The following is a 69,915-nucleotide window of genomic DNA, read 5'->3' as shown; positions in this document are numbered from 1 at the left end:
CACTTTTCGGAGAGCGGTAGACATAATTTGACACGACCGAACACTTATGCCTCGAAGCATACCGGAATTAACGGTATTTTTGCAACCGATCAATTTCTTGCAACCACTGGTTCGTAAAAATTCTACAGCACCAACAAAAGTAGCGAGTTTGGCAATAAAAAAGTGTCCCAGCTAAAGCGCGCCTTCTCTTACAATATTGTGAACAAAGCGACGGTTCAAATGGACAGAAGTATCTTGTGAGAGATTTTACGCCTTCCGGGCTTTTGACTTGAAGGTACCCGGTACATTTTTCTGATGACTAGCAAAGACTGAGAGAAAGGACGTGGGATGTGGTCCACAGCACATTATAGTTTCACAGGATTTCTTAAACCGCACCTAAGCGGGAAACGAAGGCGGTGCCACAAAAAAGACCTAGCCGCAGCAAACCCGCGCGGAGAGCCCGCCGCGCGGTATTTGCGGAGGTGGGCCCAGCGCTGAGCTCACCAGCAGGCCGAGCACTACACTTTCCAGAACTCTAATCGGCCTGGTGAAGAATCAACGATACTGATAAGTTGTCCTAGCGGCATTGATCTTGATTTTAACACACGTATTTAGTGCTGAGATCACCAACTACCTTGAGCAGAAGGCTTCATGTAATTCAGCTTTTACTTTCATGGGCTGGCAGCTACTATTACAGTACCTCTCCGTGGTCCTTCTGTACTGGTTGTGTTTATACATGTTATACATCAAATTTTATCCTTCGTTTAGCTCCTTGTTTCTTTAAGTGTTGAACTTGTACGTCGGGCCCTTAAAGTGTTCATAGAACCGCAAGTACTTGATGTAGATGCGATAGTTCCTGTTGACGAGATAAACGTTGCTCTTGTTGTACATCATCGCTGGAGTTCGCTTATTCACAATCCAGACCGTGAAACGGATTGCCCAGTACAGAGGTCGGACGTAGTTGTCGTGCTTGGCCTTCGATTTGCGGTGATATTTCAGTAATGTGGCCGACCATTCCTTCTCGCGTCCATTACCTCTTCCATGCGTATAGATCGTGTCATCTTTTGTTATACATGTAGTACTGCAGCTGCGAGTAGTGAGAGCCGCCACACCACACCGGCAGTTTTTTTTTCAAAGCCTTATTTAACAAGGAGAGTAACCGCGTCAGCTGATGGTTTCAACCTCGACCAGTCGAGAGCGTGAGCAGGGGTTCCGAAAATGTTATTTTTATTAAATATATTTTCTATTTTGCAGTAAAATAATTTATTTTCGAGCTCCCATTTCAAAATCAAATAATTTATTCTGCGGTCTCTCCAGGCAATAACCTTTAACCGGGCTGATGGAGCCCTACGGACCAGCGGTCCAGCTAAACCGCAATCTACGATCGATCTGCCGCGCTCTTGTCCTCTCATTTTGATGGTTGGTCGCTGAACTGAGCCTGCTGGGACGCTGCCACAGTCCGGAAGGTTGTGCGTGGTGAGGCTACCACCAACTATATCAGCCCACTGTATATTGCATGCAATAACACCAATAATTTTTGCACCCATGGTGCTCCAAGCACGTAAAATTATTTTTATTGCTGTTTTGCCAGTCTCAATAAAAATAACATTTTCGGAACCTCTGAGCGTGAGGATACACTCAATGCGTCTCAACTTAAGACTCAAGTAGGCTTCAAATCCTCTAGACGGATGAGGTGCCACGCAACCTCGCGACCCGCTGAGCGAGAGGACGCATCCGATGCAGCTTAAGTAGGTGTCAAGTCCTCTCGCTATTGGAATCGCATGACAGAACATGCCAAACACATGCATTTACTGTTTCAGCACACGTGTCTTGACTTCTGACCTTCTGAGTGTCGCAATAAGACATAATCGACGATTAGAGGTCACAGCAGAAAAGGGACCAGCCGCGCTGAGCGCCCCTTCGGCGCCCCCGCGCCGCGGGGGCGCCGCGGGCCGCGGTTCGCTGCGCCTGTATCTCACACTTAACTAATGAGTTCTTCAGTGCAACTTTAAATGCTACTGTTGGAACTGAAGAGGCAAGACTTGAACTGCAAGTTGCTTTTCATTAAATGAACAAACAAACAAATTGGACCAAAACGTTTGTATTATTAAAACTTAGTATTCCGGTAGGGAATTTGGTTTTCGCCCTGATGCTGTAACATGTAAATACACCAATATGGTGTATTCCATACACTGCGCGACAAAATCTTTCGGACACTTACATTTTTATCTATTTGAGACGTGCTATTTAGATATGTTTAGCCAATCCGATAGGTCTATAGCTGGCATGTGACGCGGGGCAAGATTTCCGAGTATGTCGGTAGGCTGGCATACAAAAAACTAAAAATTGGTCTGCGACACGATTTCCGGACACACTTTTATCTTATTTTTAGTAAGGGCAAGAATGATTGTTCTAAGCGGCCATCCAATCAATCTCCTTTCTAACTTCATTTTAGTATGGGTCGCGGACCACCCATCACTGACGAAGAGCGCGGGAGGATTAAGGGCCTCCGCGAAGCAAACGTGGGGGTGAGAGAGATCGGTCGCCGCCTCAAGAGGTCGCCGGACGGCGTGAGCTACGTACTGCGTACTGAAGACAAGCGCGCGGCAAAGCCTGGTAGGTCGAAGAGCCTCACCGATCGCCAGATTCGGCAGGTCGTACGAGGGGCTGCCACGGGAAACTATTCGGCAGCGCAGCTGAAGGCTACGTATGGGCTAAAATGCTCTGTTCGTACCGTTCAGAGGCTTTTGTCTAAGGTTGATTTTCTAGTCTACTCAAAGATGGACAGAGCGCTCCCACTCACACAGGAGCACATGGATGCACGCTTAGAGTTCGCGGAAAGGCTTTCGTCTGCAGCCCAGAAGGAGATTGTTTGGCCTATGATTATTTTTTCTGACGAGAAAAAATTCAATCTAGATGGACCTGATGGCTTTAAACACTATTGGAGGGACCTGAGACGTCCTGCTCGGCGTTATTTGACGCGCCAAAATGGAGGAGGGTCGCTAATGGTGTGGGGCGCGTTTGGCGCTAAGGGTAAGTCGGAATTGGTTGTTCTGGAGGGGCGCCAGAAGTCGTCGAACTACATCTACACGGTGTCTGAGTACATGCTTCCGTTCGCGCACGCTAAATACGGTACAGACTTTGTGTACATGCAAGACAATGCGTCTATTCACGCTTCCTACGAATCCATGGGGTTCTTCAAAGAGCAAGGGGTGACGGTGCTCGACTGGCCTGCAAGATCCCCAGACCTGAACCCAATCGAGAACGTGTGGGCAATCCTCGCAAGAAAGGTGTACAGTAATGGTAAGCAGTATGGGTCTGTACCTGAGCTAACAGTTGCTGTGAAGGCTGCATGGGATTCGGTTACGATGGACGAGTTGATGAAGTTGATGGACTCGATGCCATCGCGATGCTTTGAGGTAGCACGAAAGAACGGTGATAAGACGCATTACTGATAGTTTATCGCTCAGGACAATCATTCTTGCCCTTACTAAAAATAAGATAAAAGTGTGTCCGAAAATCGTGTCGCAGACCAATTTTTAGTTTTTTGTATGCCAGCCTACCGACATACTCGGAAATCTAGCTCCGCGTCACATGCCAGCTATAGACCTATCGGATTGGCTAAACATATCTAAATAGCACGTCTCAACTCGTTCTAGAAGCCAAGCTATAGATAAAAATGTAAGTGTCCGAAAGATTTTGTCGCGCAGTGTAGTAGAGCGGAGCGGAGGAAGGGAATTGTGTTTTCCACACGAGATTATCTGTGACCGGTATTACCGGCGTAGTACCGGTACGTGTACTCCCCGAAAGCTGCCAACCACACACGTGGCCTCCACTCCTCACTTCGCATTTGGAGAACAAGAACTAAGAGCAAAAAAGAGGGGGATTCATCCTACACCATGTCTTCCAGCGCACCCGACTCGCCATCGTCCAGGGCCACCACGGCCTGGTCGGACAGCGCCTCTACCGTCCCAGCAGCCGACGTCGTCATGGTCACTGGTGGAGAGGAGACGTGGACCAATACATCCGCCCGCAGCACCTCGGACCCTCCGCCGATTCGCACGAGCAAGCGAGCTGCCGCCCGCAACGTTTCCTCTCCAGCGCCGGCCGAGGCCCGCAAGAGAAAGAAAAAGGCGCCCAAGCGCACGACCCCGTCGCCTGCAGCTACTACCAGTCGACCGAAGAGTGACGACGCCACTGAAGACGGGTCCGACCACGGCCTGGAGGACAAGGCGGCGACTCCTAAGCCTAAGAGGGCGAAAGAAGTCAGCAGGGGATACCGTCCCGATCGTGCAGCTCCCTCCACCAGTTGTACAACCTCCTACACCGGCTGCTCCTGAGATTCGCCCGAGCTCCCGGAAAGACTTCGACCTATCCACATTTATGGCGTCGTTTGAGCCCGGTCGCGGTGTGGCATTGGCCGAGGGTCCTGCTGACCATCCTTCTCATCAAGAGCCTGGCCCAACACCCATCGTACCGCAGCCTGCAGCACCAGTGGACCTGCTGCGCGAGCTTCGTTCCTTACGCGATGAGGTTGCACGCTTGCGGCAGCTCCACGGTAGCGAAAGTACTCAATGGGGTGGGGCGTCCGCAGGCACAATCGTCACGGCTCCGAACTCGAAAGGAGAGCTGCCTCCTTCTGAAGTCTGTTACCTGACCAGCGCAAGCTTCCCAGAAGGCTCAAAGAAGGCGAAAGGCGACTACAATTCTCCGCAAGCCCACATGTTGGCCGCAAGTCGAATGTTCCGTGACTTCGGTACGGAAACAGGTAAGGTTACATCTGCTATGTCGAATACGCGCGGGAGCGAGAAATTAGCGTGTTTGAGGGTCATTTTGCCTATCACAACCCACCGCAAGTGGCCTCTGAGCCCGGTCCGCAGCCTCCGCTTTCCGTTGCGACTGATGGCTTTGTCACAAGCGAGGCGACCCTTACGGATATGCATCCCTCTCCGACTTTACAGTCTGATCCGTCTAGACAGTCGGTCATAGCCATACAGCGCCCATTGACTATACAGTCACCTATTGCTATACAGCGTCCTTTGACCATACAGTCACCTATTGCTATACAGCACCCAGTGACTATACAGTCTGGGCCGACTATACAGTCATCCACAGCTATACAGCACCCTGCAACTATACAGTCTGGGTCGACTATACAGTCATCCACAGCTATACAGCCCTCTTCAAATATACAGTCCGGACCGACTACACAGCCACCCACGGTTATACTGACTCCTCCGACTATGCACTCGCGCACCCATCCGCAGGATTTGATTGGTGTACACTCAGATCGCTCTAGTAGTGTTGTGGAAGTACGTACTAGTACCACCGAGAGGCCGGTCGACCGAGAAGAAACTCACACGATTCGCCCTGTAATATCAAGTCAAAGAGCAAGTGAGACGCATGACAGCGCAAGGATACGTCGAGACCTGCACAAACAAGTTCGGCATGCCGAGCTTACCAAGGTTATGGCCAGTTTTAACATCGAGATGCCCCAGCAACACTACCCTGCGATGCACGAAGACGCAGAAGGCCCGGTTTACCTGCTTAACCAACCATTGTAGCACGCTCTATCTATGGACATTGTGGTTGAAACGGATGCTTCATATTTCGGTCTCTGCGCACTTGACATATCCGCGAAGGAGGCACTGACGTACCAATTCACTCCGTCCGAGCGTGATCTCATCGCGGCGTTCAACAACGAAGAGACCAACGGTTTTGACATCAGCTTCCGCGAGCTTCTCTCGTGTGCTTTCGCTGTGCATACATGGGGCGCAAGGTGGGCTTCAAACGCTTGCATTACTGGGAGGCCGCGGCACGTACACTTCCGCATCGACAACACATCTGCCGTCGCGTGGCAGTACAAATTGGCATCTCGCCATCCCAGGGCTCAAGTTCTTATTCGCCTGCTAAGTTGGTGGAAATCAACTTTTCGACTCCGGCTCTCTGCGTCCCACATACCCGGCGCAGACAACGTCCGAGCAGATGCTGGCTCCCGACTTACCGCTAACGCGTCGTTTGTGGATCGTTTTACGTCGCTAACTTCCGGCTGGTTGCAGGTGTCCCCGCCGGTGGATATACAAGGCCTAACCAGCGTCTGGCAGTGTATCTCCGCGCGCACTCCGTTGCCGACTCCACATTTGTGCAGTACAGTCGATCCCTAGGCAAGTGGACCAGTTGGATCTCACGCAGAGGCGCTCACCCATATCTTCTCGACGTCTCCATTCATCAAAAAGTGCGGTATATTTCCGATTTCGTTCTTCACGGTTTTCAGTTCGGCTTCGGATCCGGCGGTCCAATCCGTAGTGATTCCATTACAGCGGTTCTTCAAGGCGTACGATACTTTTTCGCCGCTTTCGGTTACGACTTCCCGATCGCACACCCAGACATCCGCATGCTTCTCAAAGGTATCAGTCGTCTCGATACACCGCGGCTTCGTAAGGAGCCGGTTTTACTCGACATTCTGGAAGCCTGCTTTCGCAGCTTGACGATGGCTACACCACGTGAGCAAGTTTTATGGGGGGTGATGTGCTTGGCGTACTTCTTCCTCCTACGTCGATCGGAGATCGTGTCAATCCGAGGAGGTTCTTTCAAGTGGTTTGCACTTCGAGCTGAAGACATTATAAGTGTCGATGCGACGGGCAGGCCAACCCAGGATCCATCGCAAGCTCAGGGTGTGTGAATACGGTTGATCAGTTCGAAGACAAAACAAGGCGGAACCCCTACGACAAGAATGCTCTCACGCTCTGGCCATCACTTCCTTTGCCCTGTTTTCGGAGATTTTGTACTTCTTCAAGCAAGGAAAGGTCTTCCGGCTAGCATTCCAGCCACGGTGTTTATATCACACCGAGGAGTCCCAGCTGCGTTTCAGCTGAAGATCTGTCCCAAGCTATAAAACGTGCCGCCGTCCGCACCGGCAAGAACCCTTGCCACTTTAGTACACACTCCCTTCGCACAGGCGGGGCGACCCATATGTACCGCTCCGGCGTGGATGCACTGACGATTCAGTTCACGGCCGATGGGTATCTGACGCGTACAAGACCTACACTCGACTCTGCAAGGAGTCTGTCACTGCGCTGTCAGCAAATATGGTGGCTGGACAAATGGGGAACACAACACTGCATTAGTGAGGGTGACTGCATGACCATTAATGGGGGCACCGCTCTCCTCGTCCCTTTTCGGATCGAGCTGATGGTCATTGCATAAGCTCTCATTAATGTACCTGTTTGTTTGACCCCTAAGTGTGTGGAAAGCTAAAAGTTCTGGTTCAACGAAGGATATATTAGAGAACTTATTAATAGTTTCTCGACTACCGGTAACTCAAGATTTTGCAGCAACAATTGTCTGAAAAATGGTCAAGGCCAATGGTCCATTGAAACATTTTGAACCTTCGTTACATGTATTCCACTGAAGAAACATCCATTGATATTCTATTTCGCGCTACTCCAACAGCTAAAGTTCTCTATTTCGTTTTCAGTGACAATGTGCCACGCGAGCTCGGAAAACGTGTACAGTAGACGACAATTGGTGTCTGACAGGAATTAAGAAGAGATACCATAATGGCAATAATAACTATCCAGAAATTAAAATTTTAAAGCCAAGGAGAGTAAGAGGAAATACGAGAATATTTATTCTCTGAAATTTATACCAGATCTGATAGGGGATCCAAGAGCAAATCCTGTTTTCATTCACAGCAAGAGTGCGATTACGTCGAACCATCGCGCCCACCTTGCCAACTTGATTTGCTTCCGCAGTACGTAGGCAAGCGACAATTGAGCTTTTTTAAATGCTGCAAAAAGAACTTCGCTTCACAGAGGCCTGATCAACCTGTAGTTTAAGTAGGAAAGCTACTACTACTGTAGAAATATCGGCCTTTTGTGCAACTTGGCTTGCAACCCTATTTTGATCGGTTAATACTAGTGCTGGACTGTGTTGAAGTGCACAAAGCGGTAACTACACACGCAGAGCAGGATGGCCGCCATTCTTACGATCCGCACGGAGGGCCACCAAGATACTTGACACTGAGAGCTGCCTACCATAGACTGAATATACCTTGTCTATCGCTGCGTCACTGGTAAAACCTGAGCGCACCAAGCTAGCGACTACGTCCCAGAGCTAGAGAAGGCGAACTTGCTCGCACCACGCTCGATTGCCGTAAAGTCTTTTGCTGCTTTCAGGTCACCGCATCCGACCTGGTATTCGTGCCAAAGTTCACATAAATATTTCGGCCGCTTTGAAAGTACAGCCGTAGACGCTCGGCGAGTCGGAGGCGGATTAGGTGGAGATGTAGTTATATCCTGCATAATAACGTCGCGCCGAAAAGATGGCTACATGGCAATTCGCTTTAATATGGCCTGAATCTTCGGTAGCTCTCGTTGGTTCTTTCGCCGTAAACGCATGACTTCGTCCAGCACTTCGGCTGCTTGGCGTCGCCCAGCTCCAATTTGCGAGTGAAGGGCTGGTAATTCACGGCGACTACCATCTCCGAGTACAGCGCTACCACGGCATGAACCTCGTGAGCTCTCGCTTGTACTGGCTTGTCATAGTGCTGGGACTTGTGGCGTTCTTTTCTTTCTTTGCAAACTTCTGGCTTGGATTTTAAATCTGGTTCTACACTAAGTACGTTTGCAACCTGACTTGCTTTTTGTATCCGATTGGCCTGCCACCGTGTGAACAACTCAAGTTGCAATCACCACCCCACCGTTTCGCGCTGTACAAGGCACAATTGTGATCTATACGCTACGTGCAGCCAATCAGAGATCAGGATTTTCAAAAATACAACCTTGGTTGCAGATGGCCGATAATGTACATTCAGCTTTTTCATTTAACATGTACTTCAGAAGTAAATTTTATAATATTTTTTCGCCCTTTAAAAGGGCGAATGAAGCTTGTGCTGAGGTTAATTTTCCTCATTCGAGCATGAGTTTCAAACCTGAGAGCAGCACCACCGAAATGGCGGCAAAAATGGAGATTGCAAGTGCAATACAGTACTTGTAATTCACCGGTAGTTTATGAGAAAACGAAAGAAGGACTCTATTGTTGTAAAAGAAGACAAACTGCTTAGAGGTGAAATTTCCTGCGTGAGGTGTCGAGTTGGTGCTGCTTGTGAATCCACTCGTACTCACCGAACTTGGTGTCGAACGTTCCCTGCTGCAGCCATCGCAACTTCATTGTAAAGCGCGGTCCAATCTCTTGTAGACGCGCCTTCTTCTCGTTCTCAAACGTGTAGCGGTGGTGTCGTACGAAGATAAAGTCGCGCTGGTTGTGAAACGTCACGACCTGGTGACCCTCAAACTCCGGTTGGTGCTCAAACAACGAGCCCAAAAATCGACCCACCCGGTGACCCAGACGCGTCGAAAAGTTGTTGAGAATCAGCTCCGGTTGGTGGTTTGTGCGGCGACCGCGCTCCTTGATACTGGCGGTCAACTTCACGTTTGATACCTTGAAGAACGCTGTTGGGCCCTCAGGTAAGCGGCTAACGAGCATACTGTAGCAATAAGAGCAGTTAGGTATTGTGCAACATAAATAGAAGCAATCAGCCATCAGCTTACCCATTGCAGATCTTGCTTTTCTCAGACAGCACGATGAGATGCGTGAACTTCTTGTTGCTGGCGAATTGCACAATCTCTTTGATGTCAAAAGTCCCGCGCTTGTAGTAGAACGAATTGGGTAGCAGATCCATGAGGTCCTTGATAAAGTGGTACAGTTCACCTGAAGGGAACGGGCGCGTGGTGATCATGAGCTTGGGTGCCTCCTCATTGGCAAAGATGCTGGCGAACTCGTCGTCACGCTCGTCAGCCTCGATCTCCTCGTCGCCTTCGTTGCTGACCATCGTCACTTCCTTCTCACGCGTGTTGTCGATGGTGCGCGGCTCCATTTTGGCCGGTGCCTCTTCACCCATCTCTTCGGCCTCGCGTCGGCGCTTCAGCTGCGCCGCCTTCTTTGCCTCCTTCTTCTCCTTGCGGAACTTCTGCATCACAATCTGGCGCTTCATCTTGTTCTTGATGTGCGACGGGTTGCGCCGCTCAAACGCAGGCTCGGCTCCATCGGCATTCGTCTCACTGCCGTCATCCTTCTTCGCTCGCTTGTTTGGAGGCGCCATGGAGCTCGCAAAGCTTGCTCGTCACTTTAGCAATTGCTCGTCGTCAGCCAGCCAAGCCGTAATTTGTGTTCTGTACTTAAAAAAAATGATAGTTTGATGTGGACCCCATGCAAACAACACAGAAGGTTGACGTAAGTAAGTACAGGCAGATTATTCAAGTTGGCTCGGAGTCAGCAGGCCATGCGCGAGGAAATGGTGGAGAACGGGCTCAAGTTCCTGCAGCACCCGAATGTTCAGGTGCGTGCTGTGCTCTGCAGTCTCGTATGTGCTATTCTTACCCCGCAGATTCACAGTCAACGCCGCTTTCCGAGCGAGTTTCGTTCCTGGAGGGCAAGGGAATGACCAAGGAAGAGATCCAAGAGGCGATCGAGCGTCATCAGAATGGCGGAACAGCGACTACCACTACGCAATCTGTACAGCCGCCAGGGCAGCAGCAACAGCAATTTACAACAGCAGCACCTATGATGATGACTGCAGCTGCGCCCATGCAAATGATGCAACGCCGACCGAAATATCCTCCCTACGTTCGAGTGTTGTGGACAGTGTCGTCGCTGGTGGGTGCGGCTTCGATCCTTACATTTTTGTGGAATTATGCAGTGCAGTCGGGCTACATTTCATGGCTGGTACGTGGATTCTTGCTGGGCTAGTGGTAGCATTACTGGAAATTGTGTACCGACAGCTGTCTTGCTATTGCGCTTACTACTACAGCGACCAATGCCGCCTTTATTAGAAGCTGCTAAAGTAAAGGAGGAGAAGGAGCAGGAGGCGAAGAAGGACGAGGCTCTGCTGGCCCAACTTTCGAGCGTGTCGGCGGCTATTCAAAAGCAGACGGCCGAACTGGCCAAGTTGAGCTCTTCGTTAGACGAGAAGGAGCGTGACATGCAGAGTAAAACGTTGTTGACCGCACAGATTTCCAGCTCTCTGGCTGAACAGGGCAATGCGCAGTCTATCGCTGAATTAAAGGCTGAGATCTCGACGCTGAAGGCGCTGTTGCTTTCGAAGAAGGCGGAAAACTCTGGCGAATCCCATGCAGAACTGGTGAAAGAGACGAAGAAACAACGTGTTTCTGCTGCCACAGGAAACATAGCTACTGAAGCGACTGCAACTTCAGTCAACCCGCAGCAACCGCCTGTGGTCTTGCAAGCTTCCAAAGCTGAGCGGATGGAGAAGGCATTGAAGAAGCTCAGAACCGAGGTATGTGTCTCGCTATACCTTCGCGCTCTGTATTTTGTCCGATCATTTAAGGCTGTGTATTCCGTCCACATGCAGAACTCGCTGGAACAACTGAAGCTGGCTGCGGGCATTCTGAGTATGTACGTCAAGAATCTCGTCGAGGTAAGGGCCAACACCAACGTCGTGTTGCTATTTCGTGTCAATAGTTTAGTACCTGACAGATATTAATGCTTTGTTACAGAACCCGGACGTGCCTCGCTATCGCCGAATTGCTCCTGGTAACGCAAATTTTAAGCAGAAGATCGAGCCCCTCAAGGTACGTTTACGGCGGCTTGAAAACTAGTGACGTTGGTACTAAGTGCTTTGTTTTCTGTCGCGCAGCATCACGAGGAGTTGCTTAAGTCCATCGGCTTTGAGATGGCAGGTCTTAACATGGAGTGGAAGTGGCATACAGCGAGCAAGACAACTGGCGCGTTTGACGAGAACATCGCTATTCTTCGCGCGCTGCTGAAGGCTCTTCAGTCGCTCACCAACCCAAAGTCATCGTCCAGTCTGTCGCTTGAGGAGATTGCACACGCTAGTCTAGAAGAATATTTTGCGGACAAAAAGAAGCAAGATGTGGCTTCAACCACGACCACTACGACTACTGTCACAACGTCCAGCACTACTGAAGAGAAGCGTCAAGCGGTGCACAGCAGCAAAAGTATGTTCAGTGCCCCGTCAGAATCGGCCTCAACGAGTCTCGATGCATTCATGGCTCGTCTGGAGCAACAAACCAGCGTCAGCAGTATCGCCAATGTCGAAACAAGCATGAAGAAGGAGTTTTCATCCTTTTCCTCCGATCCCATTGCGGCTAGTGAAGTGGCGTCAGCTGATGACGAGGAGAAGATGCCTGTGCCAGTAGCCAGCTCCATCTCTCCGACGGTGACGGCAGGTGGACCGTCGTTTCCGGAGTCTTTCAAGGAGGTGATGGATCTTATTCAAAAGGGTGAGACGGTGCCAGGCATTCGCGACATCGAGGACAAGTTGTCCGTCGACTCCAGTGCGCTGCTGAGCCAGCAGATGAAAGCTGATGAAGCAGTAGCAGCGAAGCCATGGGAGAAGATCAAAGCATAGCTCCAACTTGGCGAATAAAGTGTTGATAACGATGCAATCTTTGCGAAACAGAATGCAAATTAGTTGTGGTCGCTGGCGTCTTAAGAGTTCACAAACTGCCGCGTAGACGTAGGTTATTCTGTATACTACTTCGTAGTACAAACAAGGTCGTGACGACATGAGAACGCCAGTGTCTCTGCCAGCCGATGAGATCTCCGTGTATGTACTATAGTACTACTTGACAAAAATGCGCGTCGACTGAAACGACATTCCTCGATAGCCACGACACATGTAACTGCCCGCATCCAATGCGCTCTGCCGTCGCAGCCTGCGACGGCTCAAATAAAGACCCGCAGCATCTTCACTTCACGAAATGTAAGTCACATCTTCGCCACTGCGTCGTGCTGTGCTTCAACTCAGTCGCCAAGAACGTCAACTCACACACAGCAGAGAGCCGTGGAGGCTGATCGTTCGGCGGCACCACGTCGAATCCGGAGCTGGGGTTCCAGTCTGTCTGGTACAGTGTGCCATGCTGCAGACGATGCCTCAAAACTAATGCCAAGAAGATGTATAAACTTTGTTTGGCTATTGAATAACTAGAAAGCGAAAACTTTTGCGGCAATGAGGCCAGTTCTCGCCTCTGTTCTCTGGATGAGTGCGATTTGTCGCACGATACTGCTCCGGATGGTGGTTTATTTTGATGCCATGGTGGTGATGGATTGTGAGGCCTTACAAATAGCTTGATTAAAGCTGCTGCCACTAGATCTTTATGCCCTGCAAAGCCGATAGTTGCAGGCTATCATCGTTTTGGACGGGAGACCCGCCGGATAAGAGTCGTTTATCCGGCGTGAGCACTTCTCCAAAAATATGTGCAGAACGACGGGCACAGTTTCCAGTTTGCCTCGAGGGAGGCAAGTGATTGTTTTGTGGCGATTCCGGTCATGGACTTTACTATATGATTGAAGGCAACAGAACACCTAACGGTAGGTACGTGTTTTTCAGCGGCCATTCGATGTACACTATCGCACGTGATGAAGTCTTACACTACTGTGTTTTGGTCGTGTCTGTAAGATCCATCGGCCATCTTCCTGTTCTGCCATCGCCACCAGACGCTGCGATCTCTCGATGTTCCATTCGTGAAGCTGTAGCTTCTGAGCTGTGTGTTCTGACACGAAAGTATGATTGGTTCTGATCGACTTTGTGGATCAGTTCGGTCGGGCACGCGATGGCCAAGAAGAACGAGCAAGTGGGTGAAGTGGCTGCACACGATAAATGGGTTTACAGGAAGAGTTGCAGCCTTCCTCGTGTCGTGTGTGGCCTCGCATCCTTCTCTTTGTCGTCACTTTTGGTGTATTTGCGCTCGTGCGGATCTTGCTGCTGCTGACTTAATGCAAACGCTAGTCTTTCGGCATCTCAGATCATGGTGGTGACGGGGTGCGAAAAGGTTGGTGAAATGAATGGGTGCTGTTTTAAATACGTTTTTTATTGTGTGGTTTTAGTGCTTTTCTACTTTTTCTAAACTGATGTCGGCATCTCGACTGCGTGTAACATGGGAAGAGTGGTGTCTGAAGTGAAACGACGTAGGCACGTTCGCCGTACAAGATCATGATCGCCCGCTTCTGGTTCGATGCTTGGATGCTTGGGCGCAGCTCACGAGGCGAGCGCTCTCGCTCACTCTCTCGTGTCGCAGCCTTTTACAAGCAGTACTTAAACTTTTTTCCTGAACAAATCGTTTTTTCGGCGTCCTTACCGCGTTTGCGCGATAGTCTTCCGTTGTTCGCCGCTCGCGCCGCAGCAGTGCTTCCCAACAACTTGTCAGCACTTGAACTATCGTTGGCAATTGGGAAACTCTCAAGCAAAGACGCAGGCGTCGCCGGAACCTGCGCGGCCTCGCGTGGGCTTTCCTCACTGTCTTTGCCATGTGACTTGACGTCGTGGTCGAAGTCATGGTCATACGGAGATCTGCCTTGACTACTGCCACACTCCGGGGACGTCACGCAAGCAGCGGAGTCCATTGGAGACGTCACCATGGGCGACGAGTGCTCTTGCTCCACGACGTCCAGCTCTACGAACGACGCGGGGCTCTCGACCGGCTTGGGCGGGTGGAACATATAAACTAACTTGGACAGTCCCGCCGCGAGTACGTTCGTTTTGATGTACGGCGCCGTGTAGGCATTCAGCAGGTAGCGAGCCGCATCTAGACAAACGGGGAAAGAACACATCTTTCTTTAAACATTGCCAGTACCCACGACAAACAAATAGTCATGTCAATACCTTGCAAGGTATGCAGAGGCGTTGCCAGCGCACTCCACCATGGCAGACCGTTGGCTGTGCATAGCTCCTCTGGCACGTATCTCTCGTAGAGTCCGGCCAGATACACCGCGCCAGCCGCCAGGTCAGCTGACTCGAGTCGCAAACATGCCACCGTGTACGCACTGTCGTTCAAGAAAGACCATGCCACCTGTTTGATCTTGCTGCTTTGAATCTTAGTATCCTGCTCGCTCAGATGCTGCAGACGCACCACCTTATCCACCTTCTCGTTGATGTACTTGTACGGGTGCGACAGTGTCAGCTCGTACGAGAGATTGTGTAGTACAACACCTTCCATTGAGATGATCTTGCCCGCAATTGCTTGTGGATCATGCTTCTGGATGGCGAAGACCTGGTCTTTCTCAGCAACCTTTCGTACTGCAATGTACTCCTTGGCGACGTAGCCGATCTTCCTGGGACTCTCTTCGGCCTTGGAGCCAAGCAGCACGCATGCGGCGGCTACCAGGTACTTGTCATAGCGCACGATCGACTGTCGCATGTAGAAGCGGTGGAGATAGTTGTCAGCACTGATCTGAGCGAGCTTGGGTAGGTCCAAGGCTTTGGCCATCTTCTCAATAAAGTCGCACGCCCTGCGGCGCAGCATAAGTTCGTCTGTGTACTTCATGCCGTCGCGCTGGGACGGCGTGGAGCGCAGCTCCTGTTCCGAGAAAATCCAGTCGCTCGATGTAGCAGTCATGGCTGGGTGAATGTGGCGATGTGTTGAGTAGTAGGTGGGTGTTTTAGGCTGCAAACTCTACAGAACAAGCGACACAGTAGACGGTTAGAGCGCCTCTCTTCCCCCTACGACACTAGAGGCAGCCATGCTTTACCTGGTAAAAATGATCTCCACCGATAAAGGGCGCTCTGAAATAGCGAGGACGGGAAACGGGCCGTGTGACTGCTTGCGGGCCTTTAGACTCTCGTCCGGTGGCGACGAAAGCGCTGCGAGTGGTGGCGACGGGCAGTCTAGTGCTCTAACCTGTTCTTCTTTCCCTCCTGTTTCCCGGGTACTGCTCCCGAGGTCGTTCGTCCCTCAAGTCGCTGCTGTCGGCGTGCGCACTCTTCTCCAAGCGCGCGATTCTTGAGTTCTCCCCCCACTGTCGCGCGGCTTTTCTTCGCGTCTTATCGAAAAGAATTGCAAAAGAATTGCAAATGAATTGCAAAACGAGTGGCCAGAGCGCCATCCCACACCAACATCTTAAGTTTTGTAAGAGTCAAATTAAACGGCTCTCGGGACGGAGGTCGTGGAGGTATGCGATGAGAAACCTTAATTGTCGCCCTATTAAAATGAACTTTTACCGCCCCCGTGGCAGAGAACGTTCTAGATTTATGTGCGCGGGAAACGCACGCCAGACTTTTTTCTGGCTCCAAACGTGAATTCGGTAAGATGCTCAAATTCTGTGATACCCAATTTTTGTAAGCAATATGAAGAGCTTTTCCCAAAACCAGTACCATATGTGAGCTTAGCCTGTAGCACCAGTTACTGCGAGCTGATTGTACATCACCAAGGTGATTTGATTGGAATTATTTGTCAGGCATGAGTGATTCTAGCGACTAAGTGACTTGAGTACTTATTGTCGTAGAGCAACGAGTATAATCGCGGCGATGGAGCGGACAGTGAAGATCGAAATGTCTACAAAGACGCACAATATTTTATAACTCCACGGTATGTTGGTTAAACACCAGATATGTTGGTTAGACACCAGATATTGGCGAGATATTGAAACAATAACTTTTTCCTGATAACGACAATCATAAACATATTTTCAATGATCTACACAGCGTCGAGTCTAATGATCATCTACAATTACACGGCGTCGACGTATACAATTACAATACATCGCTCTATGAAGCAAACTATGTATATGTACTAATGGAATGTTATGCTTGTTTGTCAATGCTAGCACTGAAGCCCCTGTATCGTATTTTAAACGATGCCAGAACGCCAACGCTCATTCGTCGAGGTAAAGCTCGCTTTTGTCTTCTAGCAAGGCTATTTCACGCTTGTTATGCTTCAAAATCACTTGTTTTTCAGCTCGGAGGTTCCCCGTCCGGGTGCGAAGCTTGCTCATGACAAGCCCACCAGTAGAAAATACCCGTTCTTGGAAGGCGGTCGTCGAGCTGCGTCCGCACCATACTCTGGCCATTGCTGCAATTGACGGAGACTCTATTTCACCCGTCTCACGGAACCATTGACACAGGTCCACATGGTTGCATGTCTCGAACAAATTAAAACAAACTTGTCCATCTTGGCGCACAGTCGTCATACGTGTTCGTAGTTCCTCTCTTAAGAGCCCATGCAAGTTTTGCCGCTCTGCAACATCAATCCACTTAACAGAGAGCACTTTCCAGCGTTTTAATTCTTGATCTGCTTGAGTATGATAGGTCCCTTCGCACATCTCTTCATGTGTCTTCAACGGGTCGCCACAAATGACAAACTCGTCTTCATCACAAGTGGTCCTGCGTTAGTCTCTCGAAGTCACTGGAATAGGTCTCTTGTCACATTCGTTTTCATGTGTCCTTTTCAGCTTAAAGAGCTTACGAAGCTCGTTCTGGGACAATGTTTCGGATTGTTGGATAATTTGATCACGAAAACTATCGTCGTATGAGGAGCAGCTCAAAATCGACTGGACCGCAGATTTCGTTCGAGGATTAAGCAGTTGTGGCATGACATGCTCCGGCGTTAATGCTGGTGCTCGCTGGCGTAACAGAGCCGATATTCGGGCGATCCAAGTGTGAGCTCCACCTAACATATCTTCCTTGGCGATTTCCAACCGAGGAAGGTTTTTCTCATTAGTGAGCGATGTTCGCCCCGACTGCAGATCATAACATCTGAACTTGTTCGCACTAAGGCGATTGGCAGCGAATTTAATTAGCATGATTGCTTCCGATGCCAGCAAGTGTTCACGTTGAATCTCCATCAGTGCTAAGTGCTCAACAACATTCTTGATCCCATCCAGTTCAACAACTAAACGCCAATCCTCATCCAACAGTGCAGTAAATACAGACGGGTCATCACTTGGCTCAGGTGACTGAAAGTAGGCTCGAAAAGCTGGAAAATTCACAATCGATCGTTGCATTAGGCTTGACGCAGATGCAACACGGACGTCGACGTCAAGTAATGTAGATAGAACCGGTAATTTCAGGTATTTTTGCAGGCTCTCAAGTCGATCTGCCCTCTGGGGAGTGGAGAAGTAGTTATTTAGCCTTCGTAACTTTCGAATAACTTTGGACCCTTCCGGAAGTGCGCCACCTTCAGTCACTACCAGTCCACAACTAGTGTACGTGTCGTGCATCAGTGTCAAAAATGCTTGACCATTTAAGTGCTCCACATAAACAGGTACCCCATGCGTGTCATACTCTGGTAGAGCTGATGGCGATGTTGCATTTGTTCCACAGGAATCATTAGGATGTCGCGACGCTGGCGGTGTGCTACGCAGATTATTGACGGGCGAAACAACAGAAGCACCAGTTTCTTTTACCGTAATATCTCGGCCAACTGGCGGCGGAGGTCCTAGGTACTGATGTAGACAATCAGTACTACAGAATCTAATGTAGACAAATGAACACAACGCATTGAGTTTCACGACGTGTATGGTAAAATACATGTGCACTGTAGCTTTACCGTTTTTCTAGTGTAGCATCAGCGTAGACGTCGTTGCTACACAAATGATGAACACCTTTCCGACAAACACAACACGGCAACACTACTGATAGTTCTGGACAGCAGCAATGAATGGCAGCACACTTCATTATCTCGAGCCACGACGGGTACAAACGCCCTCAAGTCAGAGCTTAACGGTTGAGAGGTGGTTGACTAAACCTTGAATGACACAAGGAGCCTTGTTTTATTTTGGTAGAGATGACTGGTGCTCAAACCTCTGCATCTCTTGGAGAGCGGGGTGGGGCTATTATTATTATTATTATCGCTTGATTATAGTAATTTTGTGGAACTTAAGAAAACTACATTGTGACTATTATTGTAATTGTTTAAAAGGTCGAATATAATAATTAATAGTAGTCACGATATTATTAATTACTACAGAGTATTAGCAGATATCATTATACTAGCAATCCCTGGTACCCACACAAAAATAAAGTGGACCACTTTATATTTGTAGCGCTAGGGATTTTATAAATACAAGTAACATATTTCTTTCAGACTGTTTTGGAGCTTTGTAAGTACAATAGACGCAGCTGGGGCTTCCGCGTCTCCTGACTTTCGCTGTCCCGTGTGCGGACACGCATACTCCAGTCGATCAAGTCTCCAAAAACATGTGCGGAAGAACAATTGTGATCCGGAAACAAAGAAAAAAAAAGAGAAACGAAAAGCGCGAAACGCGCGGTATCAAGAAAAACTTCGACAGCGGAGGCTTAATAATGGAAATTTACGTACTAACGATGAGGAAGCTGAGAAGGTCGGGACTCTCGAAGCTACTGAAAAAAAACGATATAAGTGATGAATGTCTTGTCTGCTACACTATCACGAGACCAGGAACTTAAGCTCGGGAAGGTGAATTGGAAAGTGAGATATATTAAAGAGTTAGAACTTACTGCTGGTCTCCTAGGAGACTCCTTAGTCGTCCACTGCGGTCTTTTGTAGCAGGACAACCGATGATGTTTATGGTGATGCTCGCTCCTTCCTTGAGCAACAGCAACTTGCGTGTCCATGGCACGCAGGCTTGAAGTTCTTGCCGTCTTCATACACAACATGTAGTGGCGACCATGGCTGTTGGCGCCGGAGCATCAGCTGATGATGCTCGAGTGGAGTGAATGCATGTGCTGCTTGAAGAAGTGAGGTGTCAGCACGCTGTCACCTTCAGCGAGCTTCAGCTTGACAGAACGTCGTCAGCACCACATACACAAGCCTTAACAATCCTGACGCTCGTCCTACAAATGAAAAGAATTGTGAAGACCGGATTTGTGGCGAGTATTTGCCATACATGCTGGCAAAATGTGCAGCCCCTCTCTTTATTAGCCCTTGCGGCAATTTATTTCAAAAAGTTTGCAGTAACGACTACTTGAAAAACAATGGCTTTACGCCTTTGTGCCCAGAATGTGGAATATATCGACTTTCGCTTCCGTAGCTGGCTTTATATACTTAATTCATTCGAGAGGACAAACATATTCTTCTGTCTTGTTTTTATACAATACTTCTGCCAACAATTCTTGATGCTGTATTTGACTTTGGTGGTTTATGTCAGTATAGACAATTCTCTGGATATTCATATCCAGAGTTTTAGGGGCGATCGAAAACCGTCGACGATCCTCTATAGAATACTAGGGTGCTACATTTGTATTATTTAAAGTATAGTGGCTTGCAGGTGATTGGCTAAAAGGACGGAATACCTAATAAACTACGGTAAAGCATAAAAAGCACTGGTGAATGTCGTTCCAAGCCGCCTGGGTCAACATTCACGCTATCTGGTTTTAGGTGGATGTTGCTCCAATATACAATACCACCGATGGTGGGTGGTACAGTACATGAAGGCTACATGATTTAAAGAAGGGAATAGATGAATACTAATAGGATTCCTATTGAGGCCGTCTCGCGTCAAGACAGCAAGGTCGGACGACAACGCACGTTCGACCGCGGCTTCTTCATTTTGGCTAAATTGTATTCTCATACACATCAACCTTACGACGTAACGCGTAAGTAAGCCCCCCCCCTCTCACACGCACACTCACACACACGCACGCACGCACTCACACACACACACACACATCACACACATCAGAGGAAGAAAACGAATTACCACGTCGGGTATTACAAAGGGAGGACTGACAGTAGAGAAAATGATTCTTGTTCCGCTTCGTCATCCGACTCGCAGGATTCCTCAGCGTTCATCTTTCTATGTCGCCGTCACTCGAGTGAAAACGTTATCGCAGTTTATCTCATGGCCCCCCTTACAAAAGATTTTTTGGAGTATTTTACTCCAAGTCGTGATGCGCTGGCAGAAACCCAAAGACTTCATGCAATTGAGGATCGAACAGATTGAGAAACCATAATGCTGTGGAAAAATTGTTACAGGTCTTCTTTAAAATACAGCACTTTCTTAAGTTAGGGTACCAACTTGTTTTCAAGTTTTCGAAGTTCGGGGATAGCCACTCAAATGAATGACTATCATTCTCGCTCGGTTTGTTGATGTCTTCTTCTAGACTAGAAGTCTTAGTTAAATCGCAATTCTTCTCTTTTTTTTAGTCTAAAAAGTCCTTCATTCCGCACTAGTTATTACTTTTTGAAAATACCGTAATATCCAGAGCTTCACCGGGCTTAGCACGGCATTAGTTTTTAGATTAAGACGCGTTTTGGAATCATATCCTTTTTTGTAAGACGCCATTTGGAGTAGGACGCAATTTGGAGTAAGACAATTTTTGGAGTAAGACAATTTCTGGAGTAAGATGATTTTTGGAATAAGGATTTAGAAATAAACTGCATTCTACTATAAAGTATTAAAGCGATTTTATTAAGGATAGTCGATAAACTATTCCTCCTTATAGCCGAATCCGCCTTATCTCGCCCAAGCATTTGTAAATTTTACGACCTTAACAAATTCGTTAGGCATCTACTATGACTCTGCTCGATGTGACAAGCCTTCATGGTACATCTGAACTAACCTTGGGACAACGGTTCCAAACAGGGCGGCTGGCAACGTATTTTATGCAAGATTACAGCTTTAGCTAACTCACAATTGATACCACATGCGGTATCCCTCCCGAATTTACGTGATATCATTTCCGGTCGTCAAGTGAGCACTGCGGCAAAATTACCTGCAGAAGAACCTTCTACATCTCAAGCCACAGGAAACTCAAGTCGCATGCCAGTAAATTTCTTAATTAATTAGTACTCCGGAGTAATAAAATCAAACGTAACCTACATACAAGACACAACGTTTATATCCCATCGAATGCGTCCACCTCACCACTAAATTAAATTCTATCAGACCATTTGACTATAAATCGCTGAAAATAAAACTACTATTGTCAGCTCTATTTTGACAGGAATCTGTAAATTGCTAACGACACGTTCACCAAAGTGAGATTAGTAAAGTCTTTGTTTTGGAAGTTTCAGTCCACAGTGGCAATGGCATAGCAAGATAAGACTAACTGCAGGCTCTCGAAATTGTCTCCGTAGTTGTCACTCTTGTCATAGTTCAAAAACGCGTCGCTCAAGTCAAATATCTGGACCCACATATCCATGTTCCCAGCGAAGTAGTTGCGAGTACAGGCGCTGTATGGAGCGACATCATTCTGGTACAGGCAGGGGCGGAGCCAGCCAAAATTAGAGAGGGGGGCCATAGTGAGTAGGGTTAAGTATTTCCACGATTAAATCCACACTTGCGTATTGAAGCACGATGCCACCCAAGAGACAGAAACTGCAAGCAATAACAAACTTCTTCGCCAAGCAACCTCGGCCGTCCCCGGATGAAGTCCAAGAGCGCACTAATAATCCGGTACAAACTTCATCTCTAGCAGAGCCTACTACTCCACCTATTTCATGTAGTGCGGACTTAGAATCGTCATCTGCAGCTCAATGGTGCCACGAAAATGGCATCGCGGAAGACCCACTTGACTGCCGTGTTCACGACTTTGTTCGTTGCGATCCTGTGGACCGCCCTCCTAATATTTTTGCAATTAGACAGCTGCAAGAGGATCCGAAGCTACGTCGTTGAGTCATTTTTTCATATTCTAAGATGAATTTATTTCGACCCCGCCTAACGTGCTATCCGAGCCGCTCCTATGGCAAGCGTTCGAGATCATTTCAGCATGAATGGTTCGAAAAATATAAGTGGTTGGAGTATTCTGAAAAAGCAGACGCAGTGTATTGTAGATGGTGTTACGTAAGCCGAGAAGCAATGACAGCAAAGGACACTTCTGTGTTTGCGCGTCCAGCTCTGGGCTTTCACAACTGGAAAAAAGCTACGACAAAAGACGGTTTTGTCGCCCACGTTGGTCAGCCCTGTTCTAGATATCATAATGCTGAAGCTGCATTTTTCGAAGTCCTGAGGGGAAGTTGTGATATTACGATAGCTCTGGAAAGAACAAATGCAAGCCAGCGAGAACAAAATAGGAAAAGACTTCGTCAGATTTTAGACGTGTGTTTATTTCTCGCGCGACAAGGTATTGCTTTCAGAGGCAACGACGAGAAGGTAGGCGTTATTAGTATTAACGTTTAAAACGGAGTCCTAATTGACAGTTTTTGATTCTTCAACAGGAGACGTCCTGCAATAGGGGTGTTTTTTTTTAAATGCTGTCTTTTTTGGCTCAGAGAATGCCAGATTTCGCGGATTTGATGAACTCTGCCGCCGCAAATGCCAAGTACACATCTCCTACAGTACAACGGGAGCTTATTCATTGCGCGGCGGATGTAGTTCGTGAACATATCGTGGAGAATGAACTTGGACAAGGGTATTTTGCGCTCCTAGTAGATGAAGCAACATGTGAAGGTGTAAAAGAATACATGGCTATTGTAGTCCGGTTTTTATCCAGGCATACTGGTGAAATTCGAGAACGTCTTCTGGGTTCGGTTCACGTTCGCGATACCTCTTCTGAGTCACTTAAATCTGCGTTGATAAATCAAATCACAATTTGGGGAATAAACATTTCTCGGTGCCGTGGCCAAGGATACGATGGGGCTTCAAACATGTCCGGTGGATATAATGGGCTACAAAAATTGATCCGAGATACTTGCCCGTACGCTTACTACGTTCACTGCTTCTCTCACCGCCTTAATCTTGCAGTAGTGACTGTATCAAAACAGACTGTCTCTGTGACGGAATGCTTCAACATCGTTCAGTCTATTCACGCTACTTGTAGTGCATCATACAAAAGGAAAGACAGTTTGTATGGTTACACGCAAGACGAACTACAACAACTAATCAGCAGTGGTTATCTGGAAACCGGTCGAGGTAAGAACCAGCCTCTTGCAACTCAGGCTTTAAGTGCCACGCGCTGGAATTGTCGTGTGCGAGCTTTATTACGGATTAGATGGTTATGGACTCCAATTATTCAAGTATTGAGGCGCGTGGAATTAGATGGAGCCAATCCCGACAAGCGAGCTGATGCAAAGGGCATTATTACAAAAATGCAAACATTTGATTTCGTTTTTCACATGGAAATTCTCATAGTGGTATTGGAAAAAGTAAACATCTTGTCTCAATATCTACAAAAGGATGACATGGATATAGCCTCGGCTTCAGGACTAGTGAGACAGACGCAAACTTTATTCAACAATATGCAAGCTAACAAACTAAAAGACGACGAAAAGACTAGTTTTTGTACTGTTTGGGCTACTGCGGAAGCATTCTGCACATCATTACACGACCCTATCGACGTACCGGTCAAAACAGCACCGTGGTCACGAAGGGGATCACGTAACAGGGGAAAGGAAAGTCTGGTGTCCCCGGTGCGGATCGAAATGAGATTGTCACACAAGAATTTCACTATTATAAAGACGTGTATTTAGCTGTGGTTAAAGGAATTGCTGGTGAATTAAAACGACGATTTAGTGGAGACATTCTTGATCTGATGGAGCTTTGCGGAGGATTAAATGCTCGTAAAAAGTTCATTTTTTGGAACCCTGACTCAATTTCTAAAATTGCAAGCGACTACTATCCGAAAGACTTTGAAAGTCAAATTGAAAGTTTGAAGCAGGAGGCAATCAGCTTCCGTGAATTTGCAATCAATGACAGTCGCTTTGAGAACACCAAGTCCGTCAATCAACTTAGTGTCACAATGATTGCTTCAGATGCACATACAATATTTCCTACGCTGCACCGAGTAATTCAACTAGTCTGTACGCTACCAGTGTCAACGGCGAGCGCTGAGCGCTCATTTTCAGTAATGAAACGCCCTAAAACTCGTCTAAGGACGAAGATCGGCGACGAATGGCTATCCGATCTTCTACTTTTGAGCACAGAAACTGACCTCACAATCAGTATCAGCCGCGATGAGGTACTAGATCGATTCAGTAGTGCATCAGAACGGCGAATTCCTCTATAAGTACTAGTTAAAGGGTGTTAATCTACTGAAATCCCACAACAAAAGTTTAAACTTTTAGTATTTTTTTGCCACATCCAAATTGTATTGGTTATTACTGCTAATTAAGGTACAAAATACTCCTTTTAAAGCATAAAAAACAGAAATTTGTATATTAAAAAGAGTTTCTGCTGGCAAAGTTTGTTATGTAAACTTAAAATATATCCCAGCTTTTAGTGAAAGGGACAAAAGAAAGTTGCTATACATTAACGTCCCCGCCATTTTTTAAAATCTGGGGATTTTTGAGGGGGGGGCCATGGCCCCCCCAAAAAGGGCCTGCCTCCGCCCCTGGGTACAGGACGACCTTCCCACCACATCCGTCAGCACACTGTAGAGGGACGACGTATTACCGTCATGGTTGACTTGTGCAGTGCGATTATAGGCGATCAGTGTCCACCCACACGATGCTCAGGCCCGTTGGCTAGATGTTCCAGTGGAACTAGTACAAATAGTGCTGTTCACTGCGATGGCACGCCGGCACAAAACAAAAATAAAGTGGTCCACTTTATTTTTGTTTTGGTACAGTACTGGTACTGGTTTTGGGAAAGGTACTGATTTCGGAATTTGTACTCACATATAATACTGGTTTTGGGGAAAGCTCGCAATATGAACCCATTGCGGTAATTTTGTACTTTACTTATTTTATATTACGAGGGAGAGGTTTGTATTATCGATTGTTTATTTCTGTCAGAGGGTATTTCAAGAGCAGGGATGACTACCGAAAGGCTCATCTGTACTACATGTAGTACTGTGCTCGAGCTTAGAGGTGCTTGGAAGCATTGGTTGCCTGGGGGTCTCCTCTTATCTATAACTGAAAGAGCTGGCTTGATCTTACATGCATGGTAACTGTCGCGAAGACTTCAAAACAGTTGATGCAGCTAAAACTCTTTCTGTCAGATTCGAAACAGCAAAACGAAAACAGATACACTTCGGTAAGTATTTTCACGAGTTGATTGATGAATCTTTGCGGCTGGCTGTGTAGGCTCTGTATTACATGTAATAGATCAATTATCCAAAGCTACCGGTAGAAGGGGCGCACATATTTGAAAGTGTGTGAGCGCTCAGTATTGCTGTAAAAAGCTGCTGAAAACGTATTAGCATTCCTTTTGCTTCGATAGAGCAGGGACCGTCAGCTCAAGCGACTAGAGGATTGGGTACGAATGCGGCGACGATACATGTACTTGTATACTGGGTTTGTTGGGCCCTGAATCGCATCTTGAGCTGCGACTAGCCATTTGCTAGTAGCAAATGGACTGGTCTCATGTTGAGACTCTTAATCGAGCAGCGTTAATGCAACGTTATATAATCGTTTTACAACTTCACGTTAGCGCAACGCTAACGACATTAAACTGGTATCTACTGGTTTATCGGTGTTCTAAATGTAACAATAGGAGCAAATTTGACGAAAGATTTTCATCAAAAATAGAGACAATAGTTACCCGGACATAGCAAGCATTTAAAACTGCCCCCTAATTTTCTCTGACTACAAATCTCACAATCTACTTAGCGATGATGAAGGATCGCGCAGGCGCTGAGTCCAGCGCGGGTGACGAAGGAGCAACCAGACCGCGGTCGGCCCCGCGACTTGCGCAACTGCTTGCTTGTTCTCGAGTCCAAGATATAGCAACGATTCAGGAGAAGTTAGTGGAGATGGAGAAGTACACGCGCAAGCTGGCAGCAGTTCAGGGCGAGCTGAAAGATCTGCTGGACCAAGAAATCGAATGTGCGAGCGAGCTGTCCTCCCTGGCGTTTTACGAGGCGTCTTTGGGCGACAAATATGTCCCCTCGCTGTCAGTACTACTGGCCGAATGCTGCAAGACGATGCAAGACAAGTAAGCCCGCTATAGTCAAGTTACCGTTGCTCTAATATAACGTTTCTTTTTTAACGTTGCTGAAAGTTAGCGTCGTTCGTATATAACGTCGTCTACAGAATAAAGTTATTCTTCTTATTCGATAGTATGGTGCACTTCTCTGCAGAGATTACCAAGTGAGCACAAAGCACCTATAAGGATTTTATTGCAGAGTGATCTCGACGCAATGACCGACAGCGAACAAAGCAAGATGTCCGCTTGGGACGTTCCAAGACGCATTAGGAGCGCTCAGCGACGTCGAACCTGTCGGATGCAGCCGCAGCGTGTTCAACGTCCACCGACCCAAGCTCAAACTGTCCAAGTTCAAGCCCGCCCCGCTCAAGCTCCAGGCAATGTTATTGACTTGTCTCATGAGGGCGTTATTGATTTAACAAACGATTCGGACCAAGATTAGTATGACAAGATATCCAGAAAATACGAGTTGAAGTTTGAAGTGAAATCTGTAACAGTCAATACATTTCACTTAGCTCCAGTTTTTTTTCTTACCTCCTTTTGAGAAAGAACTGGCCAACTGCCTGCCTATCTGTTTAGCTTCTTCTTTCTCAGCTTCCCCTACAGGCTCACGGCGTGATCTGGATAAGATAATCCACATCAACCTCAACCGCATCACTTTAATAACGTCTCTCGTTACAGCATCGACCGTGAACCCACGTCCGCCATAGATGAAAGAGTACGTCATTGCTGCGACCATGACACCGCAGCTGTATCCATTCGGCTGGGCCGGCGACATTAACCATTCAATGTCCACGTGTATTGGAAACGGGTGTTCTTCTTGCCGTGTCCCTTCGCATTCCCACTGAGAATGCCATTCTCGTAGATATGGCAGCATCTTCCTCGTCCATATTTTCTCCATATCTGATCTGTAAGACGCAGTACATAGCGGGTCGTACATGTACACTGTCATCGCACCATGTCTGTGCACCGCTACCAATATGAGCGTCCAGTGGCATTTCTCGATGTTGACGGGCAGAGCAATAAATTTCATCGAGAAGAGCTTTGATCGCGGTGGAGACGGAAACTTCTCGCTACCGACCACAATAGACGACAGTGCGTGAACGCCAATCTGGTTGCATGTGATGACGTCTAAAGCGTAGTTCAACACGGCATCATTCAGCCACGCACGATCCGCAACATACCCTACCACTTCCTCAAAGTAGATTCCCTGCATAGGGATTTTGTGGTAGAATTTCGTGCGCAGGCACACTGTATCAAAAACCGCACTGACCCCAGAGGCTAGATAGACTAGCATCTGCTTTGATTCAGCTGATGGCTTACCCGACGAATCCGTCTCCTCCGCAAAAAACTCAACGGGGCGTCCTGTGACCTTCGCCCCATCCTGTTTTATCCAATCCAGGTCTCTTTCCCACATTTTGCAATTTTTCTTGACTCTGTAGAAAGTCTTCATTGTGTGGATGCATTCACTGCAACAACAAAAGGTAACAATAGTTAGCAAATGGTACAATAACGTTGCTGTAACAACAATAGTATCGTTTAAGCAACGTTACCGCCCATCTAGCAACGTTATCTGCCGACGTTACCGTGAAAATGGTTCCAGCTGTGGCGTCACCCATACCGCGAGCGTCTTATCGTGTGCAGAGCTGGGCGTTGACGTTAGATCCACCGCCTCCTGCATCTGGCCTCTCGTCTTTTGGTCCTCATTTCGACAAATCTCGTAGTTATTTTGCAGCTTGCAGTGAGACTATCAAGTCTTCCGGAATTACGTAACTATAGCAGTACGATGATGCAGCCAGCGGCGTCCCCTCTCTGACGCGGCGCACGCGGCCACGCAATGTTTGCTCATTCATAATACACGGATACTTTTCCAATATATCAGAAACGGCGTTCAACCCCGCTGTATGATGCGCCCATTTCACGACATCCGTCAGTTTTGCCGTCAGTCCAGTCGGATACTCTATTGCGATGTACCGAGCTTGAGCAGCGACCTTAGACCAGTTTTGTCGCAACTTTTTTCGTGTCTTGCCTTGACGGGGGTGCGGGATGTTGAGATTTATTCCTGTCCTCTTTGTGTACAGGGTGTTTTTAATCCGTGACTTTTCTTTGGTGCACACATTTTGACTTGCGATTGCTTTGTTTTCCTGTCCAGGCTCAGATGAACTCGAAGTCTCAATAATGCACTGCGAGGATTCGGATAGGTCCAGGTCTCCAAGAGAAACTTGAGATAAAGAGGCATCGTCGAACTCGGTGTACGTCGATGGTGCGAAAGTCGATAAGGGCATCTCTGCGGCTGTAATAGCGCCGTCATTGGCAAGATCGGCCATCGAATTGGCTGGTTCCATACAGTTTAACGTTGCTGCATCTGATAACGTTGCAGACGAGGGCGACGTTATCGGATTGAGTGACGTTGTAGCCTCTGTTGTAAGAGAAGGCTGTGTTGGTGGACAGTCGTCCTCACCCGTGTCGTAAACAGAATTCACTACCAGCTCCATTTCCTCCATCAGCTTCACCGTGTCGTGATAATCGGCGATGTCCACATCGAAATTCGCCTCCTCTGCACAAGTGTCTCTGTGACTTTCATCCGTAGACGTACCGGTACGGTGCACCGATTTCTCCACGAGATCTTGCCATTTCTCTAGGGCTTTGTAGAACTCAGCGCTAGATAAACTTTGTAAATGATTTAACAGAGGCTCAAACATGCTTTTTGCCATGACATACTTCTCCTCAGAAGACAGAGCTACGACATTCCCGCTTTCCCGGCGTCGAAGAAGGACGTAGGCTACTCGAGACTTGGAAGCTGGTTTGGATCTGATGGCGTTTGCGTCGCTATTACCATCTAGCGTTGCAGACGTTCTTGAGATTAACGTTGAAGCTGGTGAATCGCGGAAAGACGCAATATGCTTCAACTTGACTGTGCTTGTGACTGCTTCAATTGATGCCGCTCCATCCTCCATTTGACGATACAATTTGGTGGCCTCAGCCATGCTCCAGCGAGAACAAATCGTCATACTTGGCAATTCCTCAAACCCATGTCCATCCCGACAAACAAACATCACATGCTGACACGGCAGCTGTTGACTTTTTGAGAGGCACACGTGCAAGTCCAGTCAATGTCATTGCACGCGTACGTCTTTCTGTTTGCGACTATGTCCCACATACACGGCTCGCGGCTGCGCTTTTTGCACGAAGCGTCCTTTAATGCAGCCATGAACAGGTCCTATTGCTGACGAACTTTCCCTAGAACATAATCACTCAAGATACCTGCGCAAAAACACGGGTACTGTGTCTGGATTTCTTGATCTACAGTTATGTCTGTGGAATGACTGCAACACCTGACGGGTGATGGTAGTTTGGTAAGTCAGCACTCCAGCAACCGCTTGGTCCACAGCAGTTCTCTTTCCAAGTAACTGTTTTAAAAGGTGCCAATTGGACTCGATCCTATTTGTGGTAGTGTTCCCCGCGGAGAAATAGTTGTCCCGCAAATAGTTCGACCACATTTCTTGACATCCTTTCCAATTTTTGTCGAAGTAGGAGCGTACATTTTTGCTTTTCTTTTCACAGAAGTCACAGAACTGTTTGTACGTTCGATCGAATTCAGAAAGAGAAGGGCTACTAAAACGAAAACGTAACAAAGTCAGAATATTAAAATATAACCCTGCTATAAACCAATTATTTCTCTTATACCTATACAACATCGTAGCAAAGTATCGCTGTACCGTGTCTTGGTCCGCCACCTGCAAGCCCAAGCCACTTCGGCACATCTTTTTCCAATACGTGATGGCATGGAATTGGCACGGAGGACCTTCGCATTAGGAAAGCAGTCCTCCAGAACTCTTTTCTCGACGAAGTCCTTGTCAATTACGACAGTCCGGATTCGTACCCACGACGAGCTCTTGCTTTTGAAGAACTCAAAATTTTTCTGCAGAGTCACAGCCTTCTGGTTTAACGCCATGAAGTCGAGAACAGGAAAGCCTCGGCCAGTCGGCGTGGTTGCAACGAGGCTCCCCGTACGAGATATAATCAAATTCAACTACTTAGTTTCCACTGGAAATGACATGTAAGCGATTTACAGTGAAGAACTATGTTACCCAGATAATACCCGACGTTGTTGGTACCGTGCGTCCAGTCTATTGCCAATGTGTCCCCCCATTCTCGAACGCCAATTTCTGTTGAGCACTCTGGATGATTATACCACACGTAACGCCAATTTGATCCTCGATAACCATGGCCTCGCAGTCTTTTTCTTCGGCGAGTGTATCGAGCAACACCGTCAACCGCGATTGAGCGGTGCTTCCACCTTGAAGTTTCCTAACGAAGTTTCCTACCACTTGAGAAGTGACAGGACAGCCTTGTAATTTCAAAAGAATTAAAAGAATACATAAAAGCGTTTCGCACATAAACCTACTCACCCAGCTTCTCACTCATGTACCCAGCAATTTGACTGGACGAGGTATTGCTGTCATGCATTGCAGCCACTGTGTTCACAACAGCACCACGTGTTGGCAGATCCTTCATTCCAGCTGTAGCGGCCGCTTCCTCAGACGCATGATTGTGCAAGCGTCACTCACTGTGAGCGCCGAGTCGATGACGTGGGAGCTCACCTGCTAAAGCCACGTTCATGAGCTCGAGGTCAAATCGAGCCGGACATCCGGTGAAGTTCACGGTGGAGTTCCTTTTACCCACACCACGACGCTTTTGGAAGACACCATGCTTACACCGGTAGTTCAAAAAGAACTTGTGGAACTGGTCTGTCGTAATGTTCGTATTGTGTTTCCTAGATAACAGCGTAACAATTAATATAGCGTCGATGACCACAAATGAAGCGTCGTACCGATTGTACTCGTCAACGTCCTTAGACGTGCGAACACGATAGTACACGCGCTGCGTACGGCAGTAGTCTGCATACGCAACTTCCCAAGACTTCCAGGTTGCGTAGCCTCTCCGTGGAACTGGCCCGACGTAATTTTCCACATTGGTGTGAGAGGCAATCATTTCCTCTCGCTCCTTCTTCGTGCTGCTGCTGCGCACACGTGGTTGTTTGGGTTCAGCAAGCTGAAGGTGCGGAGGTAGTTCCTCGTCGCTGCTCTCCTCCCTCTTGCTGTTTTCAATGCAGGTCTCACTCTTATCCTCAACCTCGTAAGACGATGAAAGGCTTCTGTCGACTTCGTGGGGCGAGTACAGACGGAGCTTTTTCGTCGACTGCGAAGAGGGACCGGCTTTTGATGGACTGCTCTTTCGTTTAGTACCAACTGCCAGAAGCAACGTTATCAATAGCAACGTTAATCACATTACGGCAAACATAAAGCAACTTTAAAACATAACAAGCACTACCCTTGACTTGACTGCCAGCGTTTCCGCGCACTTGGTCGCCATGGTTGCCTTGGCAACGCAATCCACATTCCGCGCGCGGAGAAGCACCGCTCATGCCGCCAGCATCCATGCCACCAGCTGCATCATTTGCGGGATCTGGCATAGGTTCTAATTTATTACACAGGGTACGTAACGTTAGAATAGAGCAACATTAACATGAAGCAACGTTAAAATTTCACAAACGTTATCCCCTGTAGCATAACTCACCGTTGCCGTCCTCGCTTCCAATCGCACCACCCTTGTTCGCAACGTCCGTTCTTGACGGACCCTCGATCACGGACTTGCCGCGCTTGTCGCTATCACTCTTGTCGCCAGACAACTGTCGTGCACCTGGATCTATGCACACAACCATACCAATCACAACCGCTCTGTTAACGACACAACGATAAACATAGGCGAGCGACAAAAGCAGTTTCGCAGCACACACACCCTCGTAATCTCGATCAGTTTTACCCTTCATGGCACCTCCGACTGCCGGGTCATCTTCGTTTCCGCCCCCGCGGTCTGCACCCTCACACACAACCTCAAAGTCGGCACCTGCGTCGTCGCGAAACCCTGTCGCATAATTGTCTGTGTTATCCACGCAATCTATAAAAATGTTAATACAAAACTTTAAATCAGAGCAACGTTAGGTTCCGCAACGTTATTAAAAGTACAATACAAGCCTGCGTCTTTACCGGCCCATTCATCAACCTGACGCGCACCCTCGTCACCAACGCCAACTTTGCCTATCGAGGCTTCTCCGAGCGTCGGATACTCTCCGTCTCTGCCTCTTGTCATTACCACCTGTGTTGCCGCCCAAATCTGGCACCGTTTTGGCTGTGCTATTCACACAATATCATAGCGTTAGTAAAGCAACAATAAAGAAAAGCAACGTTAGCTTCAAGCAACGTTAGCTGCAAGCAACGTTAGCTGCAAGCAACGTTAACATCAAGTACGAAACTACTGGGGTCCTTACGGGCGACCTCTTCATCGACGTGACGCGCAGCCGACACAAGTTGGTCCATACATGCGCCAGGTGCGCTTCTGGCGACAGTGGTGTTGCTTCCCGTTCCACCAGCGAGAGCACGCCCTCCACGTCCTCCGCTAGCACCCACATCGCCTTTCCGAGACGTATCTATAGCGTAACAATGAAAACGGTTAGATGAAGAAATGAGTTTGGATAGACGCGCAATACACGAACCGCTGTCAGCCGCGTCAACGACTTCGCTTTCGATGACCGGCTCCGCACGAGTGCTAGCGGCATTGAAACTGTCGCTTGAGTCACGCTCACTATCGTGAGCTGAAAGACTGGGTGGGACCCCGGCATGCTCACCGCCTTCTTCTTGGGCGCTCCCTCCCGTACCCGCGGGCCCGTTCGTGCAAACTCAAAAAACGACAAAAAAAGTGAGCTTTCTTTTTGCTACTCTATACCCAGTTCGAGCTGCAATTCATTTAGGAGCGCAGTACGGCAAGGGTCCACAAGAATATTCCGGCACCGAAGCCGACGTGTCATTAGTTGATTGGAAGATGGCTGTCGTGGTGTCGACGATGTTGCTCGAAGGTCGCAGAATTGATTTGTAGACGAATTGCGATCCTGCAGGCTGATGACGATGTTATGGCACAACTTGTGCTCTGCTGTGCATGAAACCAAACGTCAACGCGAGCTATATTCACCCTTTTCACCTGGTTGACAACAAAATGGTGGTGCAGCCGCCGCGCCGACAAACTACATTTACTAGTGTAACACACTACACATTCAGAACGAGGGGGCGTCCACCCAAAAGCGACGGGGCAAGTGCGGCGCCCACAGCGGCGTCGGCGGCGGTCTGCAAGAGTAGACTTTGTGGCTGAGCCAGGCGCCGTACCAGGAACCGCTGCAACAGCTCATTCCGCACCAGTGCGTTGCCCGTGCCGATCATCCTGCCGTCCGTCGCACACATGAAATTTCAGTTAGCGTGCGCAGTACAGCAATGCAGGTCAAGCAAGACGTACGGTTGAGCGGATATCAGAGACTGCAGCTCTGTGGGGATCATGGCGAAGAGGTTGTCCACGAGGCCGCGGCACAGTGCAGCGCTGATATCGCCCATGCTCCAGTTGTTCATGCGCAGGTTCACGATACTACCGGTGGCGTCAGGATCTGCGCGCTCGCCGTTAAGCGTCGGCGCGAACGTAAGCTCCGTCTCTTCACGCTGCAGTCCCAATCCGATCAATCGGGAGTAGATTTCAGCCTCGCGTTGTGCCTGCTGCTCTTCGTTGTCGTCGTTGTTTGCTGGGGTCAGTCCCATTTCCTTGGTCCATTGCTGCCACTGCTGTACCAACCACGCAAACGTGTTGCCACTGCATGCATCACACAGATACGTCAGTCAAGAGCAGACGTACAATTATATCAAGCACGAAACGAACCCGGAAAGCGACGCCGCAACGCCCAGATAGCGGTCTTCGGTTAGGAACGGCCGCACTTCAAAGCTGGACTTGTCCTGGCTTGGAGTTTTTGAACTGGAAGACAGCTTCGCAACGTCTGCGCCAGTCAGAACCATGGCCATCTGAGCCGACGTGCCGATGTTCACCACTGTTTAGAGAAAAATCAAGCACGTCAGTCGCATTAGAGCTTATCTCGAAAATTTGATCAATCCTACGCGTTATATTGGACTCGCTTCCAGGCTGCGACTGACGTTTGGACAGAGCTGCCAACACAGAGCACGGGTGGTCACCCATGGGGACACATACGGGTTTACTCGCAGGCAGTCCGAAGCCAGCGTGTCCCGTTGAACTGTGGCCAACACAGGTGCCCGGCTTCTTCACAGCAGGCAGCATCGACGACGGGATCCGCAGTGCACGCAAAACTCTATTGTCCCAAGTCCGAGTCTGCAGATTCAGGCCACCCCAACTATGAGCATCGGTAGTGTCCATAAACGTCTCACTAGGAAGAGTATGACCACACAAAACGAACGCCACAAAGTCGTGGATCGTCCCGCAGGCATCCATACCCACCAGCGTGCGTGGAGAGTTCTCTAACGTGTGTGCGAATGACGCTAGTCCGTATCCAGCGGCAAGTTTACAGGGCGGTGAAGCATTCCCTGTGGGTTTAGAGCGAGCAATCTTGATCTGACAGTTTTCCAAGAACGCAGGCGAGCAGCGCTGATCCTGCCACGTGATAAGTTCGCTCCATGCAGGCTCGTACGTGTCGTCATCGGGGTGACCTCCTGTCGCTAGCAAGCGCTCAGCTGCTTCGTGTACCGCACGACTGCACCACCACAAAATACCGTGCATTTGACCACAGATACCTATCGACGTGACTCGCCTTCGTGCTGTTTCAGGTAGCAAACTCACGACGCCTTGTACTGCCAACAGCACTTGGTCCACATTCTGCACTCCGATTCTATTCTCCACAACGTCTTCACCAGGTTTAGTCGGTACGGTCACATCAGCGAGAGACACGTTGGCCATGGCAATAGTCTGGCCGCCTTCGGCTTTCACCACGACACATTTAATTGCTGTAGTGCCGATATCTAGCCCAAAGAGCAAAGAACTGTCGTCATTTGGCTCGTATTCCAGCGCATTGGACTGCTCGATCGCAGGCTGCAGCTCTCTGGAGGGCGGTACGGGCGCCGTAGACTGCCCTACAGGTGCTCTAGACTCTGTAGAAGTAGTATCGACACTCGTCATAGATGTTGTCGCACTGCGTCGCGTCGATCCTGCGGCCGATCCTGTGTGTGTGAAGCCGTGTCGCTCCACGAATCTCTGGCAGAGTCTCGCGAGTGCTGCTTGACCGCTCTCGGCGCTCTTCTTTCCTGACATGTAGCCCTCTAGCCACTGCGCGTGGCTCTGTCTGATGTAGTCGATCATGTGCGATGACGTCACGTCCCTTCCCTCGCGTCGTCCCTCCTCCAGGAACGCGCTGAGCTCCCGCCCGAAAGGCAGAATCTCACGGCGGCCCGAGCGACCAATAGATTTGCGTGTGTCTGGTCCCTCGAAGCTGTTGATCTTGTCTGCGTCGTCCAGCCAGTGGCGTAGTGTACGACGTGGTATGCCTTCCATCCGACAAACCTCGCGTACACCCGCTATTTTCGCTAGAGCAATGAGCTCGCGCTTTTTCTTAACCGAGTAGTTGGCGCGCTGCTGAGCCCGCTGTCCGGCGGAATCTGCACTTACTTCGGACGCGTCTCCTGCTGCTCTTGGAGACTCGATCGAAGTCACTCTTGTATTGTCAGATAGAGCTACACTTTCACTTCCTAGTACATCAGCACTCTGCGTCATGGTCACATCAGTGTCCGCTCCAGACGCTGCCACAGGTGCCGCCTCCATGCTCGCTTCAACCTCCGTCCCAGTAAGCGATGAGGAAAGGAAAATTGGGCTATCTGATTCGTTGAAATCTCTTTTAAAAGTTGCAGAGTCTTACTATTGAGGCAAAGATTTTACACCGGGGGTCAATATGACAACTCGAAGGAGTTACACGGCGGCCTTCAAGATGTCGGTGGTGCGCGAGTTAACGGAGACTTCTCCATCGCCTTCCGTACGCTCACTGGCGCAGCACCATGGTGTGACGTCGTCCATGATCCGCAAGTGGCTCAGCAACCGGTCGGAGCTGGAAGCGGCAGTGGCGCTGGACACCACGGGCCGGAAACTCGGCAGTGGACGTCGCCCCAACGCTGCTATCGACTCGGCGCTGCTGCAGTGGGTGAATAGTCAACAACAGAGCGATAAGAGTATCACAGACCGGGAGATGCAGGAACAGGCCAGGCGTATCGCCGAGAGGCAGGGCGTCCAAGGCTTCCACGCATCAAATGGCTACATCTACAGCTTCAAAAAGAGGAACAAACTGTCTGCGGGCACTCTGAACAAGAAACAGAAGGCGAAATCAGTGGGAGTCTCTGTGCAAGTGAGTCCGGGGGCGGAGACTTTCGAGAGAGACTGCATGTTCGGCATGGACATCGGTCTGAAGAACATCAAGTGCGCCTTAGTGTGTGCCACGTCGGGGAACATCTTGGCCACGTCCAGTGCGTCTATTCAGCACGACGCCAAGTCGCAGGAGAGTGAACAAAACGTGACCAACATTCTGCTAGCGGTGCTCACTGCGGTGCAAGCACTACCGACATCCCTACGACGCAGTATCCGCTCGATTGGCATCTGTGGAGTCGTGAGTGGCAGCTTGTAATTAACTTTGAGGGTCTAAAAGCTCACGCGTCTTGTGTGGATAGATGCATGGGATCGTGTGGTGGCGCTGCGATGCTGTTCGGCAGGCAATGAGCGAGATCCAGACGGGGAAAGGCACGGCCAGGAGCTGGCCCTGGAGTACCTACATCACGTTCTTAGACCAGCGCTGTACACCGACAATGTTGACCGAGTGGAGAGCCAAGATTGAACTGGCAAACGCTGCAGCCACAGCGACTCCGTTCGGTCTTGAACCTCTCGATGTCAGTGCGTCGACGTCGCCCATTGCGTCGGGATATGGCCTCGCTACATTTGCATACATGCTGGAGAGACAACCGAACGACATTGCAGGCTATGACGCGTGTGGAACTATTCAAGACTTTATAGCGTTTGCATTGTGTGGACACTCCATCCCGACTCAAAACTGCATGGACGTCACGGATGCCTTCAGCTGGGGAGGCTTCGACATCAACACGAAGACGTGGAATCCTCACACGTAGGTAGCAGATGTCCAGTATTACAATATGTGTCTGATAACTCACTTGTATTATTCATCAGCGTACAGGCACTCAATCTTCCAGCACAAATGCTACCGACAGTGAAGGCTCCAGGTGCGATTATTGGCCAGAGTTCGGAGGTTGCTGCAGTGCTCGGCCTACTTAAGGGGAAGCCCGTATATTTAGCGATGGGTGATCATCCTTGCGCTGTCATGACGGCCATGGCACAGACGCGAGGACCTGCAGATCTCAACCTCTCGCGGACGTCAGGTGCGCATGTCAACTGTTGATCATGAGTCTTTTATTGCTGCTTATACGTTACTTCTACAGTCTTGAGCATCGGTTCGGCATCCCAGTTAGCTATGGTGTTAACAGAGGAGGACGCGACGCAGCTGAAACGATCGCGTGGAAGCTGCTCGCTGACCTTCGAGGTGAGGCCGTTCTTGTCCGAGAATTGGTATCTAGGCGTCGCTGGATCGTTATCCGGGTACGTTGCATCGTATAAACTGTCGAAGTGAGCTAACGAATATGGTTTATGGGCCTCAGTGGCAACATCTTTGCGTGGTTCGTGAAGCAGTGCCAGGCGTGGAGTCGTCAATTGGCAGTGAATCCAACAGTCGAGCATCTATCAGATGATGCAACGTACGCGCGCTTGATTTCTCTGGGCGGCACCAAGCTTGACACCGATCTCAAGTTCTCACCAACGTTGTACGGGGAATGGGCATCACCGGACGTGCGAGGTAGTATTGACCAACTACGCATCAGCAACTGGTCGCTCGGTGATATCAGCGCTTCTGTCTGTCGCGGTCTGGTCGACAACATTTTCTCAATGGTCCCCGACGACCTGCGCACCGACCTGCTCCAGCAACCGTACGTAGCCATCCTCTTCTTGGGTTAAACACGGCAACTTATACTTACGCCGCAGGATGATCGGAACGGGAAATGCTCTGGTTCGCAACAGTCTCCTACAGCATTTCCTTGGACAGAAGCTAGGGCATCCTTCTCAGCTATCCATTCAGAGCACAGCAGACGCTGCCGTAGGCGTCGCTTACATCCCGTCACTACTGCTGAAATGAGTGTCTGATGCTCAATTTAAGGCTGTTTTGTGGTCAAGATGGGAGAATAATTTCATTGAAAAAGGAAGAAGAAGACCTACAAACTACTTCTCGAAAACCTGTCTTCAATGTGTCGCTGCTTTGAGCTCGTGGCTGCCAGTTGATCACGAAGCCAACGCGTTTCGGGGCAAAACGTTGCGTCGCTCTAGGTCACGTGCTACCAAGTCAACGCGCACACCCATGTTGAACAGCTCCGTGGACGTTGACTGCGCAGTCTCGGAGTTTCCGGCGCGATGCAGGGCCACAACGGTGTTGTCTTTCCGACTCAGTACGGGTGAACCGGACGAGCCAGGCTCCGTGTCGGCATTGTACCAGACCGTCGGCTGGATACTGCGTGCGTCACTGCCACGAAAATGTCGAGAGGAGTCGATCGAGCTCGACGCAGATATTTCAATCACGGCAGGTTTCCCTTCTTTCGTTGCAGCGATCTCCTTGGGCTCACCACGTGGATGTTGCGGGATGTAGATGGCTTCACCGTCCTTGGGACCTGCAGCACGGAGGCGAAGATAGCCATAACGTCGCGCCAATTCTGTCGCCGAGCCATTCGTGAGCACTCGTAGCAGAGCGTAGTCTAGCGCCGGGTTTTCAGTGATCACCGAGACGCGCGTGGCTTCCACAATGCCAACTTTTTCACCCATGAAGCCTGCGTCCCGACACGACTTGGTCTCGGCCATGAAGCCTACCACGGCTTCTACAACACGACCGGCTCTGTTTGGTAGAGAAGAAGTACCGCTACGAGGCCAGAATTGGCTGATGACACTGGACAGCACTCCTTCCGTCCGATCTCGATCGACGACAACGGCGTCTTTGATGCAGTGGTGGTTGGTGAGCAAGTAATTGCCTCGTCCTATGAGCCAACCAGTGCAGAACGACCAGCTTGTTACTTGTTCCGAACCCTCTGCACGTTGCTCCTCCTGAGTGCGGATCATCAGCCTCGCCACAGCTCGAGCCTTTGCATACATTTTGGGCTGCGTCTTACGAAAGCAAACGGCTTCTTTGGCTTCATCCTTAGCTCCAACTGTGCTTTCCGTGTCGACGCCGACCATTGAAGAGCTGTACGTGACGTACAGATACGAGTCCATTACTACTACGGGGCTATCACGTCTTGGAACGACTGGGAGCATCAGTGTCGGAATACTCGGGATGTATTCAATCACGACTGTATTGCCTTTGATCAAGAACGGGTGCGTCCGTAGCAGCACCGAATACGGCGATTCGTTGCTGGTCTCAATTGTCTGCGCCGGGTGGAAGGCTGCCGTGATATTAACAGACATGGAGCCACTCGGATCTCGCACGACGAGTTTGTCCCTGGGAAACAAGTTGAGTTGCTGGAAATTGACAGCAATGAAAGTTGCGCCAGGCTGGACGATCCGAAGTGTTGATGGAGGCTTCTTGTTGCTGGGGTACATGCTCCATTCCTCTCCAGCGACGGGATGAAGAACGACGACTGCGTCGGCAGCTTGAGATTGCTGGGGTAATCCAGTCACATGTTGCTCGTTCACGTGCACTCGTACTTGCAGCGACCACAGTGATAGTAGTAACAAGAACATCCATGTCGAAACCATCTCGACAAAACTGCAAGTTTTGAAGACACCGTTAAGATTTTCTTCTGCGTGTGCTGGGACAGGTAGTTTTTGATCGTAAGAAATAAAACGTAGTTTACTTTTTTCTCGTGTTTAAGCTGAAAACTCTGACAGGGTTCGCTGCTGGTTGCACAGCGCACAAGCCTGCTTTAAAGACGTTTAGTCTTACGTTGATAAGATCCAAGTAAATAGGAATGGACTACCGATGCATGCTGGGTGTGTAAGATAAATTGATGCTGGCGAGCAATGTGACTTTCTCGATACGTGGAGAAGTGACTTCGCTTCCTTCAGTCTTGGCGTAACGGTGAGCTGCCGCTGTCCCTGCATGTTTCACTTCTTCGACCTTGAGTAAGTAGAGCACATTATAGCAGATCCGAAATACGACAAATTGAACGAGGGTGAACCCGAGGCCAAACACTTGGCTGTACTGTACCACCAACCGTCTGATTGATCGCCGGTTGTCGACGGGAACAAGCCTTATAATGGGGGGGGGTTCTTGGTCGCTCATATGGATTGAATGTACAATTCCAAATGCTAGTAGGTAGTGCGATACCAGCACTGTCATAAGATGAAGCAGCTTTTGCATCCTCTGCGGAGCTTACTGCAATTGAGCTCGCCTTGGACTCAACCAAAGTGAGTGGCTGTTTCGGCGTCAGGTGATTGACACTCGTTGGACGACGACATATATTAGCTCATGGACGAACCAATTGACGCTTCGCCTCGGAGCACGTATAGCTACCACAAATATTGTTTTCTCGACACTGGCAATCGTCTGAGCTTTCAATGTTCACCTCGTCGCAGAACGTTGCGCACGGAGCTAATGTACTGGCAGCCCTCGTTGTTGTACACAACTGTACCAAGTAAACAAGCAAGCGACACTGTCACCATGAATGCCGCAACAATGTCCTTGGAGCGCATCCAGGGGTCGCACAGGTGCGGCCTCGATACAACAGTCCATAAGCCCCATATAATCGTTCTTAGCGCAGAGGAGTTACGCATGCACCGTCGTTCTGCACGAACGACCCGAATGACACCAAGAGTGTAGATGCACCATGTAACAGTGGACATTTGATTTGTCACGACTTGCTTATCGACGATCCCGCGGCGTTTTTAGGAAAGTAAACCCGCGCAAGCAGGACAGCAGAGCCAGCCAGGACGATTGCGAAAACGTGTAGTGGGGCGATGGTCTTCAGGACCTGACCACGCACTGTGCTGGCGGCCGAGGACGGTCGCAGCAGGAGCTGGCGTAGAATAAGACTCAGAGGTCGGAGACTTGAGGCATATACTTAGACGATGATGTAGGAGTAGCCGGAGATAGTCTCAACTATCTCATTCTGGATTTTGCAGAGTACAATACAAGCAAGAGTTTAAAGGAAGCGCCAGCTTCCCTCGCAAGTGTGTTCAATCGGATCCCACTACAAAGTTAACTTTAGTTTCCAAAGGAAACGACATGAACAACGAAGCAATTACGACGAGTGCAACCGCTGACGCTGCTGCAGCAGCGACGCAGCAGATTGTCGGCGCTGCCGGACCGACCCTGCAGACCACTAGCACAAGTCGAGCACTACGGCCAAGGACAACGGTCGGTTCCTCAACGGAGCAAGCGGGTCAAGCCAAGCCAACGCAGAGCAAGGGCAAGAAACCCGCGCGCAATGTAGGCGAAAGCATGACACGACGATCTGGAGCTCCACCAGCTCCTAACAGGTCAAGCACTGGATCAATGTCGAGGACTGCGAACCTGGAGCCGGACTACCCCACGGTGGCCCATACGATCTTTGCGGTCACTGTGGCGCCGAAGGTGGAAGATATCTCGCATAAAGCGCTTACCCAATGGGTAGATCTACGTCTGGAGTACGAAGAGATCATGAGGGCGCGCTGTGATTCGTCAGGAGAAGACTTGAAGTCCGTCATGCGTTCTGTGAAGAACTCGTTCGACGACAGCTTCCTCGAGACGTTGTGTAGGACAAAATGGGAGAAGACAAAAGATGAACTTACCGATGCGTTTATCTGGAACTGGGTCATGGATACAGTACGAAACTTCAAAAACAAAGCTCTATCAAACATTGACGAGTTGCTCCAAGACCAGTTAGTAATGTCAACAACCAAGTCGGATATCGATGCACGAGTTATGGACTACTTCCACCTGTGAACACGATTGTGAAAATCAATGGATTAGCTACTTTGTTCTCGGATGAGGAAGGTACTAAGAAGAAGTGCAAGGTGCTATTGAATAGCCTGCCTGGAGAATTAAAGAATCGAGTGAAAAACGAGATTGACTTCAGATTTCCGGGTGCTAAGTCCAACGTGTCGGTACTGTTCAAGATTGTGAGTGAGAAGGCCTTGGAGATAGACCGTGAGGTCAAAGCTTTGTCAAGAAATAAAAGGCGTTCTCGGGCGGTGGAATTGAAGCAATCAGCAACCACACGACCGTCGAAAATAGCTAGACTCGGTAAGCGAGCCGTTCGCGAGCCTGGAACTCAGGCTGCACCGCGGATATTTCGGACCAAATCGGAGAAGAACCATCCCGGGCCAAAAGGAGGTTGCTGGACTTGTGGTGGCCAGCACCGGCAAGTCGAATGCCCCGAAAAAGCCGAGGACGACGCTGCCGCTACCAGGAAGCCGAAAAAAGGGAGGCAACGTAAGCCTAAGAAGGATTAGCGAGTGTTTACCTGGTCGAGCGGGACAAACCCGATTTCTACGTGTCGGTGGCGTTGTCGATGTGGAATATTGTGCAGACTCTGGAGCAGAGACATCGTGTATCAGCTCCACGACTTTAAAGAAAATTAAAGAACAAGGTGTGAAGTGTGAGGTTGAGCGGTTAGGAAACCCGATCGAGTGCAGACTACCTGGCGGTGAGAAGATGTGGGCTCATGAGACGACAAAGTTGAAGCTGGCGCTCATGACAGCAGCGGGACCTGTTAATATCCATAAACCTGTGCCGTGTCTGATACTGAAAAATAAGGATGATGAATTTCTACTTGGAGATGATGTGCTAAAGTTTTTGGGCATTGACGTCGAGAAACAGTTGGAGCTATTGGCAACACCAAACTGCAATGATGGAGATGATGACGAAGAAACGCCTGATGTGATGGCAGGAGGCAACGACGCTGAGGACATCCGAGTCGCTGTTGAGGCAATGCTCCAGCGGGCTTTGGAGGAAGGGTTTCCCGCTGATAAACTCGAGCGGTTGCGCACAATTGTGCATGCGTACGATGTCTGGAGACTCGTACTCGGCAATGACCCCCCTGCAAAGGTCGAGCCGATGAAAATTAAGATGAAGACGGGCTGTCGACCATACAAGGCGAAGGCTCGCAAGTATGCGCCGGAATACCAGGCGTTCCTCGAGTCGTTCAACGATATGCTCGTCAAACTGGGGTGGGTGTACGAGAACCCCACCAGTCGGTGGGCCTGTGCTGCTTTACCACTGCGCAAGCGTGGTGATGGTGGTTTTCGCCAGACTGTCGACTACAAACCTTTTAACGCTCAGACAGAGGTTATAGCAGGTCTGATGCCAAACCTTCACGTGGATTTGGAGAAAGTTAGAGGTAGCAGACACTTTGGACTGTTCGACTTCATTAAAGGTTACTGGCAGCTACTCCTCGCCAAAGAGTGCCAGGAACTGCTCTATATGACCCACAGAAAGATCTACACCCCAACTAGAGTTCCGCAAGGAAGTGCGGACGCAGCCTTGTATTTTCAGTCAACGATCGAGAGATGCTTTGCGGCGCTGTTATACAAGCACCTGCTAGTCTGGATAGATGACTTACTGCTGTATGCTGTGGCTATCGACACGTACCTCGACAAATTGCAGAAGCTGCTACAGCTCACGGCGAAATTCGGTTTCAAGCTAAGTGTAGCCAAGTCCTGCCTGTACAAGCGTGAAGTAAAATGGTGTGGAAAGTTGATAGATGGTGAAGGTGTGAACCATGACCCTGAGCGAATAGAAGCTCTACGTAGCATGCCCAAACCGTCGAACGCTGGTGAACTTCAGCAGTTTCTCTGTTCTACGAACTGGATGAGAGACAGCATTATGGACTACGCCCGATTGGCACGTCCACTGCAGGACACACTGGATAAGGCAATGACTCAGGCTTCCCGGCGGACCAAGCGAGTGGCAGCGGGTATACCGATCACACTTACCGAGAAGGAATGCGAGGCGTATGATGCGGTGAAGCAGGCTCTGGCTGACACGGCCACCCTGGCGTTCTCAAAGCCAGACAGCGAGATGGTCCTGCTGACGGATGCCTCAGACATTGGATGGTCAGTGATTGTATCGCAAGTGCCCAGTTGGAAAAGTGATGCAGACATCCAGGACCAGCAGCACGAGCTGCTTATCTGTCTTGGTGGTACTTTCACTGGTGCACAAAAGAACTGGAGTGTCATAGAGAAAGAAGCCTACCCAATTATCATGGCTTGTGACAAGCTCAGCTATCTGTTGCTACGGCCGCGTGGATTTCGCATGTATTGCGACCACCGCAACCTGATACATGTCTTCGCCCCAGGTCGTGAAGATGTTCGTGGAAAACTGCTGAGATGGTCAATGAAGTTGATGGAGTATCGCTACACTATCGAACATATTGAAGGGACACACAACACTTGGGCTGATATGGTATCTCGATGGGCAGGAACACGCCCTTCACCCAGTGTTACTGTAAAGCATATCACCTTGCGGCGCCAACGTGACGAAAACCACAGTGACGAACCTTTCGGTAGGACATACGCCATCTCGGTGCCGATTCGGCCATTTAGTGATGGAAATTTTGCGTGGCCAACAGTCGAAGAGCTGCGTGTAGCTCAACAACGGCACATTGTGGATCGCCCGAAGGGGCTGACATGTAGAAGTGAAGGCTTACTGTACAGTAGCGACCGAATTTGGGTCCCGGCTAGCGAAACCGAGCTTGTGCAACGGCTCCTAGTGATCGCTCACTGTGGAGCACAGGGCCATCGAGGTCGTGAAGCGTTACTAAACGTGGTGAATCGGAGGTTTTTCATACGGAATCTTTCAGCTACGGTAAAGACTTTCCTGACTGGCTGTCTTTTATGCCAGCATGTCAAAGGGGGAAGGTAGTGATGCGACCGTGGGCTGATACATTCCGGTGCAATGAGCGAAACGGAGCTTTACATTGGGACTACGTGACGCTAGGTGATTCCTACGGTGACTACAAGTACTTGTTGGTGCTTAAGAACGATGCGACTCATTTTTGTGAGCTGGTGCCGTGCGCAGTGCCAACAGCAGCTGTAACTACAGAGGCGATACTAGACTGGCACAGTCGCTATGGGGCACCTCGTGTGTGGATAAGTGACCAAGGCAGTCACTTCAAGAACCAAGCTGTGACTGAAGTGGCAAGACGTCTCACTAGTGGACAGAGATTTACGGTGGCGTATAGCCCATGGACAAATGGATCAATTGAGAGGCTCAATAGGGACTTAGTGCAAGTCTTTAGAGCAATGTGTCTTGAAGCCAAGGCGGACATTCGTGATTGGCCACATTTCATTCCGGTGGTCCAATCAAATCTGAACCATACCCCGGTTCCATCTCTTGGGAACAAGGCACCAGTGGAGCTTTTCTGTGTCCTACCTGCTGCTTCTCCGCTTGACTTTGGGCTTAACACCCAAGACAACGCTTTTCTTGAGCTCGGTACCACTTCCAGCCAGATCATGAAGAAGTTGGCATCGCTGCAAGCTAGGGTGCAAGAGATGCACAAGGTTGTGCAGGAAGCAAGGGCGAATCAAACGAGACGGAATCAGAAGGCACATAAAACAGCCAGAAAGGCGAACTTCGATGTTGGTGACTACGTTTTGAGGTCAAGGGTCGACCAAAAACACAACGACAAGCTACTGGTCACATGGATATGCCCGTACCAGGTAATTGGTACAGACGATCACTCCTTTCGTGTACAGCACTTAGTGACTGGAGCGGAAGCAGACGTGCACGCCTCACGCCTCAAGCTCTACGCAGATGCGTCTTTCGAAGTAACGGAGGAGATCCGAGAGCACGTGGCTGCTCAAGGAATCGACCTTACGGTTGCGGAGCTCAAAGAGCACCGGTGGAACTCGGCGAAGAAGTGTCACGAGATGCTGGTAGGGTGGAAAGGTCTAGAGCCAATTGAGGACTCGTGGGAGTCGCTCAATACATTGTACAGGGATATCCCAGTGATGGTGAAACAGGACATAGCTGCGGCAAGTGATGCCGAGCTAACTGTAACATTGGAGCAACTTTAGGACTTCAACTTGAAGAGGTTATGTCGTTGGATGTAGGTACCCTGTAATTGGTACATCGGTACCTTCGAGCAACATCGACACCAATCCAATGCTTGGCGGCATCAAAGTGCGCGGTCAAGTCTTGGTGAGGCGGTGTAGTGGGGCGACGGTCTTCAGGACCTGACCACGCACTGTGCTGCGGCCGAGGACGGTCGCAGCAGGAGCTGGCGTAGAATAAGACTCAGAGGTCGGAGACTTGAGGCATGTACTTAGACGATGATGTAGGAGTAGCTGGAGAGAGTCTCAACTATCTCATTCTGGATTTTGCAGAGTACAATACAAGCAAGAGTTCAAAGGAAGCGCCAGCTTCCCTCGCATGTGTGTTCAATCGGATCCCACTACAAAACGGCACACACGACGCCGTAGTCGCCTTTATTTGATACTTCTGCGTTTGGATCGGTTGTTTTTGATGTCGTGCACTCGAATGGCGCAGTGCAGGACGCTTCACTATTGCCATTCGTCTCGACGCATGAATAACACGTACACCTTATGCTCTTGAAGGTGCTGTCTGTATAATAGCACATAGCGATCTGCATCGATCGACACTTGTCTGCATCGTTTGAACCACTTGCGTTGTTGGTTAGAGACGCAGCCGCCTGCACTATAGCAGTATACCAGCCGGAACACGAATACGGGGAGTGACAGGAGTAGATGATATCTTCATTGTATGAGTTACAGGAGTTACTGGGGCAAAACAAGTCGACATCGCTACACGTCGTAGCTTGGATGTTATGGGGTTACATTACCAACTTGCCAGCACATTTTCCCTCTTGCTCTAATCGAGGTAATTCTACATGTAAAACCAGAGCAAAACGTTAAAGGAAAATGTTTTCTAACCATGTCATTGCGGTTTCGGCTGTAACCCCTTGAGCGAAACTCGCTGTTTCTCTTCTGTTCGTTGGAGGGGTGATGTCTTTTTAACCCCCCTGTTACCAACGTCATAAGTTATGACATAGTCCAAATTGTACGTCGTAACTTACGACATAGTGTTTTCTTCATATTGGAGTTGGCTCGGAAACGGCGACCTGATACTGAAATCAAATCAAATTTGGGGCCGATCGGATATAAGGCTGGAGAGGTTTTTGCTGCACACACAAAGACAGTACGAGGAAAAGGGTTCAAGTGGACCTTTCCAACTGTCATCATTTGATGAGTGGCCAGAAGTCTTCGGGCACTCTCAGCCATTCGAGATTTTGCCGGCTGAGACGTAAGCAAAATGCCGGTCTCTGTGAGCGCAAGGACCAAAGCTGAGGCTCAAGCGTCGGTGTCAGCGCCCGCCCTGGATCCGCGCCTGGTAGACTTCGGCCACCTGTGGCGCCAGCTCAAGGCCGCGGGGTGGCGGTCGAAGCCTCCCACCGGACTGTCAAGCGATTGGGCGTACGTCAGGCCGTCCAGCGAGGTTCCTGCAGAAGGCGAGATTGTGTTCTACGGTATGTTGTGCTATTGCAGTATTACTATGCGTCATTTCTAACTTGGTTTGTGGTAGGTGAGAGAGCGGTGGTGGAGCACGCGATCACAACCGGACTGATTCAGGATGAAGAGGACAACAGCAGTGGCGAGGAGAGTGGAGATAACGGTGAGGGCAAGAGCGGTGGGGGCGGTGAAGCTGAGAGCGGTGGCGGCGGTGAAGCTGGGAGCGGTGGGGGCGACAGCGGTGATGGAGATATGGTGCGAGCGTCGCAGATTGATTGCAATGTGGCCCTCTCGGCCAACACTGTCGACGCGCTGTTCGGAAGTGACAGCGAGGACGATGGCACACCTGCGTTGTCGCAGAACGCGGTTGGGAGAGCTTTTGGGCTATCCCCGCTACGTGCTGACGCAGTGCATGACTCAGACCAGAGTGTCGTGATCGGAGCTTTCCAGCGGCTGCTCTCGGAGACGGAGCCCGACCTAGACTCTGAGGACGACACGGTGGAGGAGCCGAGAGACGCCAGCGAGGGTGACGACGCTGGAGAACCAGGTGTACCACGCGATCCAGCTGATGTAAACTTGATGAAGGCTGGAGATCATAGAGAGGAGTACGAGAGTCTGAGTTCAGGCTCCGACTACGGCCAGGTTTCTGACGACGACGACGTGGAGCCTGTCCGTCCTGATCCAGACGAGGACGAGGTATCGGACGACGAGGAGTCGCCCTACATGGATGCCGCTTTCATTGAGGCCCTGGGTGGCACCTTGTCCATCGAGCAGATGGACCAGGAAGCGCTGCGAAACTTTGCCTGGAGCGCGCCTTCGACAGTTTTTGCGGACGATGTGTCCTGCTTTCGCGGATTGGTGCAGGAGACCGCCCATCCAACACCAGAACTTTGCTCGAAGAAAGAATCACCTCTTGAATTGATGTTTTATTTCCTACCGAAGCGCCTGTGGATGCGGATCACCAAAGAGACGAACCGGATGAAAAGGCAGACGGTGGACCATCGAGCGCGTTATGAACGATCGCGGACGTCCAGAACGGAGAACATGCGTACACTTCGTGAGCTTCGACGCCGTATTCGTCGGGAGAACGACTACTCACCGCGCGAGATCTTGTGCGTTATTGGGCTTCTCGTGGCTCATATGTTGAGCCCCACCCGACGCTTTTCGCAGCACTGGGCAATGACCGACGATGGTGCTTTAAGTGCAGGTGCGTTCGGCAAGTACATGAGCCGGAACCGCTGCACGTCGATCCTGCGCGATCTACACTTCGCGAACAATGACAGACCGAACCGTCAAGACAAGCTGTGGAAGATCCGTGACGTTGTTGATGTACTGCAGGAACGGTTCCTGAGCGCGTGGAAGCCGCCGAACATCATCTCGTTTGACGAAGGTGTCTTGCCGGCGACATCCAGACGCAACACGACCAGGATGTTCATGCCAGACAAGCCTCACCGCTACGGGACCAATATGTTTATGACATGCGACTCGTTGACTGCGTACTGCCACCGGTAAGCGACGAATGTTTTTTTGTTGATTTGCTAGGTCGTAAGTTATGACTTTATGATTTTGACCGTGCTTTTAATGTCGTATCTTTCAGGTTTGAGATCTATGTCGGAAAACGCCAAGCCAGCGAGTCTGCTGCGCAGGCATTTGACCGTAAGACGGGCGCTGCGGCAGTCATCCGCAACCTGAGCACTGTTCTAGCTGGGCATCGTGGCTTCCGGGTTGTGGTCATCGACCGCTTCTATTCGTCCGTAGCCCTCGCCATCCAGCTTCTCTCTATGTCAATCTACGTGATCGGTACGATCATGACGAACCGCCTGGGCTTCAACCGCGACATCGTAGCGGAGCATAAGACGCGACCAAGGCGCATCGAGCGTGGATCCTTCAAGTTCGCAAGATCGACGGCAGTGCCGACCATGGTTTCGTGCCTCTGGTGGGACCGATAGCCGGTCCACTACCTCGCGACAGGTGTGTCCATGGCAGAGGACAGGATCCAGCGGAACCTGAAGGGGCTCGGGACTTCGATGTTCAAGTGCCCGAAGTTGGTGACGGATTACCAGCGCTGGATGGGAGAAGTCGACGTGCATGACCAGCTCCGCCTCCAGTCCTCCTCCATCCAGCTCTCCTTCAGGCTCCGGAAGTATTATAAGAGTCTTTTCCTCGGACTACTGGACCTGGCGCTCGTCAACGCGTACCTCACGCATAAAGAGGCCAGTCGGCTCGCCGGCGAGACGCCCATGAAGCGATACGAGTGGTTGAGCATGCTGCACAAGCAGCTGCTACAGCTCAAGGACGAAGACTTCATGGCAGCCCCCACTCCGTCGCCAGCAGCACGCAAGCGACGGCGCCCTGCATTCTCCGGGCACACGCTCGTGCAGTTCAACGACTGGGTGACTGTGAGGGGCGGCATCCAGAAGAGGCGTCAGCGGTCGTGCAAGGTGTGCTCGCTGTATCGAGGCGAGCTCAAATAGTCGTTCCAGACGACCTACTACTGCCCGGACTGCTCCAACGGCGACGCCAAGTTCTTCCTGTGTGGCAAGGCGCGCAGAGGTGGCGACAAGACTTGCTTCCAAGTGTGGCACGAGGACTTCGCGTGCGGTGACAGGATCCCAGCACACCTTGGCAAGCGAGTCGTGCTGCGCCGCGCTCCCAAAACCGTCGGCGTCCGCAAGAAGACTCGTCGTGAGATTCGCCGCGAAGACAATGAGGGTGCTGACGAGGAGGCCGAACCGTGAATGCGAAGGAACGCCAGACGATGAGGACAACTTATCCCAGCTGGAGGCCCTCCTTAGTTATCCCCCCCCTGACGATGAGTGTGTTCATTGCTTCATAAATGTGACGTCCTTTACCATATGCTCTGTGTCTGTTCCTCTTTTAGCATGTCAGTCATCGAAAAGCACTGCTCTATGTGTGCATTTGCTTGCGTCTTCCCGTTTTAATTTTTATGTTCACTCTTACAAAGTCGTAAGTGTCGGTGTCCGTGTCGTTTGGGTCATCCTTACGTCGTATGATATACGACGTAGCGTGTCAAAACCTTTGAGAACGTATACCTCCCATCGTTTTGGATAGGCAAGTGGAAGATACAGCACCATACAAACGCGCTGGTAAAAGCTACGCCGTAAGTTATGACGTAAAATTAGTGGTTCACGGGCTCATTTTGCGGTAACAGAGGGGTTAAAGCGGACATGATATGATTTAGCTTTTAGATAACTCCAAGTTTCTAAACCTGCTCCTTCTTCAGCTGCTCGTACGATATCTCCAATGCATCACAACGATCCACTTCGTTTCGCACTCTAACACTGTAGATCCGACAACAAACGCATCCTGCCACCATCTCTAGTGCAAATGCCAGCTCCAGCAGACCTAGCACTTGATGTCCGTCTACCAGGATAATAACACCGAGAGGGAGGAATGCCATTGCATGAATTAGGAAGACCAACGTGTTCACAACCATCGAGCATCCCACACCGCGCTTCGGGATGAACCAAACACCGAGTGCGCACGAGAGCGAGAGCAACATCGAGAACCCGAGCATTATCAGGCCGACTACATGTAGACGCTGTGTAGTCTGTGATGTACTAGTAGATGCTTGGGTTGTGTCAACAGTCGCCAGTATCACAAGGTGCAACGCATCGACGCCCGCGACCGTCACGTTCATCGGACTTAACACCATGCGCCAGAGTGAGCCCACCACCATGGCCGATGATGATTGGCAAATTTCATGGCGATCGTCCAGCTTCAGCTTACCGGTCTGATACCGGTCGAAATCAGGTGAAGGGCTCTGCCGCGAAAAGATACCGACGAATCCTGGACGGCCGCTTGCTTGTCCAGTGACGGAAAGAACCCGCGAGACTCAGGACTGACGTCGAAGGCCGAGAGAGTCCGCAACCAGCGCGTAGATAAGAAGAGACCGCTGCCACTATGGGCTGCTGCTTGTCCCGAGAGGACGACCGCTTCGACAGCGGCAACGAGGCGCTGCTGCCCAAGGGCAGGAACGGTAACAAACGAGTGTGCGTAGCTTAAGATACAATTACTTCGTCCTTGTCTTAGTCCATTGATTGAATGGCTTCTTGCTGCAGCGATAAGTCGGTCGACGTCAAGAAAGAAGGCGCCAGTGGTAGCTACAAGTCTCCGTCGGCTGTCATCGCTGCAGGAGACGCCTGTTCCAAGGTGCCGGCCAAGCCACAGCCAGCAAAGAAACCGGTTGAGAATGTCGACTTGCTGGGACTCAACGATAAGCCGCCAACACCACTGGCTGCACCAGTGATCAAGGCCCCCTCACCCGCAAAACCAACAGAAACCCCGTCACCGCTGGCACCGGCAGCTGCAGCACAGACACCGACGCCACCAGAACCGGCAGCAGCTCCGGTCATGAAGCCAGAGTCGTCACCCAAGTTAGCAGGTAAAGAGCCATCGGCACCGAAGCCTGCCAAAGAGCCATCGCCATCGAAGCCAGCAGTAAAGGCGCCATCGCCACCCAAGCCAGCACCCAAGGAGTCATCGCCACCGAAGCCAGCAGCTAAGGAGCCATCGCCACCTAAACCAACACAGACGCTCGAAGAGTCGACACCAGTGAAGCCGGCAAAGACATCCCCGCCCAAGCCGTCGCAGCCGTCGCCGCCCAAGGACAAGAAGACGACGCCGAAGACGTCGCCGAAGAAGCCATCGGAGACAGAAGAAGACGAGAATTTGATGGTGTCGGCGTTCACGCCCGTGTCCGTAAACGCAGAAGCAGCCGACAATGACGACGACAACGACGATGATAACGACAATGATGGAGACGACAATGAAGGCGACAATGACGAAGCCAAGGACCAAACCAACGAGCCGAAGCCTAAGAAGATCACCCCCACCAAGAAGTCCAAAAAGAAACGAAAGGTACGTCACTGCCCTCACATTACTAATATTTCATCGCACTCACGCCACTGATTTTTTTGCTCTGATCGTGTAGAAAGGAAAGAAGTAGACGTCGTCGCTACTTCACGTGGTCAACCAGTTGAGCTTTTGCAGACGTAAAAAATGCTCGGAGACAGACAGTAGGTTGGTAGTCCAAAGCTTGAGGGTCGAGTGAGAGGACAGCAGAGCGTCTTTTGTTCCTCTGTCTACTGTAGCAGCTATGGTGTTCACGGAAACAAAGAGCGAGCTTACCCGAGAGACAAACGTAAGCGCTTCTTGCGTTTCTGCAGGAAAACTCCGTCCTCTTCGCGCGTGCTACCAGGTGTAGCCATGTGGGGATCTCCCGTCGCTTTGGCTGGACTGACTCCGCGCTTCACGTTCTCTTCGTGTTGCCGCTCGGCCATCTGCATCAGGTCGCTGGCGATCTCGCCCAGCTCTTTGTTATCGCGCTGTAACGCTTCCTTATCCTTTCGCAACGTCGCAATTTCTTCGCTCTGGGCGTGAACCTGGCTACGAAGCTGGGCGTCTGCCTTCTGCACTTGCTGGGCCTTGCTGTGCAGTACAGCCTTCTCGGTCTCCAGCTGAGCGATTTTAGCTTGCAACTCTTGCTCGTGTGTGGCCACATTTTCTCTAGACGCAAGCGCTAGTTGCTCGTTAGCACGCAGGGTCTTAAGCTCCTTCTGAAGTTGTTGCAGCTGTTCCTGCGCCATTTTCTCGGTACTCCGTGCGATTGCCAGCTCCCCGCATAGTGCAGCCATTTCCTGTTCATGTTGCTCGATTAATTCACGCTGGACGTGCTCTACTGACGCCGCACGCAGTTGGTCTTTGGTGGCGAAGCGATGTTGCAGGTGTGCGACGGATTGGGCTAGCACCGTCTCGGTCTTCTGGTAATTAGTGACCTGCACGTCCAGCTTGTCTACTCGCTCTTGCGCTAAGGAAAGCGCCTGCTGCTGAGCTTGAAACGCTTCTTGCAGTCTTTTTCGCGTGGCCTTTTCCATGTCGAGCGTTGCCAGCAGCGTCTCGAGCTGCAAGTCCTCGCGCATACCCAGCAGTGTCTGCTTGTGTTCCTGCAACACGGCGTCTAGTCGCTTCTGCAGCGCTTCACACTGAGATAGCATTTTGTCTCGTTCGCGCTCGCGATCAGCCACTTTGTAGCGCCACTCCACCAGCTCCTTCTTGGCTGCCAGCAGCTCCGCGTCTGCCGCTAGCTTGGCCTCGTGCTTGGCCTGCGCGATCTTCGCCTTAAGCTGAGCCGTTGAGAAGCGCACGGCAAACTCACCGTCGTCGTCAGCAGCTGCTGCGGTGGCATCGTTTGTGGTTGACAAAGAGGACTCAAGCGCCTGCGAGGTCGTGCGGTATAGTGTAGCAGGTTTCGACACTTCCACGTGGTCCTCAGCGTCCACCACCACATCACAAGAGAGAGGAACCTCTGGTGCTTCTCCTCCTGTTACAATCTCTTCCATCTGAGTCTTCTATCCAGAGCTACCGCCCGCGCGTCGCGTGTACGTCGCTTGTGCCGCTCGAATTTGAAATGCACATTAAAAATGCGATGAGCAAATCTGAGTCGGCAATTCAAATCTGAGCAAATTCTGATCTGTCAAAATAAGTCAAATCTGAGTCTTTGTTGGACTAAAACTGCAGCCCACCGATGGGAGCGCTGGTATTATGGTAGGCTCCGCGAGCGCTCTTGTCCCTCTGCTGACAGTCGCAGGGGTCTCGGCCATCGCAGACCGACGGGAGGCTCTCAACGCGTCTAATACCTCCAAGACGTCGAACTCCGAGTGCGTAACGAACACCGCACTACTGACCTTACGAGGACTCGGGACAGGTGCGGCCTGGACCATCGCAGTGGATGGCTACGCTATGGCCTGTGTGACGGACGCCGAGGTAGCACGGCACATGGCGAATCGGCCAGGCTCCAGTGTCGCGGGCGAGATCGCCAGAAAGTTGGGACCGCTCTGCGTACGCAACATGCTGGGCTTTGCTGGCTTCCTGGGCCTCTACGGAGGCGTGAGCTGCAGTCTAGAGAAGGCAAGAGACAAGAACGACCTGCTTAATCCATTCATGGGTGGACTCACTGCCGGTTTGATCGCTTTGTGGCATGACCGGCGCGTACCGCATGTGCACTTGACATCGGCTGCTGCGTGTGGCGCGCTGGCGATGGTCCTTCACCGCTTCAATTCTCCCATCACTAAAGAGAGCGAGAATGTGTGCGCCACCACTACGGATGCGCCGTAGTCGCGTTTATCGTGTAATTGAAGAGAGAGGGGAGATGAAACGCTTTCTTTGCCGGTGTTCGTTCGGTCACTCGGTTATTATTAAGCTTATCACGTGTCTAGACCGTCAATAGCCAAGAAAGGAGCAAGAAGTGGCGAGCAATGAGACCGCGACGACATGTAAACGGCAACAGCAACGCAGTGACGTCGACGAGTACAGCGGAACTGCCTCCCTCGTCGAGCTGGGGGTCAGGACGAACAGTTCCTGCCAACATCACGTCGACGTCGAAGCGAGTGACACCTCCAGCTGACGTGGTGACTGAGCACAGTACACTATCGACAGCCATTTCGGAAAAGAGGAGTGGAGTTGCTATAGCTAGACGCCCTCAGTCCAGCCGTCTTCCCGGCATTCGAGACGGATGTCGTCCAAAGCGCCGTGTCCAGGTACAGCAGAGGATCGGGAGAAATACTTACTTCCTAGCATACCGGTAATGGTAACTTGCAATTTTTGATATAATCAAAGAGTGCACGAGGTGCAAGTGAAAAGCACAACCAGGAACGAGACCCGTTGGAGTTTTTCCGTACCCAAGCAATACCCGAGCAGTCAAACCATATTGGTGTAAGTGTATTCTGCTGTCGATAGCGCGGAGGTTCGTGTACCTAACGCTACTGCTGTAGAACCCCCGCTTTAGAGCAAAGCTCCAGTGCAAGCTGAAGGAGTTTGCTGTCAGACTCAACGATGCGTATACTGCGTTCGATGACGACCACAACGGCTATTTGTCGTTTCGAGAACTTTGTCATGGAGTGCGATTTGGAGTCTTTTTTGCTAGAGCTTTTCAGGCCTTAGTGACTTTTGTGTTGTTTTGTTCTCAGTTAAAAGAAGTGGAATTAAACCTGCCAGAGCACGAGTTCCTTCGCTTAGCTACGCGCGTGGACACTGACGGGAACGGCGAGATTTGTTTCAAAGAATTTTCGAATGTTTTTGGAAGTAGTGAAGACCAAAGATGTCGCTCGGCTCGAACTGGCGATACTGAAGACATGAGAGTCGAAGAACAACATAAACCAAGCAAACAAAACGAAAGTCCACGACGTCAAGCTGCCCGGACGTTCAGTTTTTCCCATTTGACAAGGTGACCTGAGCTGGGATTAGTCATGCTTTCTGTCAAGTAATTAAAACGGTGTTGCGGCTGCCTCTAGGCGAACCGAAACTCCAACGCGATGCGGTCGCACTCCATACCCGAATACTAAAGGGATCATCAGGTAGGTCTTTAAAAAAAGCTCTTACTGATACCGTAGCTGGTTTTTACGACACCTATATGCTGAATTTCCATGCAGTGGTAACCAAGACGACTTGACGCGGTTCAAGACGGAAGCGCAAGTGTACGGCAGTGCGTCGACGTCGCGATCGATTTCGGCTCCAGCCAAAGTGATTACGACGCTCGGACAAGAAGAGAAACAACGTTACGATGCTGCTAAAGCAACTCGACTGCAGAGATTGCGTGTGCAAATGGATCGCCATGAAGACCAAGCAAGGCCACTCCAGGATTCTTACAATGTGGCCCTGGAACGGCGAGTACGGACGCTGCAGCGTCACCGAGAGCAATATCACCTGCGTATCGAGAAGCAGCGACCGCGTCTCGCACTCTCCCCGGCACGAAAAGGAATCCAGATTGTGCGGGCGAGCTCGACCGCTCCGTTCGTATGAAGCAGTGCTAGAGAGTCTTAAAAGAAACCACGCAGCTACTGAAGTAATACTTAGTACGAATTATGCATCGACGATGCTTCCTCTGTTGCATCATCAGAGATTGTTTGCTGGTACGCCAATACGGCCAAAGGATGGCAACGATCGTAGACAGTCAGTACAATGGCGCGACAAACGCTGATGAAGCGTTCCCAGCTTGCAAGCAGCAGTCCGCGTGTTTGCTCACCGTTTAGATACCACACGTCTAGCTCGGCCAACGCATCCACCAGCGCACCAAAGAGCGCATTAAGCTGCGCCTTTGTTATCTCACAGTCGTGCAGAACGCGTATGACGCGAGTGAGTAAATACTCAAGTAAATGTTGCAGTTCTTTTGGCTGCGATAGTCCCGCACCGATCGTTAGGAAGCCATGCACCACGAGGTACAACTTGCTCTCGAGCTCGTCCAAGCTACGAGCACTCTCGCTAAGCATTCCTTTTGCAGCAGCCCACGACCTTAAGCGACTCATGACGTTCTCGCGGTACACTCGAAGCACATCGTTGTCATTGATGAGGTGGGCCTTAAGGTCACGCAGACAGTTCGTCAGTGGGTGACTCAGATCCAACCCAACCGTCTCCCTCACACTCGTGGACTGCAGTCTCTCCTGTAGGAATCCGATTGTGGGCCACTCTCCTGTGTTTGGAGAGCGGTGCGCGATCTGGGCACCGTTCTCCACTACTGTTTCTTCAGCGGTATCCTTGACTTCCTTAAGGAGCTGGAGCTTGGACAACGTATTCCGTTGGGGTAGCCAGTGCGTCATGAGCAACGCAGCGAAGAAACGAAGGTCAGGACATGTGAGAAACCCCGTGACTGGGTGCTGAGGGTGCACTTGGAATCTCGTGTGCAGGATGAAGAGCAGGCATGCGTACTTGCTGGAGAGCTGCTCTGACAACAGAAAGAGCTCGCTGATGGCGCGGCATGGCAGACCGTGGAAGTTGCGGTCCTCTACGGCAGCGTACACACGTCTCAGGTTTTCTAGCTGCCGGCGACAACTCTTAAGTGTGCGCCCGGAACGCTCCGCTACGTCGTCCAAGTCCTTCTCGAGCCGTCCGGAGAGTTTCTTCCCCAGTAGCCATCGGTCCACGTCGGCGTCACGCGTGTAATAGCGCTCCACCATGTAATACTGCTGTGACGGCGGGATCTGGAAGAGGAGCTGCGAGCGGAATAGACTCGGCTGCGATAAGTAGTGCTCTAGCTTATCGTAGAGGCGATACTGGTCCACAGTGTCTCGCCACAGTAGTTCGCGCAGCTTGGCGGCGGCGTCTCCACCCAAAAACGGCGTGGGAACCGCCGAAGGGAGACGCATTCGTGCTGCCAGCGCGTCTCCGGCGTTGTGGCCCTCGAGCCACAGCGCGAAGACGTCCTCATTTACGCGGATCGGGTCCGTCAGGAAAGCCTCGAACACCCCCCGCATCATGGCCAAAACGTGTTTTTTATAAGGAGGTGGTCCACATCATGGATTACGTTGGAGTGGATGTTCTGATTATACCGGTAAAGCGACCATCATGGCGCGGACTGAAAGAATACGACAGTACCGGTATGTACAGTATGCGTGGCGCAACTACAGTACATGTACTGTACAAGTGTACATGTCTGCGATCGACCCCAGTGGGGTCACCCCACTTGACGGTCAACTTGACCTTTGACCGTCAAGTGGTCAAGTTGACCGTTGATGAACATCAAGTTGACGATCATCAACGTAGCGGTGTGGTAGATTTGGCGCGGCATGAGGATTATTATACTCCGGAGTACTGTACATGCACGCACCGGTACTGCTGATTACTTAAGTACTTCCGAAAGCTCTCACCGCCTTTGGAAATCCGTGCCTAATGACTCATGCACATTAAATGCGACCCCATATCTACTGTACAAGGACCTATTATTTGAAGTGCGCTGACAATCTACCGGTATGAAAATGTCTAACAGCCCACGACAGTATTATAATCTGGGCACTGTAGTACCGGTACCAGCATGTTATATATGAATTAATATTTCCGATGGACTTATCAGAGCCACTGAAAGAGTTTAATTTCTAACCTGACTGTGTGCGAGAGGAAACCATCATTGAGTTCCAACCGCAACCGTTTTTGCTGGACAGCGATTCAGGGACGAACCAATGGAATCGTGTCGCTTGTTTTGTTTCGTTTGCTCGTCACCTGCGTTTCTCGCCACGCAATAGAGAAAAACTGGATGGGAACGTTTTGAACTTCGGCATCAGTACAGCATGATACCACCGGCAATCAATGCCGTCAGTAAAAATGCCGACATTTCTGCAAGGTCACGCATGTCACAAAGCCTTTCCGACCGTACGCTAGAGTGTGTTACTGCGATGGGAACCTTTCAAGCAAATTAGGGGAAGCCAGGTACGGTTGCTGTATTATACCACCAACTTCCAGCGGAAACAAACCTACCAGAAAAGGCGAGGCGAGTCACAATCCGAACTATTATTTTGAGGCAAGTTCAGAAGGCACTCGGAGTACGCGAATGGGATCAACAACTATTGATATCCATACGTGCTTGAAACAGGCAAAAAGGGAACTTCCAGAAGCCTTAATCACCGTACAAATGGTGAGCAACTACAGTACAGTACTGTACAGTTTTAGTACAGTAATACCGAAGCGTTCTCGCCGAGTACTACAGTACTCGGTGTGCAAGGCGACGATAAAGTGGCGCCAACACTGTTTATAACAGACTCTGTTACAGAGCTTTGTAGCGGCGCAATCGAGGCTCGATTCGAGCGCTCTGAGACTTTTCGATCGGACGCCAGCGAGGCTATCCACCGAAAATTGTCAGAAGCGCCCAAGCAGATCTCGACGCCACGAGCAAGTGGCACCATGTGCTGAGTCAGCAGCAAGTGGCGACTGCGGTCAGCACTGCTGACCGCAGTTTGCGGGCTGTACATGTATTACAGAACTCTTAGTTCTGTTTGAATTTTTTGTACCACAGTTTCAAGCTTTACACACTGTCGTGGATGATCCGTATAGATGGATTAGGGGTTGGCTTCGATCACCGAAATGTCCGTCGGGTCTATACATGTACATGTACGGTACTGGACACCAAGCTGGATACTTCTATGGCTTTGAGTTGACGCGTCCCATGTGCGATTCGTGCCTTCGGTATCCCCGATCCAAACAACTTGGATAGGACTGGGCGAATTGCGTTGCAGCTGCAGGAAGCGTGGATGTCGGCGAGGCAACGGAGCGTCTTCCATCTCTTCATTATACAACTTGCCGGCTCCGGTCCAAGTCTCCGAACTGTTCGATCGGAACCTCTCAAGTAACTCTTACATTCATTTCAACTCAATCATCATGCTGTCCTGCACGAAGATGTTCACGGTGTGCGCGACCGCAGCCCTGATCATGTCCACCATTACCGAGGCAACCGTCGGCAACCAGGTCCCAGACTACAAGCACGGGGTGCAGCTGGGTGTTGGTGCCGGAGTGGGTCTTGGTTTAGGCGGCGGTGAGCAGAATCAGAACGCGGAGACGCCATGCCCCCAGTCTGACAACTCTCAGTCGGTTACCCAGAACGGCCTTGGTGTTGGTGTCGGCCTCGGCCTCGGTGTCGGCGGCGGTCACCCGGACCAGAACGGAGGCGTCGGACTTGGCGCGGGACTGGGCCTCGGACTCGGTGTCGGCGGCGGTCACCCGGACCAGAACGGAGGCGTCGGACTTGGCGCCGGACTGGGTCTCGGACTCGGTGTCGGCGGCGGTCACCCGGACCAGAACGGAGGCGTCGGAGTAGGCGCGGGACTGGGCCTCGGCCTTGGTGTCGGCGGCGGTCACCCGGTCCAGAACGGAGGCGTCGGACTTGGCGCGGGACTGGGCCTCGGACTCGGTGTCGGCGGCGGTCACCCGGACCAGAACGGAGGCGTCGGACTTGGCGCCGGACTGGGTCTCGGACTCGGTGTCGGCGGCGGTCACCCGGACCAGAACGGAGGCGTCGGAGTAGGCGCGGGACTGGGCCTCGGCCTTGGTGTCGGCGGCGGTCACCCGGTCCAGAACGGAGGCGTCGGAGTAGGCGCGGGACTGGGTCTCGGACTCGGTGTCGGCGGCGGTCACCCGGTCCAGAACGGAGGCGTCGGACTTGGCGCCGGACTGGGTCTCGGACTCGGTGTCGGCGGCGGTCACCCGGGCCAGAACGGAGGCGTCGGACTTGGCGCCGGACTGGGTCTAGGACTCGGTGTCGGCGGCGGTCACCCGGACCAGAACGGAGGCGTCGGACTTGGCGCCGGACTGGGCCTAGGACTCGGTGTCGGCGGTGGTCACCCGGACCAGAACGGAGGCGTCGGACTTGGCGCCGGACTGGGTCTAGGACTCGGTGTCGGCGGTGGTCACCCGAACCAGAACGGTGGCGTCGGACTTGGCGCCGGACTGGGCTTCGGACTTGGACTTGGGGGTGGTGAGCAGAACCAAAATTCCCACACGTCTTCGCAGTCGGGTGAGCAGAACGGCGGCGTTGGCGTTGGTGTCGGTCTTGGTGCCGGCGTGAATGTTGGCGGTGTCGGTGTTGATGTCGGAGCCGGTGTTGGTGTTGGTGTTGGCATTGGCGGTGGTGAGCAGAACCAGAACGCTGAGACCCCTCGCCCAAACTCTCAGACATCTTCGCAGTCGGGTGAGCAGAACGGCGGCGTTGGCGTTGGTGTCGGTCTTGGTGCCGGCGTGAATGTTGGCGGTGCCGGTGTTGATGTCGGTGTTGGTGTTGATGTTGGCATTGGCGGTGGTGATCAGAACCAGAACGCTGAGACCCCTCGCCCAAACTCTCAGACATCTTCGCAGTCGGGTGAGCAGAACGGCGGCGTTGGCGTTGGTGTCGGTCTTGGTGCCGGCGTGAATGTTGGCGGTGTCGGTGTTGATGTCGGAGCCGGTGTTGGTGTTGGTGTTGGCATTGGCGGTGGTGATCAGAACCAGAACGCTGAGACCCCTCGCCCAAACTCTCAGACATCTTCGCAGTCGGGTGAGCAGAACGGCGGCGTTGGCGTTGGTGTCGGTCTTGGTGCCGGCGTGAATGTTGGCGGTGTCGGTGTTGACGCCGGTGTTGGCGTGGGTGTCGGCATTGGCCTTGGCGGGGGTGAGCAGAACCAAAACACACCGACTCCTTGCCCTGGCAGCAACAATGGTTCGCAGAACCAGGGCAGCGACGAGACCCCGGCCCCTGTTGGTGACAATGGCTCGCAGCATCAGGATGCCCCGACTCCGTGTCCCGGCAGCAACAACGGCTCGCAGAACCAGGGTGGCGAGGAAACTCCGGCCCCTGTTGGCAACAATGGCTCCCAGAACCAGAATAACGGTTCGCAGACTCAGGGCGGTGAGCACGAGCAGGAGCAGCAGCACGAGCAGGAGCAGCAGCACGAGCAGGAGCAAACTACTCAGCAGACCACGAACGAAGCGGCTCAGCAGAGTGGTCGCCGCCTCCGTTCGCTAAACTAACTGGTTGAGAAGCACTTGGATGCCGTCGAGGCATACACAGGATCTACTGTTACTACATGTAGACCCAACAAGTATTCATGATCTTTCTGTCAAACAGATTGTACTTCGCATTTGCTGGTATAACTACATGTAGCTACCGGGCTTAATCCTTCTACGTAGTACGAATAAAACATAGTTGGATAATGCATTTGATTGTTCATGAACCTCTAGTAAAGTGTCATCAGCAATAAGCTCATATTTTTAACCTTAAATTGAGCTCGAGAATAGGGTCCGGTGAGAATTTATGCCAAAATCGACTTCTTTAATTCATTAATAAGGGATCTTTTTCTTTGCTTCGACTCGATACAAACGCTTCATTGTCAATGTACAGCAGAGGTCGCAAGCGTAATTTTCCGGTTAGCCGTACCCGTCCGAAAGCCCTGGTCATCGAGTTTAGGATGACCATGACCAACCGTACGGACCGTTCGACAACCATGGCTGGCCGAAATTAGCAGGACAGCGACCTGAAGTCGTCAATCTCACCAGTGCCGTATGCTTGACGCAGTAAAAAGGAGACTGAGTGAATTAAGCGTTAGTGTTTAGCCTAGCTGTAGCAACTACATCTCCTAGCTCTTCTAGAACATCAAATCTTATGATCGGCGTTCTAGAACGCAGCGAGCATTCTAGACGATGGCCGTTCGGGATACGGCATGTGCTTCCCCAACGGAGCGATACGGGACGAGGCGGCGAATGTTGATAATTTCAACATACGCCGAGCGCTGGATCTGGACGGTGCCGTTGGTATTGACTTGTAGGATCTTGAACGGGCCTTCTGTCGGCTGGTCCAGCTTGCTGATGCGATTCTTGTCCTTGGTAATGAGCACCAGATCTCCGACGCGGTACGTGTGTTGAAGGCGGCTACTGTTTTCACGCTCGTTGTCACGGAGAACCTGACGTAGTTTGCGGTCCGTGATGCGCTTCCAGTTTGCCATGAAGGCTGTGTTCATCACCATATCGCGGCCGAAGACGAGCTGTGCAGGCGTTGCCTCCTTGGTCGTGGACACCGTCGCGCGAATGGCAAAGGCGTGGCTAGGTAGCACTTGTTCCCATGCGTTGGCGTTTAAGTCCGAGGTGCGAACCATGTCACCGAGGACTTGGTGAATGCGCTCTAGCACAGAATTGGCCTGAGGGTTCTTGACAGTAGTCGGACGAGGTGTTACTCCATAGCTCTCCAGCATCTCTTGGAATTCAGCGCCCGTAAACTCGTTGCCTTGGTCGAAGATGCAGCATTCTGGACGAGGGTATCTACAGAACCACTCGTTGTCGAGAATGTGCGCGGCGGTCTTGGCCTCCTTATCCGTGATGGCGTGCACTTCGAACCAGCCTGTAGCAGGATCAATCATGGTCATCGCTCTGTACTTGTTGCCGGTTGCGGCGTGTGTATAGGGCCCGATGAGGTCGACACATACTACCTTCCACGGTTCTACAACAGGTTCTGCCACAGGTAACTTGCCGTATTTCTTTTTGTTGCGCTTCCACTTCTGGCATATTTCACAGCGACTCACGAACTCTTCTATGCAGCGTTTCATGTTCATCCAGGTGAAATGCTGGCGGATCGTCAAATACGTGCGATTCATACCCGGATGTTTGAGTTGCTCGTGGTACCAGTTGGTCACGTGGTGTTGGAGCGCCGGAGGAATCACAATGCGGTTGGCGGAATAAATGATCTTGAACTCCCTATGCTGTTTAGTCTCAACTTGGCTGTCTCGCAGACGCTGCTGGAGCTGTTCATCACGAAGCTGCTCACTCTGGATACGCTCAAACGCTAGTGGGAAATCATCATCACATGGTTCAAGCGCGAAGCAAGTCTCGCTTCCATCTTCCACGAGGGGTAGCCGGCTGAGAGCGTCGGCGACGACATTGTTTTCTCCCTTGATATACTTGATCTCGGGGCAAATTCTTCCACGAGTAAACGCCATCGATTGACTCGGTCAGACTGGAAGTTTGCGAAGGAAAGGTTTTTGTGGTCTGTGTGCACGATAATCCGATGTCCCAGGAGGATGTTGCGAAATTCACGTAGGACTTCCACGATAGACAGTACCTCGAGCTCCATCATTGCATATTTGCGCTGGGCGCTGGACAGCTTCCTGCTGAAGAAAGCTAATGGCTTGCCATTTTGGCTTACCACTCCCCCAGCTGGAAGGTGCTGGCGTCCGTGTGCACCTCGAACGGTAGTGAAAAGTCGGGAAAATGCAGCGTCACCGCACGGCCTACCACAGCCTTGATTTGCTCGAAAGCAGTTTGGCACGCCGGTGTCCAGCGGAAAGGCGTGCGCGGCGACGTCAACGACGTCAATGGCGTCAACAGGTGAGCGCGCTGCGGCCACATATCGCGATAGTAGTTAACGAGACCAACAAATCGACGAAGTTCACGCTTGGTTTCTGGCGGAGCGAGCTGTTGGATGGCTTTGATTTTGTCCGGCAGCGGCTGAATCCCATCGCGAGTAAGGCGAAATCCGAGGTACTCGGTCTTGAGAGCAGCAAAACGACTCTTGTTCATGTTGACTTGCAAGCCACTGGTACGAAAGCGCTCAAACACCGTGCGAATGTGGTTGAGATGGTCGGCGAGGTTCGTGCTGGTGATGATAAGCACGTCGTCGAGATACACGCGGACGAAGGGAAGATCGCCAAGCATGCGTTGCATGCGGCGTTGAAATTCGTCGGGGGCCGTGCAGATACCCATGGGCAGTCGCAGATACCGAAACTTTCCCCATGGTAGCACGAAGCAGCAGACACGCGAGGATCGTTCACCCAGGACGATGGAGTAGTAGCCCATGTTCATGTCGAGCGAAGTAACGAAGACGAAGCGCTCCAAACCTTGTAGCAACTCGGTGATTTTGGGCATTGGGAACGGATGGCGAACGATGAGTGCGTTGAGGCGCCGGAAGTCAGTCAGAAAGCGTGCTGTTTTGTACTTTTTCGGGATGATAAATGCTGGTGCGGCCCACGGTCTATTTGAATCACGGACAATGACTCCCAGTCGCTCGAGTCGTGCGACTTCCTTCTTGACTGCGTCAAGATAGGCATGTGGGATGCCAAACGGTCGAGCATGGTATGGCTGCGCGCTCTCCTTTAGCTCAAACTCGTAAGGTTCACCGGGCATGGTACCAATGGTGCCTTGGTTGAGATCATCAAACTGAAGTAGCAGCTGGCGAAGTTCGGCTTGCTCTGGCTCGGTGAGGTGCACAGGAACGCAGTCGTCGACGTTCACTTTGGCATACTTGGCGTCCAGGATTTTTACCATACGTCGTTCAGCGTCTTGGACGCTGGTAGGAATCTCGAACAAGTACTTCTCGGCGGCAAGGTTGACTCTGGATTGCATCAGCACTTCGAGGCCATCCCATTTAATGGTGCAGTGATCGAAGTCGAACTTCAGCTTGAGCGCCAGGATCAAATCACGGCCGATTATGAACTCGTAGCCATGTTTCTCTGCACCAGGAGCAGTCACGTAGAAATTGTGTTGCACGACGCGGTTCGTAGTAAACGCGGGCAGCTTGAAGTACAGTGGGGCTGTGCCAATAGTTTCGAAGCGACCTCCTTTTGTCATCCACTTGGTCGTGAAGCGGGATAGTTGGCGTTCGTCGGGAATGATATCGTGAGAGCATAGCGACCGCGATGAACCGAAGTTGGCTAGCGCGCGCACAAGTCTGGTAGCGCCGTTAGGAAGCTTTACTACCACGAGAAGCTCTGTCGTGACATGGTTCTTTGCACCTGGGGCTGGTGCAGGCGTTGTTGCTGTTGACGGAGGCTGGACGTCCGTCTTGGCTGAAGCGGACTCGATGTTGTAGCATGTCTCGGTCACGTCCATGTCAATGAAGTTGGCTTCTTCTGGAGCCTTGTTCCTTGCGCGGCACTCGTTCGTGTTGTGGCTGTGCGACTTGTGGTGTTCACACCATTTCTTCTTGGCGTCGTTGGGCTTCTTGCTGTTCCTGTTGCCACCTTGGCCACCACGTCCACCGTTCGACGGTGCAGACCCGCTACCCTTGTGGTTGCGGCGTCCATGCTGATGCATTCTGCTGGAGACCTCAGCCTCCTCGAGCTGTCGGAAGTACGCGACAAGCTCTTCAAGCGACTCGTAGTCCTGACCACTTTCATCATACTTTTTCTGCCACGACGACGGCATGTTGCACTCCACGATTTCTCGGAGTTCGTGGCTGGTCATTCGGTTATTTGGTGGTGGTAGGAATTGGATCAACTCGTTGATCTGGTGGAGGCGAGCGACGTAGTCCTCGACAGTCATTTCTGCCGGCTTGGCGGTCTCCCGTAGCTACTGTCGAATCTTGCTCGCTGGGCGCTTAGGAAAGTACATCGCGGTCATACGTTGAAGGGTTTCATCGAAGTGCTCGACGTCCTCGTTGCCCATGACGGCGGAGTTAGCGGATTCAAAGCGAACCAAGGCTGCTCCGCGTAGCAGAATGCGAACATTCTGGTATAGCTCTGGAGCCTCTTGCCAGCCCTTCAGCTTGCGGATGTACTCGAACTGCTTGCGCCAGTTCAGCCACTCTTCTCTGTTGCCGTAGTCGAAGTGTCGAATGTTCAGCGACACATGGTCGTTGGCGTCGTGTAAGTTCGTACGCACACGGTACGTGACGAACAGGTACCGCTGGTGCTCATCGAGAGCCTTGACGGTGGTCTTGAGCGGAATGAGCGACATGGCCTTGGAGAGAGCGACGGATTGAGCTCAATATGCCGTATGCTTGACGCAGTAAAAAGGAGACTGAGTGAATTAAGCGTTAGTGTTTAGCCTAGCTGTAGCAACTACATCTCCTAGCTCTTCTAGAACATCAAATCTTATGATCGGCGTTCTAGAACGCAGCGAGCATTCTAGACGATGGCCGTTCGGGATACGGCAACCAGTAAGGCTTTCATTCTGCTCATAAACACGATTGGCCAGGAACGCATCTGTCCCGGTCATTCCCAGAAGTGATGCAAACAAGCGATGGTACCACCTCTCGCTATGCCAACTTGACTCTAATTGTAGTGAACCCTGTCTATAGTGGTTGTGGACGTCGATAGCACTAAAGCTGGAGTAGAAAAGCTCAATCATTTCTGGGCGTGGGACGAATACTTCTTGCCTGAACGACGACACCATTTAACATTTTGTGTACCGGTTGCGGACGCTGTCACTTCCCGGAAGCGTAGTACATCTGTTGAAAATAATCATTTTAGGCTTTCTCTCGGCCCGCACAGCGCATACATCTTAGTCGAGAGGGGCGTCTCACTAACAGAGTAGCTGAAGGAGCCGCGTGGTGGTTTTTCATAAAACCAGTTTTGCCATATGCTCTTTGAATAATCGGCTGTGGCAGTTCGTACGATTCCCTTAAAATACAGACCCAGTAGTTTTTCAAGTTGGACTAAAGTTTTGACTGACACGAATGCGCTGTCAGCAACCACAGTACGTCCTGTACCCTTGAATGGCAGAGCTAACCGCAAAGTTAATGCGGTGGTCTCTCCGAACTCAGCAGCGAACGTCGCTGACGATCTTTCCCTTCTACGATATCGACGCTCACTATTATCCCTGTTACGCCATCCGCGATAGCCTTCAATTCGATCCCCTGACTCACAGGCTTACGCGGTATTTTAGTTTTGTGAGGCACTCCCAGATGATGGTATTTTTGCTCGACATCTTTCCACGCCACCATGCTCTCGTCGACGACAAGTATATCGCCCGGTGACAACACGGCTTGTCTACGAGCATTAAATCCATACAAAACCCCTCACTAAAACCCACGGATCACTAGTGTCAATCGTACCGCCACACAATTGAAGCGCCCCACTAATTGTTTCAAACCGGTGTCTTCCCATATTAAAACGGCCTCCTAAATTCCGTGGAGTATCCACGTTTCCCTCTTCCACTGTTGTTTGCCAGTATGTCCTAAGTGCATCTCTACAAAGGTCAAGTGCCATGGCCAAGCGGATGCCTACCAACGAAATAAATCAGCTTTTGTAAACCGATGTCGTCGACGCTCATCTAACACTCTATTAGTGCTCTCGATAATCGTAGAAATCATCTCCATTGGAAAAAGTAGGTAGAAGTACTTCACATTTGTCCGTGTACCCAAGCTTTGAACTTCTGGACAGTAAAAACGCGGTTTATTTGGTCGGGCATGGCGCGAAGAATCAACGGTCACACCTTCACTTTTCTGCCAAGATCGTCGATTACTTGAGATCGACACATCTAACTCTGGAGGCATCGCCACCCCCAACAATGCCTGCAAATTATCTTCTCCATCATCTCCAGAGTCAGAAGACTCGCACGACTCGTACTCGATCCCTGTCCGATTGTCCAGAGGAAGCTGAATGTTCACATCACTAGTCGATGCTCCAGTCTCATCCTGAACTGTACTTGAGACCACAGACGAAGTCTTATGAGGGCCAATCGCACGTGCTGCCACCTCCGTGATGCCCTTACCGTCCCACGATACGCTGTGCGAATGCTGACGCCCTTTTGCGGTAAAAGCTTTTGACTGTTCCTAGCTTTCCCTCCAGTTTCTTCGTTTTGCCTCTTACTCGATCGCCAACTCGCATTACGGCCATGACCTGCTTCGGAAGAAACAAAAGCGTGAGCGGAGTAATCGGTGCTCTTGCTCTACCGACTCCGCGCGAATTTTGGGTGCGGATAAGCACGCCGGTCGAATGACCGCAGTGCTAACCATTCGCGATGACGGTATGTTATTTGGTTTGCAAAAAAATATTTTAAATTGCTTTTTTGCTAAAATATTTTTAATTTGTTAGGGATGAAAATGCCTATTTTGTTTATTATCCGTGGCGTCCCTGGTGGCCGCATCGAGAAAAAATGAAATGGAGCGGTACCCTGACGGCCACTTCTACGCCATGCAAGAGAACGCATGGATGGACACCAGTGTGTGGAAATTTTACGTAGAAAAACTTTTAAAGTTTGAAATAGATGGCCCCGCTGTCCTTCTGGTTGACAACTTTGAATGTCACGTTTCCGAAGAAGGACAGCGGCTTGTGGCTGAAGAAGCCAATGCTACTTTGGTCCCACTACCCTTAAATAGCACTGCTGTGTGTCAGCCGCTAGATGTGGGGGTAATGGGACCATTAAAAGCAAACATACGGAGCCGTTGTGGTAGACGCACTGGTGGAACCGCTAAGGAAAAGCGCATCCGTGCTATAAAATCTACTATTGCTGCTTGGGAAAAGCTAGAAAAGAAAACGATAATTCGTAGCTTCGAAAAGGCTATCCCCAGGTATCCGGAAGTAACCGTCTGAATATAATCCCCTTTTTTTTCATTCACATGTTTTTTTCTGTGCTGTTTTTGTTTTTAGAGTGCGTTATTAACCTATCAAATGAAGCGTCGGATTTTTGTGTCGGGCTCTGTGTTTTTCTTTTACTATGGTTGGATGCTGTTCAGTGGTGTCGGATTCTCCGTCGTTGTCTGTAGTACGGATGGGTGGAGAAGATTAAAGGCGCGAGCCGTCGCCCCAAAATTCTTAATAAAGAAAAAATTCTTAATAAAGAAAAACATGCAAAAAAGCTTCATATACCCATCCTCTGCTGAGCTCGGCCAACCATAACCAACCGATCCTGGAAGTCGGTTACCCGTACCAGTCCGTTTTTCAGAGAGGCACACTTTCGGTTAGCCATACCCGTCCGTGGTTACGGTTAGACATTACCCGGACATGTACGGTTAACCATTTGCGACCTCTGATGTACATTGTACAGTAGCATTATATT

At 50.7% G+C, this 69,915-nt stretch overlaps 11 protein-coding genes across 11 annotated transcripts; 5 read left to right on the top strand and 6 right to left on the bottom strand.

Moving 5' to 3' along the window:
• Nucleotides 1–7,994: 7,994 nt before the first annotated feature.
• Nucleotides 7,995–10,101, bottom strand: PITG_12678 (ribosome production factor 1, putative; the record flags this gene model as incomplete). The annotated part of the gene is made up of 3 exons (XM_002900047.1): nucleotides 7,995–8,475; nucleotides 9,105–9,466; nucleotides 9,531–10,101. 3 exons carry the CDS (start codon nucleotides 10,079–10,081, stop codon nucleotides 8,324–8,326), a joined length of 1,065 nt encoding a protein of 354 aa, XP_002900093.1.
• A 318-nt stretch (nucleotides 10,102–10,419) lies between these two features.
• Nucleotides 10,420–12,440, top strand: PITG_12677 (uncharacterized protein; the record flags this gene model as incomplete). The annotated part of the gene is made up of 5 exons (XM_002900046.1): nucleotides 10,420–10,639; nucleotides 10,812–11,275; nucleotides 11,351–11,416; nucleotides 11,496–11,570; nucleotides 11,636–12,440. 5 exons carry the CDS (start codon nucleotides 10,420–10,422, stop codon nucleotides 12,368–12,370), a joined length of 1,560 nt encoding a protein of 519 aa, XP_002900092.1.
• Nucleotides 12,441–13,808: 1,368 nt separating this feature from the next.
• PITG_12676 (cyclin-like protein) lies at nucleotides 13,809–15,731 on the bottom strand (the record flags this gene model as incomplete). The annotated part of the gene is made up of 3 exons (XM_002900045.1): nucleotides 13,809–14,546; nucleotides 14,624–15,413; nucleotides 15,490–15,731. 2 exons carry the CDS (start codon nucleotides 15,354–15,356, stop codon nucleotides 14,044–14,046), a joined length of 1,236 nt encoding a protein of 411 aa, XP_002900091.1.
• A 15,062-nt stretch (nucleotides 15,732–30,793) lies between these two features.
• PITG_12675 (sedoheptulokinase, putative) lies at nucleotides 30,794–36,209 on the bottom strand (the record flags this gene model as incomplete). The annotated part of the gene is made up of 14 exons (XM_002900044.1): nucleotides 30,794–30,831; nucleotides 31,125–31,297; nucleotides 31,355–31,722; nucleotides 31,886–31,989; nucleotides 32,101–32,229; nucleotides 32,347–32,481; nucleotides 32,571–32,712; nucleotides 32,852–33,010; nucleotides 33,209–33,259; nucleotides 33,630–33,795; nucleotides 33,868–34,212; nucleotides 34,279–34,444; nucleotides 34,512–34,740; nucleotides 34,867–36,209. The coding sequence occupies 14 exons, from the start codon at nucleotides 36,130–36,132 to the stop codon at nucleotides 30,794–30,796; spliced, it is 3,471 nt and encodes a 1,156-aa protein (XP_002900090.1).
• Nucleotides 36,210–36,332: 123 nt separating this feature from the next.
• On the top strand, nucleotides 36,333–38,421 carry PITG_12674 (sedoheptulokinase-like protein; the record flags this gene model as incomplete). Its single annotated transcript, XM_002900043.1, has 5 exons — nucleotides 36,333–37,012; nucleotides 37,074–37,522; nucleotides 37,585–37,793; nucleotides 37,854–38,010; nucleotides 38,070–38,421. The coding sequence occupies 5 exons, from the start codon at nucleotides 36,428–36,430 to the stop codon at nucleotides 38,419–38,421; spliced, it is 1,752 nt and encodes a 583-aa protein (XP_002900089.1).
• A 321-nt stretch (nucleotides 38,422–38,742) lies between these two features.
• Nucleotides 38,743–40,047, bottom strand: PITG_12673 (uncharacterized protein; the record flags this gene model as incomplete). The annotated part of the gene is made up of 1 exon (XM_002900042.1): nucleotides 38,743–40,047. The coding sequence occupies one exon, from the start codon at nucleotides 40,045–40,047 to the stop codon at nucleotides 38,743–38,745; it is 1,305 nt and encodes a 434-aa protein (XP_002900088.1).
• Nucleotides 40,048–51,023: 10,976 nt separating this feature from the next.
• PITG_12670 (uncharacterized protein) lies at nucleotides 51,024–53,093 on the top strand (the record flags this gene model as incomplete). Its single annotated transcript, XM_002900041.1, has 5 exons — nucleotides 51,024–51,028; nucleotides 51,329–51,579; nucleotides 51,803–51,908; nucleotides 51,978–52,776; nucleotides 52,850–53,093. 5 exons carry the CDS (start codon nucleotides 51,024–51,026, stop codon nucleotides 52,862–52,864), a joined length of 1,176 nt encoding a protein of 391 aa, XP_002900087.1.
• Nucleotides 53,043–53,837, bottom strand: PITG_12669 (uncharacterized protein; the record flags this gene model as incomplete). Its single annotated transcript, XM_002900040.1, has 2 exons — nucleotides 53,043–53,078; nucleotides 53,172–53,837. 2 exons carry the CDS (start codon nucleotides 53,835–53,837, stop codon nucleotides 53,043–53,045), a joined length of 702 nt encoding a protein of 233 aa, XP_002900086.1.
• Nucleotides 53,838–54,445: 608 nt separating this feature from the next.
• PITG_12668 (uncharacterized protein) lies at nucleotides 54,446–55,059 on the top strand (the record flags this gene model as incomplete). The annotated part of the gene is made up of 1 exon (XM_002900039.1): nucleotides 54,446–55,059. One exon carries the CDS (start codon nucleotides 54,460–54,462, stop codon nucleotides 55,030–55,032), a length of 573 nt encoding a protein of 190 aa, XP_002900085.1.
• A 1,706-nt stretch (nucleotides 55,060–56,765) lies between these two features.
• On the bottom strand, nucleotides 56,766–58,166 carry PITG_12667 (uncharacterized protein; the record flags this gene model as incomplete). Its single annotated transcript, XM_002900038.1, has 1 exon — nucleotides 56,766–58,166. The coding sequence occupies one exon, from the start codon at nucleotides 58,164–58,166 to the stop codon at nucleotides 56,766–56,768; it is 1,401 nt and encodes a 466-aa protein (XP_002900084.1).
• Nucleotides 58,167–59,997: 1,831 nt separating this feature from the next.
• On the top strand, nucleotides 59,998–62,491 carry PITG_12666 (uncharacterized protein; the record flags this gene model as incomplete). Its single annotated transcript, XM_002900037.1, has 1 exon — nucleotides 59,998–62,491. One exon carries the CDS (start codon nucleotides 60,058–60,060, stop codon nucleotides 62,176–62,178), a length of 2,121 nt encoding a protein of 706 aa, XP_002900083.1.
• Nucleotides 62,492–69,915: the final 7,424 nt, after the last annotated feature.

The sequence above is a fragment of the Phytophthora infestans genome, genomic scaffold (genome assembly GCF_000142945.1).
Source record: "Phytophthora infestans T30-4 supercont1.27 genomic scaffold, whole genome shotgun sequence".
NCBI classification, from domain to species: domain Eukaryota; phylum Oomycota; class Peronosporomycetes; order Peronosporales; family Peronosporaceae; genus Phytophthora; species Phytophthora infestans.
This window is presented reverse-complemented; position numbering and strand designations above follow the sequence as displayed.